The 72,089-nt window shown below is 49.7% G+C and overlaps 1 protein-coding gene across 1 annotated transcript; it reads left to right on the top strand.

Moving 5' to 3' along the window:
- Window positions 1–37,263: 37,263 nt before the first annotated feature.
- Window positions 37,264–66,042, top strand: BEAN1 (brain expressed associated with NEDD4 1; the record flags this gene model as incomplete). The annotated part of the gene is given in 6 exon segments (XM_079723721.1): window positions 37,264–37,287; window positions 42,339–42,440; window positions 42,442–42,463; window positions 60,597–60,860; window positions 64,518–64,668; window positions 65,700–66,042. Coding segments are annotated over 6 exon segments (906 nt in total).
- Window positions 66,043–72,089: the final 6,047 nt, after the last annotated feature.

Genomic DNA, 72,089 nt, shown 5'->3' with positions numbered 1-72,089 from the left:
TTGTCATGGACCAAGGTTTCTGCTCTGGGCAAGGCCCCTCAATTCAGGGGATTGTAGATAACACTGACTTTTTATTTTTAACCAATAACGAGTTTTTCATTTTTTTTTTTTTTTTACTAATAATACTTATACATTTCTAGCTCTCACAAACATATAGAATAAGGGTTTTTGCATAATAAGCAGGTTGCTATTTAGGTTAACAATTTTAATTCAGGTTTTTTAGTTGGATAAACAAATTCCTGTAACCTCCTATTTCCTATCATTGTAGTAATTGCTCTAGTGATAATGACTATATATATATTGGCTACACTGGTGCATGGGACATACTGTATTTTTTTATAACTAAATAAAGAAAAATCTTGAAATACCTCTCTTTCTAGAGCTGAGCAAGCTCATGTGAAACACAAGCACATACACCACCACCATCATCAGAGGAACCCAGGGTGCAAGGCGACATTTGCAGTCAGGATTTCAGAAACACACTGCAGGAAAGTGATTGCAGCAGAGAATAACAAGGGACACCTAGTCCATCCTGGTCTCCTCTCAGAGCCCCATGCCTTCCCTCAGCCTCTGTACATGGCCCCCAGTCCCACCCCGACTCTACACAGCACACAGGGCCTCTGGAAGCTGGAGCTGCCACACCTTTTCCAACTGACAAATGAACCAGATGAGTGATATACATCAGCAGTGAGGGAGGAAATCAATCTAATTAGCTGGTTGACAACAGTGATTGAGCAGCTGGCACTTTAGTGGGGTGTGTGGACCCCAGCATTGGGGTCCTGCCTGGAAAACCTCACAATCAAAAATGAGAACAGGAAGCCTCTTTGCCAGACTTAGGACTTGAATTGGGTAGGTGGGAGATGAAGCTCACTTCAGCAAGGCCCCTGCTCCCTGATTTCCTGCAGGATTTCCTGGGCAGCGTGTCTCCTAGGGATGATATTTTGCAAACTGTGCTCTGGATAAACACTATTTCCTGGAGCTCTCAGGGGGCGATTTGTCTTAATTCCAATTTTGCTCTAATTTCATTGGGATTTCTTTTTTGATCCATTGGTTATTTGAAGTGTATTGTTTAATTTCCAAACATTTGTGAATTTTCCAAATTTCCTTCCATTATTGATTTCTAATTTCATTCCATTGTGGTCAGAGAACATAAGTTTTATGATTTAAATCCTTGTAACTTTACTGATACTAGTTTTATACCCTAACGTATGTTTTATCCTGAAGAATGTTCCATGTGCACTAGAGAGGAATATGTGTTCTACTGTTGTGATGGAGTGTTCTATAGTGGTAAGTTAGTGTTGTTCAAGACTTTTATTTCCACACTGATCTTCTGTCTAGTTAGTCTATCAATTATTGAAAGTCTAATGCTAAAATCCCCAGCTATTACTGCTGAATTGTATATTTCTCCCTTCAACTCCTGTCAGATTTTGCTTCATATATTTTGAGTCTCTGTTGTTACGGGCATATAATCTTATAATTGTTATATCTTCTTGATGGATTGACCCTTTTAGCATTATAAAATGTACCTCTTTACATTTAGTCACAATTTTTATCTTAAAGTCTATTTTGTCTGATATTAGTATAGTCACTCCAGCTCTCTTTTGGTTACTGTTTACATGGTATATCTTTTTCTATCCTTTTCTTTTCAACCTATTTGTGTCTTTTAATATAAAGCGTGTCCTCTGTGAACAAAATATAGTTGGATCAGGGCAGTTTATCCATTCTACCAATCTCTCTTTGATTGAAATGTTTAATCCTTTTACATTTAATGTAATTACCAACAAGGTAGGGTTTATGCCTGTCATTTTCCTATTTGTATTCTTTGTCTTATGTCTTTTTTTGTTCCTCTATTACCCCATTATTGCCGTTTTTATGTTAAATAGATATTTTATAGTGTACCATTTTAATTCTCTTGACGTTTCTTTTACTATATTTTATGTTTTTTCTTAGTGGTTCTCCTAAGGATTATACTTAAAATCTTAACTTATAACAATCCAGTTAGAATTTGTACCAACTTAAGTAGTGTACAGAACTTTGCCCTTAATAGATCCACTCTCTCCCCCCTCCTTTGTGCTATCACTGTTGTACATATTACATTTTTATACATCGTATGCCCATCAACATAGATTTATAATTATTGCTTTATGCAGTTGTCTTTTAAATCATATAGGAGGGAAGAAAAGAGTTACAAACTATATATATACTGCCTTTTTATATAAATGTATTTATTTTATTTATTTATTTTTGGCTGCATTGGGTCTTCGTTGCTGTGTGTGTCCTTTCTCTAGTTGTGGCGAGTGGGGGCTCTTCTTCATTGCAGTGCGGGGGCTTCTCATTGCGGTGGCTTCTCTTGTTGCAGAGCATGGGCTCTAGGCACGCGAGCTTCAGTAGTTGTGGCTCACGGGCTCTAGAGCACGGGCTCAGTAGCTGTGGTGCATGGGCTTAGTTGCTCCACGGCATGTGGGATCTTCCTGGACCAGGGCTCAAACCCATGTCCCCTGCATTGGCAAGCAGATTCTTAACCACTGCACCACCAGGGAAGCCCTATACTGTCTTTTATATTTACCTACACAGTTACCTTTATCGCTGATCTTTATTTCTTCATGTGGATTCAAGTTACTGTCTATTTTCTTTCATTTTAGCCTGAATGACCTTTAGTATATTTTGTAGGGAAGGTCTGCTAGTGAGGAATCTATTTTATCTGGGAAGTCTTGATTTCACCTTTATTTTTTTCAGGATAGTTTTGCTAGATATGGAATTACTATGGAATGTAATTACTATGGAATGGTCGATAGGCTTTTTCTTTCAGCCCTTTGAATGTCATCCCATTGCCTTCTGGCCTCCCTGGCTTCTGATGAGAAATTGAGTGTTAATCTTTTTGAGGAAATGTTTTATGTGATAAGCTGTTTCTCTCTTGCTGCTTTCAATATTCCCTCTGTGATTTTCAACAGTCTCATTATGATGTGTCTAGAGTTGATCTTAGGAGTTCATTAAACTTTTTAGATGTGTAGATTAATATTTTTATCAAATTTGGGAAGTTTGGGACCATTATTTCTTCAAATATTCTGCCTCTTTCTCTCTCTCCTTTCCTCTGGGACTCTCATTATGCATATATTAGGATGCTTGCTAATGTCCAGTGGGTATCTAAGGCTCTATTAATTTTCTTTTTTCTGCTCCTCAGACTAGATTATCTCAGTTAACCTATCTTCAAGTTTGCTGACCCTTTCTTCAGCTAACTCACATTTGCTCTTGAGGTCTTCTAGTGTATTTTCCTTTCACTTATTGTACTTCAACTCCAGAATTTCTATTTGGTTATTTTTTATACCTCTTTATTGATATTCTCTATTTGTTGACACACCATTCTCATACTTCTCTTTCGTTCTTTAGACATGGTTTCCTTTAGTTCTTTGAAAAGATTTTAAATAACTGGCTTAAAGTATTTGTCTAGTAAGTCCAACCTTTGGGTTTCTTTAGGGATAATTTCTATTGATTGCTTGTTTTCTTGTGAATGGGCCATTCTTTCTTATTTCTTGGCATGTCTCATAATTTCTATAGAAAATTGGATATTTAAATAATACAATATGGCAACTGCAGAAACCAGATCCCTGACCCCCAGAGTCTGTTGTTGCTGGGTTTTGTTGCTTCTGCAGTTTGTTTAGTGACTTTCCTAAACTAATGGTGTAAAGTTTGTACTCTTTGTTGTGTGCAGTCACTGAAGTCTCTGTTTGGTAGTGGTCAGTTAGCAATTGGACAGAGTCCCTTAAATGCCTGGAATGAATAAGTCTCTCAGCATTTGCCAAGGAGTTCTGTGTGTATTTGGGGGAACTCCTTTGATACTCAGGCAGGCAGTCTACAAATCTGCCTTAGCCTTAACTTTCTGTTGCACAGAGCCTCCAGGTCAGAGGTGAGAGCTTAGGGCCTTCCCAGGTCTTCTCTGAGAATGTGCACATCCCTGCACATGTGAGTGGCCTTTTAGATTCCCAGGAATATGCCAAAGTTTTTCAAAGCCCTCTGTGGACGGCTCATTCCCTAACTTTTCCTTTAAGACTTTCGGTTAGCTTCTTGTTTGCCCTAGTTGTTATCATTGCCTCAGGCAACTGTGATGTTAAATGAATGCCATTGATTATTTTCAACAAATGCCCCCAGGTAAAAAGGCTTGCTTGCATTAAGCAAGCTTCAAGCCAGGTCAAATAAACACAGCCTTTCAAGGGAGGTCATCTAGGGAACCACCAGATGGGTCAAAGGATGGCAGTTATCTGGGAAGTGAGCTTTGGAGGAGTTCCAATTCTGTCCTGCCCCTTCCAGTGGCTTCCAGGCTGCTGATTTTCACTGTTAATTGTGGAGCTACTGGGTTTCAAGGCTACTACAGGACTGGAGAGACGGGAATGGGACTATGGAAAGTTAAAACACTACAAAGTTCACTCTTCTTACCAAGATTTAGCTGCTTGTTTTTAATGAATACTCCTTGGACTGTTTCAAGCTTTAGTTAATTTCCAGAGTTCTGAAAAAGTTGATTTTGATAATTTTTTTCCAGCATTCTCATTGCTTTTATGGAAGAGAGGAGTTCCTTATTCTGCCATTTCTGCTGATGTCACCCCCTCAGGCTGGATTTTGTGTTCTATTTTCCTACTTGTCTGAAGTGCCTGCCCTCTGAACTCACAGTTTTCCAATCCTTGGAGCCCATGGGATCCCTTCACTACTTCCTCCTCCAAGAAGCCTCCCAGGCAGTCCCAACTCAGGCAGTCCCTCTCCCTCCAACCCTCCCAGAGGGGCCCAGCTCTGAGCACTTTGCCACCCTGGCCACATCTTCTCTGACTCCTGTTTACCCTGAGGCAGGAAGAGTGATCCTCATGAAAGCTAAGGGCTCCCCTCTCAGTTTGGAACCTTTAGTGGACACTGAGAAAGGGCACAGACCCAGTGCTCCCTGGAATCTGCTTACCACACTGCACATACCTGCTCGCTCCATGGGCCCCCCACCTGGCCAAAGTGGGCAGGAGCTGCAAAGGCTCTGAGCCCTTCCCCAGTTCAAACCTATGAAGCCAGCATGACCTTCCTCATTTCACAGATGACTAAAGTGAGACCCAGAAAGGGATCTTTCTAGAACTCTGCCTTTCTGGGAAGGCCCTAAGCTCTCTTCTCTGGGTGACCTTGAGGCTCTGTGCAATAAAAAGTGGCCAGAGTCGCACAGCAAGTTAAAGAGAGAGTTGGGAGTAGCACCCGCCTCCTGGCTCCCAGGAAAATGTGCATCTGCGGGAGACTTCCTGGGACCTGGGGGCTTGGAGGCTGGACCAGGAAACATCATCCACGCCCAGTGTTAGTCATGGAGAAAATGACCACTAGGGGGTGCGTGGCCTCAACACATGCTCAGGACTCGATAGCATCCCGGGGATGGAACACCACGGTATCCTGACACAGACCTCCGGTTCCAAGGGGCCTGGACCTTGGCAGAACCCAGATCAGAGAGGCAACCATGGGGTCTGGCCCCACAACTCACTCTGCACCTCCCCTCCTGCCAGTCTCTGACAGGGAAAAGAAAGGCAGGTACCTAGTTCCCCATAGGAACCTGCGGCCTCCAGCAGCACTGATGACAAACAGAATCTCAACCAGAGGAAGCAGCTGGTCCTGGCTGTGGGATCCTTGGGCATGTGCACCCCATTATCCTTTCCTGCACAAGGGGTCCCTGCCTCTGTGTCCACACTCAGCCCTCCTGCTCTGCTACACCCTGCTTTCACCAAGCCAATCCTGGAGCATTGACTCTGGGCCAGAAAGAGCAGCCATGCTTGAGCACCCTGGTTCCAGGCATCGCCCAGGTCAAGAATCCTTACCATAAATTCTACTGTCCTCGAAATGATAGGTTGAATCTCTGATCTTCACAACCAAAACTCCAGACCACCCAGCAATTCCCCTTCTAAGGACATAGCCTAAGAGACAACTACAGCATGTATCTGCCACAGTGTTAATTTCAGATATATACAAATCAAAAAATAGGAAACAACAGAAATGCCCAATAATAAAAGACTCGTAAGGTAAAATATGGCAGGGTCCATAAAACAATACTGGCAGCCATTAAGTCATGTGACATGGTGATCTTGAGTTGAACTCAAGGTCAAACAAAAAAGCTGAACTCAATGCATTATTTACAGTCAGATCTCAACTTTTTCTAGCAGATATCCATCTCCAGGCTTGGGAATTATGAATAATTTTTTTTTTAATTCTGTGTTTTCCAAATTTTCTATAATCAGCATGCATTATGTTTATAATCAGAAAAGAATGTTATTTTAATGTTAACTTGTAAATACTTCCTTCTCATTGAAAAACAGTAAATTTGATAAGCAAAGTTTGTCCCCACCTATCATTTAAAGTATTTGGTTTTTTTTAAAAAAAAAGGTTTTTGGTTTACTATCTATTAATGCAACAGATACTTTTTTTAAAACTAACTAATTGCTTTTGAACCCAGCAAAACAAGTTGTTGATCTTTTTAAAAAATCATTCCTTTGAACTTGGTCCTGTGGGATCTTCATCTCTTAGCCTTTGGAGTTTTTTAACCCCAGATTTCCAGCAACTTTCTGGATCAGAACTATTATAGTCCATGGGATGAGGAAAACCTGGTTTTCCAGCCAAGTGACCCCATAGGATTCTGCAATGCATAGAAATATCCAAGGGACTTCCCTGATGGCGCAGTACTTAAGAATCCACCTGCCAATGCAGCAGACACGAGTTCAAGCCCTGGTCCAGGAAGATTCTACATGCCATGGAACAACTAAGCCCGCCCATACACCACAACTACTGAACCTGTGCTCTAGAGCCCATGAGCCACAACTACTGAGGCCACGTGCCACAACTACTGAAGCCCACGCGCCTAGAGCCTGTGCTCTGCAACAAGAGAAGCCACTGCAATGAGAAGCCCACGCACCGCAACAAAGAGTAGCCCCACTCACCATGACTAGAGAAAAGCCCGTGCTCAGCAACGAAGACCCAATGCAGCCAAAATTAAGTAATTAATTAATTAATTAATTTTTAAAAGAGAAATATCCTACATTACTCTTATACTACATTACTCAAAGATATAAGAGAAAAGGCTGAGACCAATTTCCCACAGTCCATCCAGAGACCATCTGGGGATGTCTCGGAAAGCTGAGTGTCCACCAACTCTCAGGGACTTCACAGAACTTTGCAATGTGCTTTTGTAGCGTAAGGTGTAGGAAGTGCCGTTAACCTCTGATGCTCCTGAGTAACGGCTGCTGGTGGGATGTTTGATGATGTTACACAGGAAGCTGCGCAAAGGGGTTTTGTTTTCATATGGGACTCTGAGCAGGAAGTGTCTTTACATCAAAGGAAGAAAACTAAAACTCTACCTTTGAGCCCAGGGAACCAGAGAAGGCTTTTCCTGACTGAGCAGAGGGAGACCTACAGGCATAGGGTGCTCGGCAAGAAACAGAAAAAACCCTGCCTGGGGCATCACATAAAGCAGCCAACATTTTGCAGAGTGTAGAGAATAACAAAATGTGACCAGGGGCTTTTTTTTTTTAAACCATGCACGTGGTACAGCCATACAATTAAATACTATTGAGTAATAGAAACACTAATACATGCAACAACTTGAGTGAATCTCAAATGCATTACACTAAGTGGAAGAGAATAGATTTAAAAGACTACATACTGTATGATTCTATTTATACAACATTCTGAAAAAGGCAAAACTACAGCAGCAGAAAACAGATCAGGGTTTCCAGGAGTTGGGGAGGAGGGATGGTTTGATTAACAAAGAGAAGCTGCATGAGAGAGACTTTTCAGTATCTTAATTGTGGTAGGGGCTACACAATGTGCATTTGTCAAAATCATAGAACTATACTCCAAAAAAGTGAACGTTACTGTATGTAAATATTAAAAAAATTTTAATTATCAACAATTTTTTTAATGGAGAGACATTTGATCAAGGTCTGTCTCACTTTATAAGTGATCGATTTATTGGTTACTTCACTGGTGTGCAAGGTCCAGGTACACACACTTACTCGTTCCTTCTTTCTCTCTAAATTATCTGTTGAACAATGTGCCAAATTCCCTTCATTCTACTCCTGACATTTCTTGAAGCCCTCGCCTCCTCTCCTCTTACTGTTCCAACCTTAGTTGGGGCCTTCTTCATTCTCTCTACGATGGTATTTCCAAAATTTCCCAATTGCTCTTCCTGTCTCCAGCCTCCAGTCATATTAAGCTACCTTTCCTCAGACATTTGGTAGGTTGTCTTACTGGTCAAAATATGCACAGCCCTTCTCTGTGGAAGGATTATACATTCCCTAACCCACTGATGTCAAACGGCCAGGTGATGCACTTTCTCAAATAAAATACGAATGCAAGAGACACTTGACGCTTTGGAGCAGAAACTTAAAGAGCCAGCTCATGGTTCCACCACCTCTCTTCTCTCTTCCACCAGCGATGAACACATAACTTGAGTGAAAAATAAACCTTCACTGTTGTAAGCCACTGAGATTTTCAGGTTGTCACCAAAGCATAATTTAGCCTCAGGTGACTAAAACTCTCCATGTAAGCTTCATAATTGTTCACTCTGTAACCTCTATGCATAGTACAGACACAGGGCTGGCACTCAATACATATCTGTAGAATGAACAAATATAATAAGTGAATGAATAAACAGATGACCCCTGGGCCTTTGCACATGCTACTCTCTGTAAAAAGTGACCATCTCTGCTTCTTCACTTGCCCAGCTACTCCTCAAATCAAACCTCAGAGATATCCTCCTCAAAGAAAGCTTGCGTGCCCATCTCTCTATCCTCCCTAAGGCATCTATGTATATTTCTGCTCTCATAATAATTGTATGACTCCTCCCCCCCCCGACCATGAGACCCTTAGGCAGGGCCAGGTCTGCCTCACCTTGGTGGCCCTGTTCTCAGCAGAGCCTGGCCCAGAACAAATGAGTGGACGAATAAATGAAGGAGTAAAGGTGTGGAGAGTTTTCTATTCCTTCAGCTAGCCACAGACTTTCCACACTCCAGGCCTTTGCACAGGCTGTTCCCCTACCTGGAACATCAGCCCCTTCCCAGTTTGCCGGCCTAACTGTTCCAAATCCTTCAGCATCAGCTGCCCCATCCCCTGCACATCCCTGTCACAATTAAGTCACTCCCTCTCCCTTGCTCCCACAAACTTAACACATCCCTTCAACAGAGCCCTTGTCACATGGTGCTGAGGTCTTCCAAGGTCTCTCTCTCTCTTTCTCTCTCTCTCTCCCTGAGCCCTCTGAGGGCTGGGCTTGAGTCATATTCATCCTTATGTCCTCCTACCTAGGACTTTTTTTTCTTTTTGGCCGCTCCATGCAGCGTACAGGATCTTAGTTCCCGGACCGGGGATCGAACCTGCGCCCCCTGTAGTGGAAGTGCAGAGTCTTAAGCACTGGACCGCCAGGGAAATCTCATTCCTAGGACTTAATAATAACGACAGCAACAACAAAAACAATAATAATAACCAACCAGGCCTTACTCTGGTCAAACAAATGGGTGAATGAATAGCTGAGTGAATGAATTAAGTGACTGGGTTCTAGCATGTTCTTACATCATCCCTCAGAAAGCCCAGGCTTCCCATCAGAGTATGAGTGACTGAATATAATGGGGCTGACACTTTGTTACCACAGCTGACTCCTCTCCCAGGCCTCTGCTCCTGTCCCTAACCTCAAGGGCCACATGACCCCATCACTGGTGAGTGCAGGGGGGCCGTAAGGCTCAGCGCACGGTCCCACTTCCCAAATACACCACCCAGTTCCCCCAGCAGGCCTGGCAGAGATGTCCCAGAGGGTGTAACTCCAGGAAAGTGTGTGCACTTGGGTGCCAGTCCTGAAGCGTCCTCTAATCGATTACCAACAAGGGACAACTGGGAGAGGGAAGGAGCAAAGTAAGATATGCAGAAAAGGAGGAGAAGCAAGAAGGAATCTGGACCATCCCAAGGTCACTGTGCACGGCTAATTGTATAACTGACTGCAGATGTGATCGGGAACGCTGACTATGACACTAATCACCTCCACAGAACACCTCCCTCCTCTGACTCCTGCTCCAGAGAATCCCAGGGGAATCAAGCAGACTGAGAAGGGAAAGGAAAAAGAAGCACTTATCCAGAACTAATCCTAAAGACACACCTCCAGGAACTTCAATCACCTGGAAACCAACCAGGAACCAGAAGCAAATAAAAAACTTCTATGTAACTGATCAATACTCATCAGAGATGTCAAGTTCATGAAAGCAAGGAAAGAATCAGGAACTGTTACAGACTGGAAGAATCTGAGGAGACACAACTATAAGCAAGGTGGGATCCTAAAGCAGATCTTGAAACAGAAAAGGAACATTAGGTAAAAACTAGTGAACTTCACATAGGATACAATAACAATATTGTACCAATTGTTAATTTCCTGGTTTTGCTCATTGTACTACGGTTATATAAGTCGCTATCATTAGGGGAAGCTGGGTGAAGGATATATGTGAGCTCCATTTTTGCAATTCTTCTAAAATTCTTTTAAAATAAAAAGAGTGTTTTGTCTTCTAAAGGACTGCTATGCAGCCAGCAGTGTCCTGGTAAGAATGCAGTCATTCTCACCAAACGTGGTTTTGCTGAATTGTCAGTGAATGTAGCTTATTTATTTAGCAACCATGGATACTGTTCTCCCAAGAAACCTACAGTTCTTCTGTGAAGCTTATAAGTATCAAATGGAAGGAGGAGGACAGCTAGAAGTAACACACTGAGAAGGGGCAGGGAGGGAGAAAGAACTAGAACACCACAAGGGCAGATGGGGCCCTCCAGAGGCAGCCCCCTGTTCCAGCACAGTCGCTGGTGTCTTTATGATCTAACTCCACTGGTGCAACAAATGTTTATGGAACCCTGTGCCAGACCCTGAGCTGGGGCCACAGTGATGAATAAGATTCTGTTCTTCCCCTCCAAAGGCTCACAAACAGGGAGGCATGTAGGCACAAACACACACAAAAATCTTATGCAATTTCTATCATTTTGAAATGTGAAGTGTATCATGGGGCCCCAGATGAAGGAGACATTAATTCAACCTAAGGGAAAACAAGGTCAGAGAAGCCGCTGAAGAAGGGGGCATTTGGATGTTAGAGATGGCTGGAGCCCAAGGGGTGAGCGGGAGAGTGAGTGGAATAGAACCTAGAGAGGTGGGCAGGGACCAGACCAGAAGGGACCCTGACTGTCCTTCCCAGTGTGGACCTGACCGTGTAGCAACGGGTAACTATTAAAGGGCTTAAGCAAGGGTGTGGCTTGATGTAAGGCAGTGCCAAGGCTGCAGTGGAAGGGTGTCCTTTCTTCCAGACTGAGCTGAGAAAAGGTTACATTGAGGGCAGCCTGTGCCGTGCTTTAGGGGGAGCGGGATGCTTGTAGCCCGTTGTATGCCAGTGAAAATGAACAAGGTGACAGTCCAAACAGAGATGCTGAGGAACAGCTTATTCCCCACAGGGTCAAATTCACAAGACTCCGCAGGACCGCTGCGCTGCCTCTTCCCAAGTGCAAAGGCTCAGCTACTCCAGGCTGGGGGCGTAAACTGCTCTGTACTGCATTCGGGTGACATGGTTAACATATTTCTCAGGGACAAGTTCTCCCAGCAGCATTTCAAGTCCACCCTGGTCAGCTCAAAACAAATAGCAGACAGACTGCCTCCTAAGGGATGGCAGAAAAGGGGCCCATCTGTCTCTGCCAGTCCGGTTTCCAGCTCTCCCAGGTTCCTGAGCTGCTAAGCCTGCTTTAAGAGGAGCAGATGCAGGGGGCAGTGAAACTCCCCACAGCCATTTTGTTGGGTTCTGGGATTTCCTGTTCTTTTGAAATGTGTGGATGTGACCAGGTGGCATGAGGACGTTCCCGAGTTACCAAGAGTCCCCAGGAACTCTGGTGGAGAGGACCAGGACAGAAAGGAGGGGCAGGGTTAAGAGTCCCCTTCAGAACCCTCCTACACTGTTGACGGGAATGTACGTTGGTGCAGCCACTGTGGAAAACAGTATGGAGGTTCCTTAAAAAACTAAAAATAAGAATTACCAGGGACTTCCCTGGTGGCCCAGTGGTAAAGAATCTGCCTTACAGTGCAGGGACACGGATTTGATCCCTGGTCAGGGAACTGAGATCCCACATGCCGCCGGGCAACTAAGCCCGCACGCCACAACTACTGAGCTCGTGCGCCTCAACGAGAGAGCTCACGTGCTGCAAACTACAGAGCCCACATGCCCTGGAGCCCACACGCTACAACTAGAGAGAAGCCCACGCGCCACAACGAAGAGCCCGCACATCGCAACGAAAGATCTCGCATGCCTCAACAAAGATCCCGCGTGCTGCAACTAAGACCTGATGCAGCCAAAAATAAATTAAATAAATAAATAATAAATAAATAAATCTTGGGGAAAAAAAGAATTACCATATGATCCAGCAATCCCACTCCTGGGCAATATACCTGGACAAAACTCTAATTCAAAAAGATACATGCACCACTGTGTTCACAGCAGCATTATTCACAATAATCAAGACATGGAGGGACTTCCCTGGTGGTGCAGTGGTTAAGAATCCGCCTGCCAATGCAGGGGACACAGCTTTGATCCCTGGTCCGGAAAGATCCCACATGCTGTGGAGCAACTAAGCCCATGTGCCACAACTACTGAAGCCCGTGTGCCTAGAGCCCATGCTCTGAAACAAGAGAAGCCACTGCAATGAGAAGCCCACGCACCACAATGAAGAGTAGCCCCTGCTCAATGCAACTAGAGAAAGGCCGCACGCAGCAACAAAAACCCAACACAGCCAAAAAAAAAATTGAAAAAAAGTTCATCGACAGATGAATTGATAAAGAAGATGTGGTACATATATACAATGGAATACTACTCAGCCATAAAAAAGAATGAAATAATGCCATTTGCAGCAATACGAATGCAACTGGAGATTGTCATACTAAGTGAAGTAAGAGAAAGACAAGTACCCTATGATATCACTTATATGTGGAATCTCAAATATGACACAAATTAACCTATCTATGAAACAGAAACAGAATCACAGACACAGAGAAGAGACTGATGGTTGCCAAGGGGGAGTGGAGTTGGGGGAGGGTTGAGGTTAGCAGATATAAGCTTTTATATATAGAATAGATAAACAACAAGGTCCTACTGTACAGCACCAAGAACTATATTCAATATCTTATGATAAACCATAATGGAAAAGAATATTAAAAATAGAAGATATAGGGCTTCCCTGGTGGCACAGTGGTTGAGAGTCCGCCTGCCGATGCAGGGGACACGGGTTCGTGCCCCGGTCTGGGAAGATCCCACATGCCGCGGAGCAGCTGGGCCCATGATGGCTGCTGAGCCTGCGCATCCGGAGCCTGTACTCTACAACGGAAGAGGCCACAACAGTGAGAGGCCCGTGTCCCGCAAAAAAAAAAAAAAAAAAAAGAAGATATATATGTATAACTGAGCCACTTTACATATATATATATAACTGAATCACTATATGTATATGTGTATAACTGAATCACATATATATGTATAACTGAGTCATATATATGTATAACTGAATATATATATATATATCAGTAATTAACACAACTTTGTAAATCAACTATACTTCAATTAAAAAAAAGAGTCCCCTTCATACTCAACAGATGCTCCAGGGGACGGGGCCACAGTCTGAAGATGCTGGACAGAAGACCCAGGCCCCAGGTAGTACCTGATGGAGACCCTTCTGCTGGACCAAGTTTCTTAAAGGACAAGGGATTTGCCCCAGGACTCACAGCAGGTGAAAAAGAGGAGAACTGAACCCAGATTTTCTGGCTCCAAGCCCAAAGCTCCTGACCCAGACCAGAGTGAATTTCTCTCTGCTTCCTGGTACTTGGAGAAAGCAGAGCCCTCATGCGGTCCTCTGTGTTCCATTCCCATCCCTCACTGGCCAATGCCCCACAAGTGCATTGGGCACCTACTGTGTACCAGGCCAGCCCCTCCAAACCACACCCTTCCCCTGTAACATCCCCTGAAATAAATGGTGGAAATACCCAACACACGTAAGGTTGCTATAAATGTTTTCTGCACTGTTTTGTTTATTCGTACACCATGTTCCTCCAAAAAGAATCAAAGCCACTTGAAGACACACGAATACTATCATGTTTTCTCTAACAAGTGAGTAACTAGGGGCAAAGGAAACATACACACATCTCAACTTTTTAAAAATGAGTGAATTGGGACAAAGGAAAAATAAAGATAGGAAATAAAAGAAAAAACTCAGGATGTCAATGAAAGATACAATTCCTGCACTTGTAAGAGGTGGACTCCAAAACTGACTTTCAGTAGCAGCCACTGTAGAGGGAAGCACCCTCTACAGAATATTCAAGAGATATTTTTAAATAAGTAAAAAGAAAAAAATTATTGTTCAGAAGAAGTGAAACTGTTTGTTACTGAGCCTTGAAACCAAGTTCTCCCATGGACTGAATAAATATGAGTTCCTTTCCCTTTGCCCCCTCTGCCTAGAAATCTAATTCCTTCTCAATCACCAAGTGGGGAGCCTGCCTCACCTGCCTCGGCTGGGCAGGTGCATAAAGATGAGGCACTCTTTCTTCTGTTTTTAAAACTTTTTTATCAAACTAGATCATATATACGTTAAAATGCACGTTAAGTGTGCTGTTCAGTAAGATTTTACAAAATACACCTGTGTACCCAGCACTCAGATCAAGAAACAACATTACCAACATGCCTGAAGCCCCCTCCCAGCCAACACCTTGCCAAGGGCAAACACTGCCCAGACTTCTAATACCACAGATGTACTTTTCCTGTTTTGGAAATTTACATAAATAGAATCATTCAGTGTCTGGCTTCCTTTTCTCAACCCTGTGTTTGTGAGTTGCCCATACATTGCTTGTGGCTGTAGTATGTTCATCTTCATTGCTGAATTCTGTCGTGTGGCTATACCACAATTTAGTCTCCTGCAGATGGGCAGGTCCATCCATTCTTGGTCAGGAAAATAAAGACAATCACAGGTTGCACATGGGTATTTTTAACTGAGTTAACTCTTAATGATTTGTTTAAATGCTTGAGTTTGGAAGATGCCAATGTTATTTTCCTAAACTTTTCCTAAATTTGACTTAAACACAGCATCTGAAAACTGTCAGTCTGGCAGCTGACATTATTTTGATCACTAAAATCCATTTTTGAAATGAAACATGTCTTAGTCCTATGGCCAAGGGGCCAAAAAACATATAGAAAAAAAATAAGAATTTTTTTCACTCTTTTGCAATTAGACATTCAACATTTACTGAAACTTTACTGTGTGTCAGGAACTGTACTAAACACTGTGTATGTACTATTTCTTTCAATCCTGACAAAAATCCCAGCAACAACTTACAGCTTTGTCCTCAGCACCTAGTGTAGGATCTAATACAAACCATACACTAAAAAGTGCTTATTAGGAGCTTCCCTGGTGGAGCAGTGGTTAGGAATCCTCCTGTCAATGCAGGGGACACGAGTTTGAGCCCTGGTCTGGGAGGATCCCACATGCCTCTGAGCGACTCTGAGGATCCCACATGCCTCTGAGCAGCAGCCACAACTGCTGAGCCTGCGCTCTAGAGCCCATGAGCCACAACTACTGAAGCCCACGCGCCTAGAGCCCGTGCTCTGCAGTAAGAGAAGCCACTGCAATGAGAAGCCCACACACGGTGACAAAGAGTGGCCCCCACTCACTGCAACTAGAGAAAGTCCGTGTGCAGCAATGAAGACACAAGGCAGCCAAAAATTAATTAATTAATTATTTTTTTAAAAAAGTAACACATGTCCATGCTTGAAATTTAAAAAAAAAGTGCTTATTAAATAAGTCAATGAATGAATAATAGCAGATACCATTTATAGAGCCCAAAGTATATACCAGAAACTGTGCCAAATGTTTATATTCATTATCCTATTCAGTCTTCTCAACAAACCTGAGATAACATAGGAGACCACTTTGGGGGTGTTGCCCACCTCACAGGTCCCCACTTTCTCTGAAAATTACCCCCTGCTTATGACAGGGCCTGGCAACCAACCAGACTGGGGACCAGCCATGCCTTCCAGACCACCCACAGTTGTCAGCCTGCCACAACAGAAGGACCCACACTATCCAAATAGGGGGCACACCTAGAGCATAGAGCTCTGGTGACCGGAGGGGAGTGTGCTGCTGGGACGCATAGGATGTCTCGTACAAAAGGCCACTCCTCCAAGGTCAGGAAATGTAACCAACTACAAGATACGCAGAAATAAAAAACAGCAAATGAGGCAACATGAGGTGACAGAGGAACATGTTCCAAATGAAGGAACAAAATAAAACCTCAAAAGAAGAACCAAGTAGAGTGGAAATAGGCAACCTACCCAATAAAGAGTTCAAAGTAATGATCATAAAGATGATCAAAGAACTCAGGAGAAGAATGGATAAACAGAGAGAAGCTAGAAGTTTTTAACAAAGAATTAGAAAATATAAAGAAGAACCAAATAGAAATGAAGAATATAATAGCTAAAATGAAAAATACACTAGTAGGAATCAACAGTAGATTAAATGATACAGAAGAATAGATCAGTTAGCTGGAAGACAGAGTAGTGGAAATCACTGATGCTGAACAGAAAAAAGAATAAAAATAAATGAGGACAGTTTAAGAGACCTCTGGGACAACATAAAGCATGCTAACACTCTCATTATGGGGTCCCAAAAGAGAAGAGAGAGAGAAAGGTGCAGGGAACATATTTGAAGACATAATAGCTGGAAACTTCCCTAACATAGGAAAGGAAACAGACGTCCAAGTTCAGGAAGCACAGCATCCCAAACAGGGCCAACCTAAAGAAGACCACAACAAGACACGTTGTAATTAAAATGGCAAAAAAAATTTTTTTAAGAGAGAATATTAAAAGCAGCAAGGTGAAAGCAACAAGTTACATACAAGGGACCTCCCATGAGGCTATCAGCTGACTTTACAGCAGAAACTTTGAAGGCCAGAAGGGAGTGGCATGATATATTTAAAGTGATGAAAAGGGAAAAACCTACAACCAAGAATACTCTACCCAGCACAGCTTTCATTCAGATATGATAAAGAGATCAAAAGTTTTACCTACAAGCAAAAGCTAAAAGAGTTCAGCACCACCAAACCAGCTTTACAAGAAATGTTAAATAAAGGGACTTCTCTAAGCAAAAAAGAAAAGGCCACAGCCAGAAACATGAAAATTATAAAAGGAAAAAGCTCAGTGGTAAAGGCAAATATATAGTAAAGGTGGTATATAATCAACCATGTACAAAGCTAGTAGGAAGGTTAAAAGACAAAAGTAGTAAAATCACCTATATCCACAATAATCAGTTAAAGGATACACAAAACAAAAAGATGTAAAATATCATGTCAAAAACAGTAATCATGAGGGGAGGGGAGTAAAACTTCAGGGTTGTTAAAATGTGTTTGAAATTAAGAGATCAGCAACTTAAAATAATCATAGATAGATAGACAGATAGATAGACAGCCTGACCTCATGGTAACCACAAACCAAAAATCTGTAATAGATACATACACAAAAAAGAGAAAGGAATCCAAACATAACACTAAAGGTAGGCATCAAATCACAAGGAAAGAGAACAAAAGAAGAAAAAAGGAACAAAAAAGAACTATAAAAACAAGCCCAAAACAGTGAACAAAATGGCAATAAGAACATACTCATCAATAATTACTTTAAATGTAAATGGGCTAAATGCTCTAATCAAAAGACACAGATTGGGTGAATGGATACAAAAACAAGACCCATATATATGCTGCTTATAAGAGACTCACTTCAGATCTAAAGATACACACGGACAAAGTGAGAGAATGAGAAAAGGTATTCCATGCAAATGTAAATCAAAAGAAAGCCAGGGTAGCAATATTTATATCAGACAAAATATACTTTAAAACAAAGACTGTAACAAGAGACAAAGAAGGACATTACATAATGATCCAGGGATCACTCCAAGAAGAAGAAATAACAATTGTAAATATATATGCATCTAACATAGGAGCACATAAAAAAGAATAAAATACCTAGGAATAAATATAACTAAAAAGGTAGAAGACATGTACTCAGAAACTATAAGACACTGAGGAAAGAAACTGAAAACTACACAAACGGATGGAAAGATATACCATATTCATGGATTGGAAGAATTAATATTGTTAAAATGACCATATTACCCAAGGCAATTTACAGATTCAATGCAATCTCTATCAAAATACCAACAGCCTTTTTCACAGAACTAGAACAAATAATCCTAAAATTTATATATAAATAAATTTTATATATAGAACCACAAAAGACCCCAAATAGCCAAAACAATCTCCCTGGCTTCAGACTATACTACAGTAATCAAAACAGTATGGTAGGGCTTCCCTGGTGGTGCAGTGGTTGAGAGTCCGCCTGCTGATGCAGGGGACATGGGTTTGTGCCCTGGTGTGGGAAGATCCCACATGCCGCGGAGCGGCTAGGCCCATGAGCCATGGCCGCTGAGCCTGCGTGTCCAGAGCCTGTGCTCCACAAGGGGAGAGGCCACAGCAGTGAGAGGCCCGTGTACCGCAAAAAAACAAAAACAAAAACACAGTATGGTACGACACAAGAAACAGACACATAGTTTAATGGAGCAGAATAGACAGCCCAGAAATAAACCCATGCACTTATGGTCAATTAATCTATGACAAAGGGGGCAAAAGTATACAATGGGGAAAAGAAATGAAATTCTGCCATTTGCAACAGCATGGATGGGCCTGGAGGATATTGTGTTTAGTAAAATAAGTCAGACAGAGAAAGAAAAGTACTGTATGTTATCATTTATTTGTGGAATCTTAAAAAAAAAAAGAAAGAATATAACAAAACACAGACTCACAGATAATTGAGAACAAACTAGTGGTTACTAGTGGGGAGAGGGAAGTGGGGAGGGGCAAGACAGGGGTAGGGGATTAATCGGTACAAACTACTATGTATAAAATAAATAAGATACAAGGACATATTGTACAGCACAGGGAATACAGCCAATTTTTATAACTTTAAATGGAGTATAACCTATGAGAAATTTGAATCACTATGTTGTACACCTGTAAATCAACTATACCTCAATAAACAAAAACTACCCCCTGCTTATGCATACGTCCAATAGATGCCACATTTGTGCTATATGCCCTCCACCCCCAACCTCGTCACAGTTGATTGGATCAAACGTGAACACCGAATGCAACTCAGCGGATTTTCTCTTGGGAATCTGGACTTACGTCTGAAAGACAGTCAGGTCTGCTTTTGGTTAAAATGAGCTACTGTGAACTCACTCCTAAGCTGCAGGGTGGACTTTTTTGGAGTAATGGAGAAAGAGGGTCTGCAGGGTGAGAAAATTAAGAGACTGAACAGAGAGATGCAGAGACAAGAGGCAAAGTCCTGCCTGGGTTCCCATCTACTTCTCTGTTCCCCACTCCAGGACCTCAAAAAGCCCAGACTTAGGTTTCAGTAAATTTTCCTTTTTGCTGAAAATGGTTCAAGTTGGCGCCCATTAGTTGCATTAGTTGCTACCCAAAAAAAATCTAAACTAAGGTAGGTAAATATTATTTTTCCCCTTCTACATATGAAGGAATTGAAGCTCAGAGGAAGCGAAGTGACTTCCCTAAGGGCACAATTCAGCGAGTGGTAGAGCAAACACACGAACCCGAGTCCACCTAACTCTGCAGCCTGAGCTGTTTCCTATTCCACATGCTGAGGTTTCTCAGTCCAGATCAATGGGGCCCCAGATCAATCTTTCACCCCTTTTGCAAGCTTTTTGAGGGCTGGAGCCATGTCTAACTCCCTGTAGCAGCTCCACCTGGGATAAATAGGTGTCACTAGCAAGCCTGGTGGGATGGAGATTTCACGGGGCCAGGGGAAACATCACGGGGTGACTGATGGGAAGTTAATGGGTTTTGTGGATGCAAACTGTAGACGCAGGAAAGTGGGGCATGGAACTGAGATCCTTCCCAGTTTGACAGACAAACCAGTGAGCAGTTCACAAAAGTCCACAGCAGTCCTAAAGCTGAAGATGGATCACAGCAAGACTGAAGACTTTGGTGAGGGGTACTGCATGCCACCCTGGAAAATGGAGAACCCCTAAATCTTCCTCATACCACAACCCTCAGCCGGGCTGCCTTAACTTCAGCCTTGGCAGGGTAAGTGGAATGAGAACTGGGTTTGGGCCCAGGCTAAACCTGGGGGTTAGGGCAACCCCAGGGCCTGGATCAAGAGCACATCATTGGCAAAGTCCTCATTCTACAGAGACTGGACCACTTGATCCCCTCTGCACACACACGGCCAACCCCATCTTCCACAAGATAGCCAGAGAGACCTTTTTAAAACACATACCTGACCATGTCACTCCCTCCTTAAAGCTCTTATGTGGCCCCCAAGGCCCTCAGCCTGTTATTCAAGGCATTAGTCTGTCATTCAAGGCCTTTATGACCTGCTGCAATATAATGAGAAATATATTTTGTCTTTGTCCTAGGTTCCTCACACAGAGCAACTAAAACCCACATAATTTCCTAAGTGTGACGAGTGATAGGAGCATCTTTTGTTACAATATTTGGTTTTTGTATAGAGCTTCTAAGACTCTTGAAATTTCCTAAGTGATAGGAGTGTCTTTTGTTAATCATACCAAGCCCTTTGATCACACCTGAGTTTATGCTAATGGGGTGGCTTAGGGCGGGGCCCACACACAGCCTCAGGATGGCAAGGGTCACCAGAAATACCAAGTGATTACAGGGTTGGAACTTTCAGTCCTATCCACTGACCTACAGAAAGGGGATGGAGCCATGGGGGCTGGAGATTAAGCTGTATAAAAACTCTTGAACAATGAGACTTGATGAGCTTCCTGGTGGGTGAACACATCGAGGTGCAGGGAGGGTGGTGCCCCCAGAGAGGTCACAGAGGCTTCACACACCACTCCACACCCTCACACTTTGCCCTGTACATCTCTCCCCTCTGGCTGTTCCCGGGTTGTATTTTTTGTAAGAAACTGGTAAACATAAGTAAAGTGTTTCCCTGAGTTCTGCAAGCCGTTCTAGCACACTGTTGAACCCAAGGAGGGGATCATGGGAACTTTCTACTTATAATCAAAGGGCAGTTTTGCAACGGATGCCTAAAGTGAGGAGCAGTCTTTAGGGTGCTGTGCCCTTAAGCTGTGGCGTCTGTGCTAACTGGGGAGTTGCAGAATTGAATCGAACTGTTGGACACCCACTTGATGTCTGGAGAGCTGGAGAATCAACTGCTGCTGTGGAGAACACTCCAGACCTGCATTCCAATCTTCTCTCATAACACACCACTCATTCACACTCAACTCCCAATATTCCAAATTACCTGTGCCCCTGGAATCACCTTGGTCTCTCGACAGCTACACAGCCATTGTACACACAAGCTATTCTCTCTCCTGGAACATCACCCAGTCCTGTCCATCTGGCGAAATTTTAATTAAATTTTAAGCTCAATTCAAGGAGCACAACCTCAAAGCAGGTTTTTCTAACCTCCTCAGATTGGGTTAAGTGTCCTTTCTCTGTGCACATTTGGCAAAGAAAATAAATTGTTCTGTGACCACTGGTTTATACATCTGCCTTTCCTGACAGACTGTGGGCCCCTTAAGAGCAGGGACCTGGTTTTCTACATCATTTTTTTCACCAGTACACAGCAGGTATCAGTAAGTATACCTGTGGTAGGTATCAGTAAGTATGTTTGGGATGTGTGAATGGATGCATGCAAATGGGGTAAATAGATAAGTAGATGGGTGACTAAATGGGAGTTTGTATGGATAAATGGATGGGTAAATGGATAGGAGGAAGAATAAGTGGATGTGTGGGAGGATATGGAGGTAGGTAGATGAAAAGAAGGTTAGACGGATGGATGGATGGATGGATGGATGGATGGATGGATGGATGGATGTCAATGATTTTATTTAACTCATTAACTAATGAGGGAGCCAACAGAATGTTATACACAATTCAAAGTAGAAGCCAAAGTGTAGCCACAAGTACAGCTTTTAGCCCATTCACCCCCAACAAGATATCAATCGACCTCATCTGATAAAATGCATTTGCATCTCAATGGACAAAAACAGTTTCCATCACAATCAGTTTTCCACAACTTCCAAAATAATAAAACAGCTTAGAAACCATGTAAGCTACAAACTCCTATAGAAACAGACATCCATGTGCCAAGCAACACCTAACAGATAATTAGAAGGACACCTGATAATCTTTTCTGCCTGTTTTAAAGTGTCTCATCATCTTCCCTGGCATGGCTTAACCAGGTGTGCATCTCTGAAAGGCCACTTAAATTCAGAAGGCCTCCATCTCCTCATCTGCAAAGTGGGATGAGAGCACAAAACCCTTCAAGCTCTCAGCAGACAGCAGCTCCGGAAGGTGCTGCTTCAGGTTTTACAGATGCTTCCCCACCTCCTGAGCTTCTTCTCTCTACTTCAGCACCACCTCTGAGCTTGTTGGTCTTAGGAGGGCCCTGCCACTGTCCCCACACCCCACCAAGCATGAAGGTCTTTCTTCATCTCCCCTTAACACTACAGAGACATGTTCAAGGGGATGGATGGATGGATGGATGGTGGACTGGAAGACAGGAGTTGGGATAGGTGAATTAGTGGGAGGACAGATGGGTGAATGAGTGGATACATAGAGAGATGACAGGAGGATGGGAGAAAGGATACGTGAATTCATGGGAGGATAGATGAGTGGACGGAGAGATGGACAAATGGATGGATCAATCAATTCTGATGCCTGCATGTCTAAGCCTAGGGTTCAGTCCTTAGGTTGTCTTTGCAGCCTGGACACCCCTCAGAGTTCTGCTGCCTGCCAGCGACTCCCGAAATTCATCATGTATAAAATCACACTCACGTGCTTCTTCCCCAAACTTGATTCCCTCCCAATGTTCTGCTCCTCAGTGAATGGCAACACTGTCCATCCCACTGCACCAACCAGAAGTCTAGGCATCATCCCCGATTCCATCCACTCCCGCCACGCCCATACCCAAGACATCACCACGTCTCATCGATTTTACCTTCAACATCTACCTCTAACGGGTTCATCTCTCTCCAGCTCCAGGGCCACCATCACTTCCCTCCTGGGCTAGTGTGCTCACCACCTCTCAGCCTCCCTGCCTCCATTCGGTCTTGCCCCCAACTAACTCCCCACTTCCAATAAAGCAGTCTTCTCCAAAACGCAGGTCTGGGGACTTCACTGGCGGTCCACTGATTAGGATTCCGTGCTTCCAATGCAGGGGGCGCGGGTTCGATCTCTGGTGGGCAAACTAAGATCCCACATGTCGCGCAGCCAAAAAACCCAAAAAACAAACGTAGGTCTGATTATGCCACCACCACTCCTCCAATATTGTTTAAAACATTCTTATGCCTTCCACTGCTCTCAAGATCGAAAGCGGTCCTGTCCCCTGCCCGCTTCTCCCGCCTCGTCCCACACCCTGACAAGGTCAGGCCTCCCGTGACATTCACTCACATGCTTCCCAAACCTGTGGCACGTCTCATCACGGCAACTTGACGTTTATCTCTGTCACTCCGTGGTTAACGTCTGTCACCTCCTCTAAGCAGTAAGCCCCACAAAGGAGAGATCATGACTATTTTGGCTTTGTTTTGGGGTCAAGCAGGCTTGGGTGCAAACCTGGGTTCTGCCCCTAATTAGCCATGTGAACTTGAACAAGTTACTCAGCCTCCAGAAGCCTCCTGCCTGCACAATAATTTAAAAAAAATGGAGAAAATATTGTCCCCCTCCACAGGATACCGTAAGGATGGAATTGAATAATGCACGTAGAGTGGTTGACAGAGGGTATGGTCACAGGGAGGACGTGTCATGACTGGCTGGGAACAGCAGCAGCAAAGTGTGCATGCAGACCCTGCTCACCCCGCAGCCAGCTGACCCTGAAATGAGCTCTACCCTGAGTACAAATCTTCAAGCAGGCCCAGAAATAGGCTCCCTGAGATGGGCCTCTGGGGATAAGAGAGGAGGGGCTGACTTTTACACTCATTACCTGGGGACCTTCTCTCAGGGCCCTGGAAGGGTGGCTTCCCTCCTAACAGGAGACAGCGAGGGGCAGCCTGCCCCAGCCCTCCACCCGGGAGAAAGGGTGTTCGGGGCCTATTCAGTGCCCAGAAGGGTCTAGGAACCCAGAGACCAGCGTTCTTAACAGGTCCATTTCTTTAAGTCCCCTCCTCCCTCAAGAGCCCATGGTGGCTCCCCGCTGCCTACAGCATCAGGTACAGTCTCCTCTACCTGGAATCCCACCTCCATCCTCCGTCTGGCACCTGGCACCCCAGAGCCCACCCTTCATCCAGACAGGCCTCTTCACCAGCCTCCATACTCCTTCTCCACCCCAGGCCCCGCCCTCCATCCTGGAAAGCCTTCTGTCTTCAGGTGTCCCTCTCTAAATCCTTCCCCACCCCTCAAACCCCACCCCCTCCGTCTTCCAGAAAGCCCTCTAGGACTGACCCAGCCCGCACTCATTTCCGTCTCTTCTGAGGGCCTTGGGCCTGATGCCTCCAATGAAAGGCTAAGCTATGATGTAAAACAGACCCATCTGGATGCAGCCCCCAGCTTACTACTGTTAAAAGATACATTTTTTTAAAGGATAAAATCATGAATGTTATACAAATATAAAATAAACAACACATGTCAAAGATTTCATTTAACGGATTAATTGCTTAGGGAAAAAATAAGACATTATACACAATTTAAAGGACAATCCGAAGCAGAGCCACAAGTATAGCTTTTAGCCCCCTCTCTACAAGATCTCAATTGACTTCACCTGATAAAATGTATTTGCATCTTAATGGACAAGAACAATTTCCCATCACAATCAGTTTTCTACAACTTCCAAAATAATAAAACAGCTTAGAGACCATGAAAGCTACAAACTCCTACAGAAACAGACAACCATGTAACACCGAACAGTCAATTCGAAGGACACCTGGTAATCTTTTCTGCCTGTTTTAAAAGTGTTTCATCATCTTACCTGGAGTGGCTTAACCAGGTGTGAATCTCTGGAAAGTCACTTAAATTCGGTGGGTCTCAGTCTCCTCATCCGTAAAGTGGGGTGAAAGCACAAAACCCTCCATGCTCTCAGCGGACAGCAGCTCCAGAAGGGGCTGCCTCAGGTTTTACAGGTGCTTCCCTGCCCCCAGCTTCCTCTCTCTACTTCAGCACCACCTCAGAACTTGTTGGCCTTGGGAGGGCTCTGGTTCCTGACCCCACCCGCCACCAAGCAAGAACAAAGCCCTCTTCTCTTCCTTCATCCCCCTTAACATGTTCAAGGGGACCATTAGCAAAAATCAGAGGGAAAGAGGAAAAATCTTTTTAAAGCTGGTGGGTTAGGTTTTCCTCCCTCACTTCGTTCTCTTTTTAGAGCATGGTGTACTCCCCACCCCCAAAGGCAGTCTGGAGAGCCGGGCCCTCTGTAACGTAATTCAAGGCTGGGAAGATGCTTTTGACATAATTCTGTATAAGGGATATCACTAGTACAAGGTAACCTTCCTGAAGGGTGTGATGGGATTGACTGATTGATTGATTGCTGCACGGCTTGCGGGATCTTAGTTCCCCAACCAGGGATTGAACCTGCGCCCTTGGTAGTGAAAGTGCAGAGTCCTAATCCCTGGACCGCCAGGGAATTCCCTGTGCTGGGTTTTTTAGACAGATATCCCACCCAGAGGCCAGACCATCCTGATGGCCCTTCCTCCTTCCCTCCTCCACCCTTAGTATCAGAAGATTCCCCCCAACAATAGAATTGATAAGTTGACCATACCTATGAGTGACAAGGGTAATACAGAGCACACTCTAGGGCAGGTCCCCACAGCCTGGCACCTCACTGTCCTCAGATGGCACTGCATAACCTCTCCCAGGCTCCTCCCTCCAGCCTCCCTACCCCGCCCTTGGTGTAGCAGACACTAAATATCACTGTGCTTCCCTGGTGCCCAGGAAATGTCCCTCCTGCAAGTCTGACCCCATACAGAAGAAAGCTTCAAAACTATATGGACATAACCCACCGAAATCAAGAATAATCACAGACATGCACAAACTTACCCATGAGGATGTTCACTGTGGTGCTGTCTAGAAGTGTGAAAAACTCAAAAGTGAATGCCCAGCAGTAGAGAATTGGTTAGATAAAATACGGTACAGCCATCGGATGCAACACTAGGCAGCCATGAGAAGCGTGACATAGAAGAGAGAGTGAGCAAGCTCACTCCATTAGGGACACTCGTACAGACGTGAGATTAAAAAGAAAGAAAAAGAAACCTCAACATTAACAGTGACCAGCTTTTCTGTTCTTTTTTCACCTTTTTATGTTTCTCCAGTGTCCTGTTTATGGATGTACAGACAGGCAAATCAATATAAGCCAACTCCCCAAACCTAGACCCCAACACCACCATGCCCAGTGGAAACCAATTCCCATTCTGGGCTCCAGTGTGAAGAACAAGCCAGATTTGCCAGCCCAGCGATGCTCAAACAGAGGGTAGAGGGGGATGAATTCTTTATCAGCTAGAGCCTTCCACAAGGCCCCGCCACAAAATACACATACACACAGTCTTGCCAAAGGGGACAGACTACAGGTAAAACCCCTCAACAACCAGAATACCCATCCTGCACAGATCAGCAGGTGTCTGCTTAGGAAGGTCAAGGTCACTTTCAGGAGGGTTGCACAGGGGGCACAGCCCTGGCCTGGGAGTCCTAGAGCCTCCAATCCTCGCTGTCTAGCCCTGGCCTGCCCCTGCTTTCTCCAGTCCTTTATTTGTTCATCCATAAAATAAATGCATGGGGTTGGACAAAGGGCCCCTCAGGTTCCATTTCTTAGGACTCAGAAATGTTTCCCTTTATTCTGGCCCCATGCCCCACATAGCACACATGCCTCCTGATGACCCCAGAAGGAGCTGGAATCCCTCAGCCTGGGTCCCTCCACCCCCCCTCATTCTGGGGGATGGGGTAGGCAGTGCAGGAGGTAGAGCCCAGAATGAACAGTTACCAAAGGGGGCTGGGAAGTGTCCTTACCCACCAAGGCTCTAGACCATGCAGGTTTCTCTGCCTCCACCCAGGGAAGCCCAAGCCATGGTGACTGTCAGACGTCAGCTGGAGTGAGGTCTGTTTTCTCCACCAGAGCCTGCTCTGCCCCCACCCTCCCTGCAGTGCCACTGTCTGCCTGGCTTCTCTTCCACGCCATCCCTATGGCTCCTCTCCTTCCTCGAGTTTTATCATCAGTATGTGCAGCTCCTTATCCTGTTTTATTTTTGACAACCACTTATTAGCTGCCATCGACAAAATGGGGGTTAGGAGAATTATCAACAAAGTATTTCATCAATTCATTCATCAAATATAGAGTGCATGCTCTGTGCAGGCCCCCAAGGGTCTCCCTCCTGGGACTCCCAGTTAAGTAGGGGAGATTAAATAAATGATTCCACAAATAACTGGAAAGCACCAGGACTAGCCAGAGCGCAATAAACCGGAGCTCTAATGTAATAAAGAAAGGGAGGTCCGGCGGATGGGCTGGACTTGTCCAAGGGCCCAAAGTAGAGTGGGGACAGGGCAGGTCCAGAAAGCCAGGAGCCCCTCCCTGAGCCAGGCACCCCTTGAGGCAGGCATGCATCTGCCAAGGTCAAGTTCTATGCCCAAGGTTTGGGGATAGGGGGATACAGAGGGCATAGGATCAGGCCAGGAGTAAAGGAAACAGGCAAGCTGGTCGCTCAGGAGAGGAAGGCTTCAGCCGGGCCTAGCTGACATTCCCGAACACCCTAGAACTCACCGCGCGGCAACTGGGAGCAGGAGGCCCTGCCGGGCTCGTCCGCCCCTCCCAGTGGCCGTGACAGGGGTCCCCTGCCCGGATGCCCAGGCTTGCCTCTGAACAACCTGTCTGGCTGTCCTGCCCTGCACATGTCGCTTGTCTGCCCTTCTCTGCACATGTCTGAGTCTGCGCCTCTGCTCCCGCCTGTCTGTATGTCACTCTCTACACACGCCTGTCCGTCTGTCCTCACACGTCTGGCTGGCACGCCGGCCTCCCTGCATCTCTCGGCCTCCTCGCCGCGCCGCCCCGCCTGCCGCTGTGTGGGTGTCGGGCTGGCAGTGCGCAGAGGGGCGCGGCTCGGCCCTCCCCCTCCGCCGCGTCCCCCCAGCTCAGGAATGACCCGGGCGGCGGCCCAGCGCTGCTGAGGCCCCGGAGCCGCGGCGCAGGGCGGCGGGAGCGGGCGGCCGTGGCGTGGGCGGCGGCGCGGGGCCGGCGGGCGGCCGGGCGGGGCTGAGGCAGGGCCGGGGCCAGGAAGCCGGGAAGCCGGGAGCCGCCGCCGCCTCGGCCGGGGATCTTGGGCCCCGGGTCGGCTCGGCAGGGCCCCGCCCCGCCACGCCCCTGCGCGCCAAGCAGGCCGAGGCGGAGCGGCGCGCCCCCCGCGACGCCGGAGCCCGAGCCCGAGCGCAGCGGCATCCAAGCGGGAACCGGAGCGGGAGCGGAGCCAGAGCGGGAACCTGAGCTGGAGCCGAAGCTGGAGCCGGCAGTGCGGCGCACGGAGCGGAGCGAGGCAGCCAAGCCGAGTAAGGGGCGTGGGGCCGGGGGCGGCGCTGGGGAGGGGCGGGGATGGGGTCCCGGCCCCCTCCCCTGCGCTCTGCGGCGGCCCCGGTGCAAACACACACCCGGGGTCGCTCAGCGCGGTCCGCGGCGGAACCGCAGCGCGCTCCGAACGGGATCCCCGCTCTCCCGCGGACCCCGGCCCCGACCCCCGCGCCCCCGGGCGGGCCACCGGGACTCGCGCGGGCCGTGGCTGCCCCTGAGCATGCCATCGGGCCGCAGGGATGGAGAGGTCTCCCGGTTCTTGCCCGACTTGAGTCCCAAACAGACATCCACCCCATGGAGGGAGCATAAGACAGTCTTCACGACCCCGCGCCCTCGGTTTCGCGGACCCCTGAACAACCCACCCAAGAAGGGTAAACTAGGACGCACTTTTGGTCGGGGTAGAAGAGGAAAGGGGCTCCGGGCTTTGTGGAGTTTGAAGCTAGAACCCACCCCCGACCCTCGAGCCGGGAAGTTTGACCCTCCGACGGGCGGGCCACCAGGGCCATGACCCCGCTTCGATGCCTACCAAGCTGGCCTATCTCAGCACCATCGGTGGGAGAGGTGGTGTCCCCGCCGCACCTTCTCCAGCTCCGGGGCCGACTTTCCCTGGCGCGGTAAGCGGGACTCGAGGCTGAGTCCGAGGCGGCCGCTCTGGCTGGCTGCGCAGCGCCAAGCGGTGCAGCCGCCTCTCCCTAATCGCTCTCGGAAGTTGGGTAGTGCCCACCAGACCCACGGCAGACTCGCACGACCCTCCCCCTCTCCCCATCGGCCCGGCGGTCCTGAGGCTGGCACGCGGAGGACCCAGGGCTGCCCTCCTGATCCCACGCGCCGTGCCAGCGGAGATGGCCAGGCCCAGGCAGGGAAGGGGAGGGCACCAGTGGCAGGTGTGAGTGGCGGGGGCTCCTGGAGCTTGGTCCTTGGTCTTGATTCACACAGTCCACGGGCACCCGCCTTAAGCAAGCCCCTCCTGACTCCTCAAACATCCTGACTGCTCCACTGGAACAAGTGGCTTCACCTCCCTGTGCCTCAATTGCCTCCGCTGACAAGTAGGTAGGATTCTGTCGTGAGCAGAGTGTTTGAGGGCTTTGGAACCAGAGGGTGGGCTTGGCTGACTTCCTAGCCGTGTGATGTTAGGCAAGATACTTAACCTCTCTGAGCCTCAGTTTCCCCATCTGAAACATGGGGAAGGTGGGTTGGGAGGATTCAGTGAGGTGATGCTTGTAGGGGGCCTAGCATGGTGCTTGGCACTCAGCCATTACTCAATTCAGGTTGACTACAGGTGTCGTTCACCAGTGGATGCTGAGGCAGAGCGAGTTGCCCTGAGGTGGTGGCGACACGACCCCCTCCCAACCCCCCAAGTCCCCCTCCAAGGAGGCCTTTGAATCCCCCAAGGGCTTGTTGACATCTAACTGCAGTGCAAAACCCCCTCTTCAGGGCCTGCCCTTTCTCAGCTGTTCCCTCCTCCCTGGGCGCTCTGCCTCCCAGCGGTGCTCCCCTCCCTACCTGTCATCTCCATCCGGGTTGGGAAAGACCGCATCTTATCAGCTCTTTTCTTCTGCCCTTGACTGATGTCCGCTGCTCACACTCTGTGCGAGGGAATTCACACCTCCCTCCACTCCGGGGCCTGGGGCCTGGGGAGGACTGCTTTCCCTGAGGAGCAATCAGACAGTCAGGTGGCTTGGATGTTCCAGTGGTGACAGTTCAGACAGGCAGTGAAGAGCAGCAGGGGGAGCAGCCACCAGGGCAAGGAGACAGCGGGAAGTCTGAGGGGTCCCAACCCTGAACCTGCGCTGACCGTGCTGTGTTCATCCAGGCGACTGAGCCACGAGGCACCAGAAATGACAACCCTTGGGGAGGAAATGGAGCCCGTGGCTGACTGAGAGGTTAGAAGTTCAGAGCTGGAAGGGCCCCAGGAAGAGATCTGCCCAGTCTGTGCAGCTGAGGCTTCAGACCCAGAGCAGAACCAATGAGGCCCAAGGCCTGGGAGAGGATGCTGGAATCCTTGGGGTGGCATGGAGGGTGTAGGTAACCAGGAGCATTGTTGGGAAGAAAACAAGTGTCCAGCTTGTGGACACCCGTGTTAGTCCTGCTCACCTGTGCCCCAGCTATGAGAATGGGGGCGATGGGGGGTCTGTCCACATGCTGCCTGGTGGGGACCTAGTGGGACAGGCAGCATGGGCTGCCTCCTGGGGGCTGTTTCTACACGAAAACCCCCTCTGTCATCTTCTTCCTCTGTAGCCTACTCCCACCCCTCCCCCATTCACCCACCAGGGTTTCACATCCCAGCATCTTCCATAATCCTCACCTCTTCTTCCCGAAGGAGTTAATCAGAAACTAATTTAGGAGGTTTGCGTCACCTGGTTCACATAGTGGAGTACAGCCAGGCAGCAACGTGATGGGGATATGGGCACCTCCTTCAGTCTTGGGGAATAATCAGTTAGACACACTCAGACGCCTGTTACCTGAGGTCTTTGCCCTGGAAGTGCTCACAGCACAGGGTAAGGGACGAGAAGGTGGCAGCCAGCTCTCAGCCTCCTAAAGGGAGAAACTGAAGCCAGGAGGGCTTCTGGATCGCCCTGGCACAAAGTACAGTTGTGGCTGAGAGCACAGCTTCTTGGAGCTGGACTACCTGGGTTTATGGCTTGTGATTCTGGCAGGAGATTTACCTTTCAGAGCCTCAATTTCCTCTTGAAAAGGGGAACAAATAGCCTACATCTCCCAGTATAGTTGTGAGGACTGGAGAGACAATATACAGGAAACACGTGGCAGTGACGAATGGACCCCTCGCAATGGCCTTGCTATGTCTGCATTATGAGCATGCACTGAATGCGTGCTCTTTCCCAAGCATAAGTATTTTCTCTCTGGAGTATGAGGACAGCCCTCTGATCTAAGTACTATAATTGTCCCTATTTTATAGATGAGAACACTGAGGCTTAGAAAGGTTAAGGACTAACTTTGCTAAGTATAGAAAACTTAAAACATCACTATGACTCACCATAATTTTATGAGTTTGTAAAATTGCTAATTAGCACATTGTATCTTAGATGATACGTAATTAGTTAATGGAATGCTTCCTCAATGGATATCTTCAATCATTGTATCTCTATGTGTTAATTGCCCATGGGCTATAGAATCTTTATAGAGACATCTTCATTTTTTTTCTATTCAAACACTCTCAAACTGATTTAAAAGAGCAGCTCCCCCCCCATTTACTCCCTATCTCTCTTCTCTCCATTTTTCTCCATAGCGCTTATCACCCCCAACATTTATATATCTTATTCATTTGTTTATTGTCTGCCCTCATCAATATAATGTAAACTCCCCAAAGGCAGGGACTTTTAACCATTTTGCTCACTCTCATATCCCCAGAGACTAGAACAATAACCAGCACTTCGTATGCTTTGCAAATTATAAAGTGTTTCCCAAACATAAGGTCTATTATTGTTATTATTATTGCCAAGTGTATAGCTTGCCTGAGGATAAACCTCAAGGTTCACGGCAGAAACTATTTTCTCAAAAATCTGGCAAATACGACCTGCTCAAGCGCCAGGGAAAATGTGATGAAGGTTAAAACCAGTGGAGATTATTTTCCTAACATGTTAATCAAGCTCCTTATCAGTAAGTTCAAAGACAAGTTAACTTTTTTAAATTTTGGCAATAAAAAATGGCATGTTCAAAGGCAATTAAATTAGCGTTTAAAACTTCCAATGAGTTAACTATCACTGATTTATTCATTTAATTATTCTTTATTTTGTTAGTATAAAAGGTGTTTTCAAATCTTCATTTTAATGATTTTTCAGATTATAAAAGTAATACATGTTCATTGAAGAAAATTTGGAAAATCATTTTTAAAAAATAAAAGAACATAAAAAGCCTCCTCAATCCCACCACTGCCCAGAGAGTACGTGACTGTGGATATTTTAGTCTATTTCCTTTTAATCTTTTTCTATGTGTGAATATTTTCTCTTTTTTTTTTCCTTACAAAATAAGGATCATATTGTAGGCAGAGTTCTAGAACCTGCTTACCTGGTGGGGTATTCCCCCCTCTTAACAGTATACTCAAAGTCTTTTATGTTATTAAAATATCTTTAAAAACATGATTCCACGGCTATACAATATTCCATTATAAGCGTATGCCAAAATTTTCTCAGCCTCTCCTCTCTTATTGGACACTGGGGTCACATCCCATGTTTCACCGCTGTAATAATACTTTTCTATGCCCTCTTTGGTGTTTTCTGGGCCCTGAATCAGGCTTCTCTACACCCTTGGTCAGGACCTATTTGCTGATTTGCAAGTGGACCGGTTTATGTAGTTAGTCAGTATATCAAGTCTTAGAAGTTGGGCCTTGGTGGCAGCGGGGAAGGCAGCTGATCCAATAGAGGACTACTCCAGGTAAATCAAGGCAACCTGAAGACCCAGTAACCTCCACGCATTTCCTGACCAACCCAGTGTAGCACACATGTGGCCAGATGTTGCATGGGGACAGAAGGCCTCCTTGCTGCAGAGGCTGCCACATACTTGGATCCCTTTTCTAACATCAGGACCAAGTTACTTGTTTGCAAACCTCCGTGTCCTCTGCCAGCCTCTCTGCCACTGTCCTCTCACTCTTTTTCTCCTCCACTCCTGAGTTCATTTGCTTCTTCATTTAATCACATGACAAACGTTTACAGGCATACCTCGTTTTATTGCTCTTCATAGATATTGCTTGTTTTTACCAACTGAAGTTTTGGAGCAACCTTGCATCAAGCAAGTCTTATCCATGCCATTTTTCCAACTGCATTTGCCCACTTCATGTCCCTTATGTTACATTTTGGTGATTCTCACAACATTTCAAACTTTTTCATTGCTGCTGTATTTGCTGTGATGATCTGTGACCAGTGATTTTTGATGTTACTGTCACAAAAAGATTACCACTCACTGAAGGCTCAGAGGATGGTTAGCGTTTTTTAGCAATAAAGTTTTTTTTCTTTTTTTTTTTTTTGGCCACACCATGCGGCATGCGGGATCTTAGTTCCTCGACCAGGGTTCGAACCCGAGCCCCCTGCATTGGGAACAGGGAGTCTTAACTGGGCCGCCAGGGAAGTCCCAATAAAGTATTTTTAAATTAAGGTATGTACATTGTTTTTTAAATAAATGTCTACTGCAAACCTAACAGACTACAGTATAGGGTGAACCTAACTTTGATATGCACTGGGACACAAAAAAATCGTGTGACTCGCTGTATTGCGGTGGTCTGGAGACTCGCGACCACCAAACCGCAATATCTCCGAGGTATGCCTGTAATGACATCTACCCGCACTTGCCAAGGAATGTTTTTCTCCATTAGGGAGACCATCAGCTGCGTCCCAGACTTAAAGACCCGCCTCCCTCATTTCTGAGACTCCTTTCTGTGTCAGCTGTAAAATGGGGATTTGTTTTGAGATCCAATGGGCTGAGCAGGCGCTGCACAGACGTGGCCCATCCCAGAGGCCAGCCCCTACGCGGCCCTGCCCCGTCTGCCGTGGACCCCGGTGAAGCGCAACCCTCCAGTCTGGGTGCCTCTGCCGCGCATGCGCTGACCGTCCTGTCCCCGCTGTTACCTGGCCGCCTCCGCCAGGGATACGGCGCCAGTCCACTAACCACAGGCTCATTGATCGAGATCAGAGTGTCGCAGTGGCTACAGAAAGGAGGTATTCCGGGAGCAGGGACGTGAAGCAAAGTGGGAGTGACGTGGACTCGCCGCCCACCATTCAGCCACTTCAGAACCTGGAATACCGCAGCCCGCCGGCCCGCCCTCCAGTTTCCAGCCAGACAATCCAGTTGGAGATGAGTCACAGGCAGGGACACGCCTCGCCTCAGATGCTGGGTGCTGAGTGAGGCGGGCATGGAGGGAGACGTGACCTGGTGTCAGATCTCTGTGGGGTGGCCCTGCAGTAACCAAGGGGCACTGGCGGGGGCGGGGGGTGGTGGTGACAGATTCCCTCCCTGCATTGCTCTTCCTCCACCCCTTCTCTCTGGGTGACTTCGGGTGGGTTATGTTACAGAGCCTATGAGTTTTCTCATTTGCAAAATGAAACTGTTACCCACTTCGGGGAACCTGTTGCAGTGATTTTGGTGATCTTAACTGGCACATGCAGGTGTCTGGTGAACGTGAGCCACCCTGAAAGCCGGCGTGCCCACAACATCTCCACATACGGAAATGTCTACCTGACCCATGGCCAAACCTGCCGGCCCCTTGCCAGCCTCCTGGCCACCTGGGAACCTAACACGCTGTCCACCAAACACCCAAATTGACCATGGAAAACGATACGTAACGGAAGGGTTTTTGGTGCCCCCTGCCCTGGGAGGTCATCTCCCACCTCCCCACACCCTACAAAACCCCAGCCTTCATCTCAGCGTCACAAGGCCCAGTGGGAGGAAAGGGGGTACAGGGAGCCTCTAGGAGACGCAGGACCTTGGGGACAACTGCTTGAAGTATTGGAGCTGGTCAGCACCCTCCATGGCATCAGGTGCCACCAGGATAGCCTTACAGTAAGTGTACATTCAGCGTGCATTTACTAAGCGCCCACACTATGCCAACTCACTAGAGAGGGAAACAGCCCTGGAACTATGGAGGTTGGCGTGGAAGCCAGGACATTTTCCTGAGGGCACGGGAGGCTGTGGAAGACTTTTCAGCAAGTGACATAATCCATTTTGCCTTTAAGAAAGACCTCTCTGGAAGCAGCGCAAGAGATGACCTGTCAGCCCACTTACATCCTCCTCCAGACTCACATGCAGCCACAGTGCACACCAGCACACCCGCAGAAATGAACACAGACACATGTACACACATGTATTTTTAGAAAGCACAGATCCCAGGCCCTGAGATGCTCTGTGAGTTTTCTGGTGTGAAATCACAGTTCCCCAAGCAGCGTGCCACGCCGGTTCTACCAGGCCTGAGGAGATCACATCCTACCTTCACTTACCCCATCGGAACTCTTGACTGGGTTTCTATGGGGACTGGGAGTGGGTGTCAGGCCAGCCTGGGGTTCACACCAGGACAGGCTGAGCTGGAAGAAGCCACCTGAAGAGGGATTCCCAGGTCAGCAGCAGTCATGGCCCCCTCCCTCCCACCCTCCTCAGGCAGCAGAATGAACATTTTGCAGCCACACACCTCCTGCCATGGGCTTTCCATACATAACCCCCATCCTCACGGCAGGTTAAGTGTTCTTACCCTGCTTTCCCCAGGAAGACACTGCACCTCAGAGAGGTGAAGTGCTTTGTCCAAAGTCACACTGCCAGAAAGTGGCAGAGTTGATATTAGCACTCAGGAATTGGACTTCTGAGCTCAGGCTCTCCAAAGATAGGTGTTTGATTTGTTTATTAAACAGAATAATCAGTTATTAGTGTAGTTTGGCCAATTGGCCCCGTCAAAACAGGGGACCCATTTGGAGAAAAAAAATATATGATAAAAGGGATCCCTGGAGGAGAAAAGGGTGGGACCTCTGGACCCGCCTCTTACAGAAGAGTTCTGTCCACAATGATATCATCCCCAGGATCAGGGAAGCCGAATGCCCCCTGGGACCTAGAGGGACCAGGCTCTTTTCCCACTGGCTTGTGACTGACAACTTCCCCTGCAAGTACCTGCTCGGCTCCACATCCAACCAAAGGTGCAGTTTGGTTTCTGCAAGTGAAGTGACCGCACTCCCTAGAAATAAGAACTATAACTCCTTAATATTCCCATAGCCTCCTGTCACCTGGGGACATGCCAGGAGAGACTGAATCAGTTCAGATCTCCAGCAGCATGGGAAGATGGATTACTTTCTGAAAATGTCTCCTCCATGGCAAATGGGTGTTAGAGTGACCTGGCAGTCCTTTGCTGCACAGACATCCTGACACCTGGATGTTCACTTGCGGGTACAGGGGGAATTGGGGAAGAGACAGTTTCATTCTCTAGGTCCCTATTTCTGAATTGGTACTTTAATATATTAGGTGCCTTTTAAGGGAGTGTGCTGGCTGACAGTGTGGGCTTTGGAGTCAAACAGACCTGGGTTCTAGTCCCAGCCTGTAATTAGCAGCTGTGTGACCCTGGAAAGTTTCCTAACCTCTCTGAGCCTCAACTGCCTTATTTATAAAACGAGAATGAAAAGAGCAGAGCATCTTCCTCTTAAAACTATTGTGATGATGATGATGATGATGATGATAAGGTCTGAGCTAGGCATCTACGAATTCCCTTCCAAAGCCAGCTGTGGGACCTTAAACTAGTCCCTCACCCTCTCCAGTTCTCAGTTTCCCCTTCTGTGAAATGAGGACATTGAACTGATCTTTAAGGGTCTTTCCAGCCCTTAACAGTTACAAGATTCTCAAGGGTCCACCGAGGAGAGAGATTTCCCCCTTCCACTGACCACTGAGAACCCAGCACACATTTGTGCCACCCCTGCCCAGAACCCCCATATTCTGCAGCCCAGAGCCCTCCAGGCCCCCACCCAGACTAGGCCCATGCTCTCAAAGTCACCATCCTCTCCCCAGAGGTTGACAGCCCAGGGTACACGAGCGCCCTGCAGGGTCAGTAGGTGCTGTACGGGCGCCCCCATCACCTGCCTGTTTGTGTCTCTGCAGGTGAGCGGAGGGTCCTTCCCTGCGAGAAGTCAGAGCTGTGCACGTGGGCAGGCTGGCTCCGCTGTTCTGCTCCAAGGATTACATGTCCTTCAAACGCCCCTGCCCCTGTAAGTCTCCTCCCCACATCTTCCCATGGACCAGGGCCAGGTGAGGGCAGAGTCAGGACTGCAGAGAATGTCTCTAGGATGTTTGGCCAGAGAGCTCCAGGGCTCTGATCAGGGTGTGATGTGATATGACGGATGGGGGGAGGGCAACACAGAAGACTCCTGACATCTGCAAGAGACATGTCACTTTGCGAATCCCTCTGTATGAGCACTTCCCAAAGTGTGGTTCAGGGTTCCTCCAAGGGATATTAATGGGGTTACTATTTTTTTAATTCCATGGTCAAGTGAGTGTGGGAAATGCTGAGTGAGACAAGTCAAGTAGGTTTTGCTGGACTTTTCAGAGCCTTTAATATGGTGCTGTGTTGTGAGGCTCCATAGGAAAGAGAAAGCCCAGTGATCTTCCCAAATCTAGGTGACCACAAGGAATGTCTCCTGGGATGGGTGCTCCACAGAACACACTCCTTGGAGTTCAGTGTCCTAGAAAACCCTTCCTGGAGTAGCCCCACCATGCAGCCCCTCATTTACTAATTCATTTCCATCTAATGAAGCCATAGATGATTTTGCCTGTAACATTCTTCTCATGGCTCCCTGATGCCCACACGTCTAGACGACGGACACGATCGGGAGTACCCCAGGGCTCAAAGTCACAGCCCCTGGGGCTCACTCTCCTAGTCATCATCAGCCCCGCCTTCACCGACTCATGCTGCCACCCTTACCCCCAGAGCCGCCTTCACCTCTCCCCCTGGCAGCCACCTGCTTCCTCCCATGATGTCCCCTGAACCCCCTCAAGCCACCACCATTTGCTGCAGTTTGGGAGGACGTGCATAACCTCCCCATCCCTTCTCCATGGTGAGGCGGGACTGTGAGTCTGTGTGAATTCAGAGCCCCCATCTTAGCCTACCTCTACTTGTCATCTCCCTTTGGCCCGCTCACCAGTGTCTGTTCAAATTTGCGCCACTGGTTACATGTCCCGAATCATGGGGTTGGGGGCCTCTCTTGCATATAGTCAAAATCCCAACTGTCAATTGTTTGCACATCAAAGGGCTGCTGTAGCCGGGGTGGGGAGAGCTGGCACCTCCCGTCTGGGAGCGATCATCACCAGGTGGACCGGGGAGGGCAAGGTGGCAATGGGTTCACTGTGCAAAGAGTGGTGTTCAGGGGGCGGGGGAGCCCAGCCCAGCTGCTGGCTGCCGTGGGTACCAAGGAGGGCATAGGTCAAGAGTGATAAGCTTTCTGATAGATAGGACAAGCTCAATAAATTATTGTTATTGTTGTCACTATGGTTGCTGTTGTGGCATAATCAGGTGTCAAAGCCCCAGCGCAAGGCCAGGTGGGAAGGCTGCCACAGGGGGAGCAGGTCGGAGCCCAGGGACACCTGCCCCACAGAGGGTCAGGGTGGCTGTGCCCTCACTCCTGGGAGCAGCCAGCAGTGGAGAAGGCTGGGGCTGCTGAGTGCGGAGGGCTTTCCAGAACCTGCTGGGCTCAAGCCAGGCCCTTCAGAGCCCCGCCCGTCTGCACTAATAGGGGCCGACTCCCCAGGACAGGGCTTCGTGCATCCAGCTCCTGAGGACTCCAGGGTGTGGTCACGGGTGCTCTGGGCTGGTCAGAAGCAGTTCCTGCACGTCTCTGAATTCCCCTCTCCCCTCACCGCCCCGCCTCACGCTGACAGGCCCAGCGCCTAGCATGCAGTAGGCACTCAATGTTTGTTGAATAAATAAATGCATAGTCAGACACTGTGGATGAGGCGCTGGAGGGGGAGAAGCTGAAGCTCCTGACTCTGCCACCAGATTCTCTCTGTGGCTTTGGCCAGCCCGTCCTCATCTCTAAAATGAAGGGGACTGAGGCCAGTGGGCTCCAGGAGCTCAGGGCAACTGTGAGGCTCCTCGGAGGGTGAGGGGAGCCCAGGCAGGCAGAACCCAGGAGCCCCACCACCCACTGCTTCAGCCAGAGCAGCTCTGCTAACATCTACAGGTTGGGGTCTGTTCAGATTTCAGTTGGAGAAAGGTGTCCCAGGCAATGGCAGGCTGGGTCCCATGGGGTTGTCCAGGCCTACCCTTCCTCCATCATCTCTCCCCTTCTCTGCTGGATTCTTCTCCTCACGTTGTCCAATCAGACTCGTTACCTTTTCTCTGCACTTGTCTAAGAAGTGCTCACAGCACCCCTTTCAGCACCCTTAGTCTGCTTCGATCTAGCTCCTGCAACCCCACACCAACACCGCATCAGAATGTGTCGCTAAGTGCATCCCAGAGTTTCCAGTTCTCAGCTGCATCTGACGCTGTTGGTGACATCAGTCTTCTACGTAACTCCTCCACTGGGTTCCTGACTCTGAGCCCTCAGGTTCTCCTCCAGCCCCTCTGGCTCCCTGGGCTCTGACCATCCATTCCTGGTCTCCTTTGGTACTGGAGGTGGGTAGATTCTTCCTGCACCTGTCCTGAGATGCTGGGTCCCCCAAGACTCCAATCCTGCTGGCCTTCTCGCCCCAAACACTCCAGACCCTTTCATCCTCACTCTGCTCTCAAATGCAGCCGTCTAGGCCGGCAGCTTCCCGGCTCTCTCCCACCCCAGTTCTGCCTGAGCTTCTGATTCCTTCTGCCTTCTGCTGCCTGGCTTCCCTGGGCAGCCCCCGTCTCCACTGCTCCAATACAGCCTGTCCCAAACCGAACTCCTTGTCTCCCCCTCCATGCTGGCTTGCTTGATTTTGCTGTCTTGGTTTAGGATACCACCATCACCACCACCATCACCACCACTCAGTTCTTCAGGCCAGTGGGAATGACCGTCAATTCTCCTCCAACACACCCATCATTGCCAACTGCCCAAGGAGACCCCGGGGTTTCCGAACTGGGTCAACAGATCTCCCTTCTGACTTCCCCCCCATCCGGGGCCCTCCTCAGACCCAACCTTGAAATTGCTGCCTCAGTAGATGTTTATGGAACAACCAGACAAGTGAGCAAATCGAGGTGAAGCAGATGTCTTATGGGCAGCCTCCTGGGCTCGCAGACCAGAGGCCTTCACACAGGTTCTGGAAGGGATGCAGAACCACAAGAGCCCCAGACATCCACATACACCTGACCCGGAGCAATGAGGGGTGAAGCCGGAAGACCCAGGAGGGCCCTGCCATGGACACACACCCTCTTTTGTTTAGCACCTCCTTTCCCACTCTGTGAATTTAGACACCTAACAGGGAATCCTTGAACCTTCTTAGCTCACAAAATTATCTTGCTCAGTACATGCAAAGATGCCAAAGACCATTAAAACCTGGAAAACGTAGGATAGGAATCACAGCTTGTTCCTGTTTAGGTTTCCACACCCCTACACCCTGCCGATTGAGAAGGGCCGAAGGGAAAGTCCCTAGAAGGAAAAACAAGCCCTAGAGTTTCCCAAGCAAGACCCATCTCCTAGGAGTGAGAGTTCAGGAGGTCAGGGAGAGTCAGCAGGGAACGTGGATCCAGGGCAGGGAGAAGTAGGGTGATGGGCAGGCGTCTGTCTGCCCAGTACACACAGATTCAGACACTGGGTGACGTGGGACCATCCACTGGCCTCTCAGGAGCTGGGCAGCCATGAAGCAGACCAGGCCGGGCCCACTCCTCCCAGGCCCTACCACATCCCCGGCCCCATCTTATCTTCCAAGCATCTCAGCTCATCTCCGCCAGCCCCTCGCAGAGACAGCCCCAGCAGACCTCCATGCCCTCCGCCCAGTCGAGCAGATGAAAAGACTAAGGCAGGGAGAGGCGGCAAGAACAGGGGAGGGGAAGCCCTGAGGGTTTTGGCCACAAGGCTGCAGGAGGGAAGTCAGGTCGTCTCCCTGCAAGTGCAGGCCTGTGAGCCATTTCCAGCCCTAAGCACTGAGTGAGGAGGAGGGGGACCAGCCTGGCTCCTCAGAGAGGCTGGAGGCGTGGGAGCCTCCTCCATCTGGTCCCAGCTGGGCAGGGCAGCCCAGGATTCCCCCAGGACCCAGGCTCCAAGAACAGATGCTTCACAACCTCTTCTTCGCCACCAGCACATGGCAGCTCCACAGAGCTCCCTGTGAGGTGGAGGTGGCCTCAACAGACGGGTCTGGGGGAGGAGGGGCTTTGGGGCCACAGGGGAGACTGAGCCTGTAGCCAAGCAGGAAAGAGAGCCACAGAGAAATCAGGTGGGGCTTGTCTCTGCTAAGCTCACAGGCTGCCCACAGGGCTGGAAGGAATCACAGCCTGAAAAAGTCTCTGGATGGGCTTGACTCTCCCTCAGAGTTGGTGTGACGTGATAGACAGTGCCTGAGTTCGAGTGCAACATGGCACTGACACTAACAGCTGTGTGATCTGGAGCAAGCTACTTAACGTCTAGAAACCTCAATTTGCTCATCTTTAAAATGGAAATAGTCATAATAGCCTTTTGGTTTGATGCCCAGATGTGGTGTACCACAAGGAACATCTAGCTTGGTGCCAGGCACTGAGAAGATGCTCAAGAAACTTGAAAGTCTTGTCTTTTGACCACCCTCTCTCTACACAGCTTAATATGACCCAAGTCTTTGGTAACAGAATGAGGGAAATGAGGAGAGATGGGGACTTTGGAGATGAATCCGGGGTTTGGACCGGACACTCCTGTTTTCTGCTCTGCTCATTGTAACTGTTACCTCTGCAGAGACTTTGCTGTCAACAGAAGGAAGGACTTGAAAGCTAGGAGGGCAAATGATGGGGCACACTCTGCAATTTACCACTTCTCTGCCCAGAGCAGACATTGCTAATCAACTGCAGTGCTCTTTCCTACTGAGCCTGAATGCAACCTCAGACTCCCTCTGAACACGTGCAGGCACTGCCCAATAATCATTAGCCTGTGAAATGAAACCTCTGTCCATTCCTTGCTGAGGTCTGATTTTGGAGTGGGCAAGGGAATACAAGGGGTGACTTCGGCTAGCCATGTCTCTCTGAGCCTCAGTTTCCTCATCTGTAAAATGGAAGTTGAAAGGACTGTCCACCTCAAGAGGGTTGCTCTGAGGATCAAATGAGGTATCACAGGTAAAGGGCTTACAAGGCCTTACGATCATTTCTTTATGTGGCCTTCTTGCTTCCTAGAAGCGACTCTGCACAGGAGGGGTCAGTGTGGCCATTTCAGGCCTGAGGAAACTGAAGCTCAAGGACATGAAGAAGCTAGTCTAGATGACACAGCTGGAAAATGGCGGGGGTCAGGGATACACCCCAGGTGGGTCTTTCCAGGGCTCAATTTTGGATAATCCGCAGCTGGACGAAAAGGGTAGAGTCAAGTCCGCTCCTTCACCCCCACCCCTTGAATGGAGAGTCCATTCTGCAGCCCCATAGACATCCTGGCTGCGCCTCCTCAGAGTTCTCTGGTTGAGCTCAGAGTCTGACTGTAGTGAGCGCTCAGCATCTGACAGCTAATCTCAGTTTTAAATGCACAATCATTTTACATTAGAGTCCTTGGCAAGAGGGCATCAACCTCAGCTTGAGTGCTTAATGTAGTACTAATAACAGTAGCAGTATCCCCAGCTTTTGCAGAGGACTCCTTGCTGGCAGAGTTTCTGCACTTCCCCGTCCCCTGGCAGCGGGCTCCCTGGGTGACCTCATCCACCTCATGGTACTGAGCAGCTTCCACACACTGACGGTCCCCAAATTTACATCTCCAGCTCCAGACTCTCCCTGAACTCCAGACTCAGATATCCAACTGTCCACCCCGTATCTCCACTCGGATGTCCACTCGGGTGTCTATAGCTTATCTCAGATAGAACATGTCAAAACCTTACCTCTTGACTCACAGATCCCACCCAAGCTGCCCGTCATCTTCCCCATCCTAGGAAATGGCAGCTCAGTCCTTCCATGTGCTCAAGCCCCAAACTTTCTCAGTCTTTACTGCTCTCCTTCTCATCTACCCCCAAACCAATTAATCTGAAAATCCTAACAGTGTCACTTTCAAATCTGACCCCACCTTGCCACCTCCACCTCTAAGCCCCAGGACCAAGGACACCATCGTCATCACCTGTACCACTGTCCTAGCCTCCTAACTGGCCTCTTTGCCCCCCTCTTGTCCCCCTCCGGCCTATTCTGCCACAACCCTGGGAGCGTGGAAAAGGGAAGGATCTAGAGACTGAGTCTTGGGTTGGTTTCTGTATCTAGAAATCTTGCCAAGGAAAGCATGACCCCCAGAGTTGTCACCCACTGCACCCCAAAGTGAAGTACACTGGAGAGGACTGACTCGCAAACAGCGATGTGTAAGGACATTGCCATTTCTCTGCCAAGGGCTACCCTAGATTGGCTACCCCTCCTGCACCTGGAACTGTGCCCAGGGTGATTAGGAAAGGCTGGTCTTCCTCTGTGATGTCACCACAGAAGTGTGCAGGCCTGCACACTTCCCAGACAGGAGAGAGAGGCCCCAAGAGAGAAGTCACGTGCCCCATGGACCCAGGGACTACCGACGGAGGAGACAGGTTGCAAAAGCAGGGCTTCCAGGCCCAAGCCCAGGGCCCTGGCCACGCTAGTCCCTCTGAGAGCTTGATACATTTTCACCTCCTAGAGTTCCTTCTATTTGCTTCTCTCTGCATTTAAGAACCGTGTCCTCCATTAGCCCCCAAACCATCAGCTTCTAAGGGCTGCTCCCTCTTCCCACCTGACCCCACCTAGACTACGTGTCCATAGGTGACCTCCAGGCCTTGCTCGAGAGAGAGTCATTCCAGAGCTTTCCTCTGCCCATCCGCCAGGGCCTTCAGCCACTGGATGATGTTTGTCTCCCCTAGGAATGTGGCTAAGTCTGGGGATGTAGTCTAATACAGTAAAAACAGCAAGAGCTGAAAGAGGCAGGTTCAAAAACCATTGGAGCAAATGTATTTAAATCATCCAAGCCTCCGTTTATTCAGCTATGAAATGGGATTATGAGACCCAGTTTCCAGGGTGACAGAGTTTGGTGAGCACATAGATGCTCAGTAAGAGTTTGTTCTATCTTTCACCTCTGGCTCTCGCATCCCACAACGAGAGCTGCAGAACTCACTCGGTCTTCCCTGCAGGGTTCTCCCAAGACCATTCCAAGGGGAGATCACGTGTTCCCTCTCCCTTCCCAGCCAGCCCCAGGCTGGTGTTGAAACACAGCATGGCATGCTTGGCCACCTTCATCTGACAGGCTCTAATCAGGGACCAGCCAGATGCCAGCCTTTCACCAGATCCCATCACAGGCACACAATGGGACAATGCAAGAAAATGTGTTCTCCCTACCTTGTAGACTGGATGTAAGAGGTCCTTTGCTGACCCTTCAGGACTTGCCCTGGGATGCTACCCTAACTGCCTCACACCAGAGGTGGAGAAACTGAGATGCAGATTGGGGACTGGACCAGGTCACCCAGCGTGTTTGTGGCTGAAACTTTGATGCGCCCAGCCTGACTCCACATAAAGTGCTCCTTCCACATGGAGCCTGCTCCCCTGTTCTCAGTGAAGATGCAGAAAAAGAGCAGCCCTCTTTTGAAAGCGAAACTGTGACAAAAGCCACGTCTTTTTCTTTTTATAACCATAAAGACATTTATTCTTTCCGCACAGGGAGGGAAGTCCTGAGATGGAACAGCTTTAGGGCTCTCAATTTCAGTGGTCAAGGATGGACATCATTAAGGACCCAGGTTCTTTCCATCTTCTTGCACCAACATTTTCTGCATTGCAAGATGACCCCCGTCAGGGACTTCCCTGGTGGTCCAGTGGCTAAAACTCCGTGCTCCCAATGCAGGGAATCTGGGTTCAATCCCTGGTCAGGGAACTAGATCCCACATGCAGGAACTAAGAGTTCACATGCCACAACTAAAGATCCCGCATGCAGCAACAAAGATCCTGTCTGCCTCAACTAAGACCCAGCACAGCCAAATAAATAAATATTAAAAAAAAAGATGGCCCCCATCAACCCAGGCAGTGATGCAACTTTTCCCAGAAGTCCCCCAGCACACCACCCCCATGTCTTATTGGCCAGAATTTAGTCACTGTCCACCCCTAAGCCAATCATACTGAGGGCATGGTAATACCAAGACTGGCTTACCAAGCTAGTCTTTAAAAGGACAACGGTTGTCAGAACCTAGTCCCCCCTCAGTCTAACATGGAGGCAGTGGACAGTCAGACTAGCAAACCCTTTCCCTCCTGCCTACTCAGTCCTTCCCCTCTGGTCCCCAAGACTCCAGGAGGACCTGTGAAAGTTAGGAGTGAGAACTGAACTGAGGAATTCCTTTTCTGGGGATTCTCTGGGGTTGGTTTTTTGTTTGTTTAGTAGAGATACCAGCTCACAAGAGTGAATACTTAAATATTCAGGAGATTCATGACCCATTTAATCATTGGTAGCCAGCCTGAAATCCATCATGATGGGAGTATTTACACCATGGAAATTGGCAACCAACACTACAAATCAGGGATTTTTCTTTCTTTTTTTTTTTTTTCCTGGAAAGCTGGTTTGCCAGCGCACCACTGTATAAAACATACATGCAGGAAGGTGCACAAATCGTTAGTGTACAACTCAATGAATCTTCACAAACTAAGCACACTCAGATCAAGAAACACATCATAAGCTGCATCCCAAAACATCTACTGTGTGCTCTTCCAGTCACTACCCCATACCCAGGTCAACCACTGTCTTGACTTCTGTCACCATAAATTAGTTTTGCCTGTTTTTGACCTTTATACATTTGGAATCATACAGTATGTTCTCTTTTGTTTCTGGCTTCTTTTGTTCAACATTCCATTGTGAGATTCAACCACAGTATTGTATATAATTGTAGATCACTTATTCTCATCACCGTATAGTATTTCATTGTGTCAATATACCACAAATAACTTATCCATTCTACTTTAATGGACATCTGAGTAGTCTTCAGTTTGGGGCTATGAATGAACAGTGAACATTCTAGTAGAGTGCTGTCCAATAGAGCTTTCTGCAATAATGAAAATGTTCTGTATCGTCACTGCCCAATATGATAGCCACAACCCATGTGCAGCTATTGAGCCCTTGAAATGTAGCTAGTGCAAATGAGGAACTGAATTTTTTTAGTTTAAGTATACTTGATTTACAATATTGTATTAGTTTCAGGTGTACAGCATAGTGATTCAGTATTTTTGCATTATAGGTTATTACCAGATAATGGGTATAATTCCGTGTCATACAGTATATCCTTGTTGCTTATCTATTTTACGTATAGTAGTTTGTATCTGTGAATCCCATATCCCTAATTTGTCCCTCTCCCCTTCCTTCTCCCCTTTGATAACCACAAGTTTGTTTTCTATATCTGTGAATCTGTTTTGCATATACATTCATTTAGTTTTTAGACTCTACATATAAGTGATATCATATAGTATTTGTCTTTCTCTGTCTTACTTATTTCACTGAGCATAATATTCTCTAGGTCCATCCACATTGCTACAAATGGCAGTATTTCATTCTTTTTATGGCAGAGTAATATTCCATTGTATATATATACCACATCTTCTTAACCCAATTGTCTGTTGATGGGTACCTTGGGTTGCTTCCATGTCTTGGCTATTGTAAATAGTGCTGCTATGGACACTGGGGTGCATAAATCTTTTTGAATTAGTGTTTTCATTTTTTCCAGATATATACTCAGGAGTGGAATTGCTGGATTATATGGTCGTTCTATTTTCAGTTTTTTAAGGAACATCATACTGTTTTCCATAGTGACTGCACCAACTTACATTCCCAGCATCAGTGTACATGGGTTCCCTTTTCTCCACATCCTCTCCAACATTTGTTATTTGTGGTCCTTTTGATGACAGCCATTCTGACAGGTGTGAGGTGATATCTCATTATGGTTTTGATTTGCATTTCTCTAATAATTAGTGATGTTGGACATATTTTCTTGTGCCTGTTAGCCATCTCTATGTCTTCTTTGGAAAAAATGTCTATTCAAGTCTTCTGCCCATTTTTTGACTGGATTTTTTTTAATATTGAGCAGTATGAGCTGTTTGTATATTTTGGACATTAATTCCTTGTTGGTATCATCATTTTCCAATATTTTCTCCCATCCTGTAGGTTGTCTTTTCATTTGTTGATGGTTTCTTTTGCTGTGCAAAAGCTTTTAAGTTTAATTAGGTCCCATTTGTTTATTTTGCCTTTATGTCTTTTGCTTTAGGAAACTGATCCAAGGAAATATGGCTCCAAATTATGTCAAAGAGTGTCCTGCCTATGTTCTCTTCCTAGAGTTTTATGGTTTCATGTCTTGCATTTAGGTCGTTAAACCCTTTTAAAGTTTATTTTTGTAGTATACAGTATGAGGGAATGTTCTAATCTCATTGTTTTACATGTGGCTGTCCAGTTTTCCCAGCACCACTTGTTAAAGATGCTGTCTCTTCTCCATTGTATATTCTTGCCCCCTTTGTCATAAACTGATTAACCATAGGTGTGTGGGTTTATTTCCAGGTTCTCTTTTCTGTTTCATTGATCTATGTGTCTGTTTTTGTGCCAATACTATGCTGTTTTGATTACTGTAACTTTGTAGTATAGTCTGGAATTTGGCGGGGTTATACCTCCAGCTTTGTTTTATGGGTTTTTTGTTTGTATTTAATTTTATTGGAGTATAGTTGATTTACAATGTGGTGTTAGTTTCAGGTGTACAGCAAAGTGATTCAATTATATATATACATATATTCATTCTTTTTTAGATTCTTTTCTCATATAGGTTATCACAGAATACTGAGTAGAGTTCCCTGTGCTATACAGTAGGTCCTTGTTGGTTATCTATCTTAGATATAGTAGTGTGTGTATCTGCCAGTTTTGTTCTTTTTTCTCAGGACTGCTGTGGCAATTTGGGGTCTTTTATGGTTCCACATAAGTTTTAGGATTATTTGTTCTAGTTCTGTGAAAAATGTCCTGGGTATTTTGATAGGGATTACATTAAATCTATAGATTTCTTTGGATAGTATGACATTTTAATAACATTAATTCTTCCAATCTAGGAGCATGGGATATCTTTCTATTTCTTTGAATCATCTTCAATTTTGTTTTTTTTGTTTTTTTTTTTTTTGCGGTACGCGGGCCTCTCACTGTTGTGGCCTCTCCCATTGCGGAGCACAGGCTCCGGACGCGCAGGCTCAGTGGCCATGGCTCACGGGCCCAGCTGCTCCGTGGCACGTGGGATCCTCCCGGACCGGGGCACGAACCCGTGTCCCCTGCATCGGCAGGCGGACTCTCAACCACTGCGCCACCAGGGGAGCCCTGAATCATCTTCAATTTTGAGGAACTGAATTTTAATTTTCATTAATTTAAGTAGCTACATGCGGCTAGTGGCTACCATACTGGACAACACTGTTCTAGTACATGAGTTTTGGTGAACATATTGATGCATTTCTGTTGGAGAATTCATTCTGCCCAGGAGTGGAATTTCTGGGTTACAGGACATCCATGTGTTTGGCTTTAACAGATAGAGCTAAACAGTTTTCCAGAGTGGCTGTACCAATCCACACTCCTAACATCAATCTATGATAGCTCTAGTTGCCCTACATCCTCACCAATGCTTGGTGTTGTCTGGATTTTTTCACTTTAGCCATTCTGGTAGATAGCAGAGATATTACCTTGTGGTTTCATTTGAATTTCTCTGGTGATTAAGTACAGTGTATTTAGCACCTTGGATATCCTCGTTTGTGAAGTGATTGTTTAAGCCTTTTGCCCACTTTTTCATTGGGTCTTTTGATTACTGATTTCTAGGAGTTCTTTATATATTCTGACTACCAGTCCTGTGTTGGATATATTATTGCAAAAATCTTCTCCCTCTTTGGGGACTGCTTTTTGACTCTTATAATCATGTCTTTGGATTCACAGATGTTCTTAAACTTTTATATATAGACCATCTATTCTTGTATATAATTTGCTTTATGCATATTTAACTTCAAAATTTACAGAAAACAAAACGATATAGAGCATACAGTTAGGGGATACCCTCTTGGACGCCTTCGGAGCAGAGGCTTCTGTTGCTGCACTTCAAAGAATACATTTTTACAAATGTGAAAGCCAACGTGGGCACCTTTTAGGTTGGGTGGCAGCCTTGTTAAAGAGTTTTTGTCTATTACTGAAATTTCAGGTTTTAGGTTAAATGAAATTTAAAGGACGGCTCGTGAAACAATGTAAACTTTTTTTAAAATCTCTCATTTTTTTCAAGATAAAAAAGTACCTCCAACACTAAAATACTGACAGTGATCCCAGTAGTTTAAGTACTATTATAGTACACGTGGCTACTACACATGCACAGTATGTCACCAACACTGTCTAAACAATAAGAATCATAGCACTGGGGCACAGTGGCTCTTGTTATCCTTGCGAGCGAACAGGATGATCAATTACACCTGAGCGATATTAGTGCACTGGCGTATCTACCAAGTGTAAAATCCAGTTATCTAAAACAACATGACTATCAGATTCCCAGACAGTATGTTATTTCTGAGTTTGTATATTCAGAAACCTGTGGGTTGTTCCTTAAATTCTTTTAAAATAGGAATTACATTGAGCATTAAAAACACTGAACTAAGTAATGTAGCCACCATAGTGGGTGAAGTTCAGTGTCTGGTTTAACAAACGTTTACTATCATTTCAAAATCAATTTCTGATCAATCCTAGCACAGCCAGCATTTCTTCTGCAGTGACATTTATTTTTAAATGCACAAGAATGAAAGGCCCAGCTATACACCACTGCCTTATTACAAGAGCCATGGGGAGGGAGAGCTGATGAAACACACACGAGAGAGACGCACACAGCATCATCCCTTTGTTCAACACTGGCTTTGATTTAGAGTAGAATGCAAAAAACATATTATAAAAACAGAATGAGGACCTGTTTCTAAGTGTAGTAGGTAACCAAGAACTATATTTCCACTGCAAAAATCTTTATAGGATTCAAGTACTAAAGTTACACTAATACTGAAACATAGGTAATCAGAAGTAGCAAAGACACTGTTAATATGAGTCATCATCAAAAGACAGCCCCGGTTTTCCTGTCAGCTGCTGCTAAGACTTGCATTTTTCGAACTGAAAAGGAATACTGTGGGGCTTTTTACTTATCAATTACTTGAAGAAAGGCTGTCTTAGGTCCCCTCATTGAACATGAGGCCTAGGTTACCAAATGAGTTTTCCTATATCATCACAAGATGTATTATACTCAGTTAATACCGTTTGACATTGAATTGCTATAATTGATGGTATGGCTACTTTCTTGGGTCTCCCGCAAAGAACAAACCTACTGGAGTAAAACAGCTAATTGTGCAAAAATGGAGTATCCCATAAGGATGTGGAAGGACACTTCTGTGTCTCGGGATCTATTATCTGGTTCCAGGCACCTGTACAGATTCCTCCCTGAGAAACATTCACCAGTGTCCTGGGGCAGGTTACAAATGATTTAGAAAGTCTTTCAAAACTTTCCCCTTGGGCTTCCCTGGTGGCGCAGTGGTTGAGGGTCCGCCTGCCGATGCAGGGGACACGAGTTCGTGCCCCGGTCCGGGAAGATCCCACATGCCGCGGAGCGGCTGGGCCCGTGAGCCACGGCTGCTGAGCCTGCGCGTCCGGGGCCTGTGCTCCTCAACGGGAGAGGCCACAACAGTGAGAGGCCCGCGTACCGCAAAAAAAAAAAAAAAAAAACTTTCCCCTTGCTCCAGCCATGGCCTTGGCCCTGTTCACATCTCCGTCCCTGTGCCCCCTGCCCACCTAGAAGCCCAATCTCCCACCAAAGATGTTTATTTTAATATAGTCCAATTTATCCGTTTTTTTCATGGTTAGTACCTTTGTATCCTGTTTAAACAATCCAAGGTCATAAAGATGTTCTACGGTGTTTTCCATTTGGAGCTTTACTGTTTTGCCTTTCACATTTAACACTATGTCTAGGAGTGTTTTTAAATATTTTAAGGTTTAATTGTCATATATTGAGCACCTACTGTGTGCTAAGCATCCTGCTAGGCAGTGTGCTTTGATTAGTTCCAAGAAATTGCTGTTCCCATTGTACAAATGAAGTGATAGAAGCTTAGAGGGGTAAACTGCCCCGGGGGCACCACCTGCAAGAGGCAGGGCCAAGATCTGAACCCACGACTGTCTGCCTTACTTAGCCAGATCCTAGGACCAGATGAAGGTCAGCTCTGGTGGAGGAGCTCTGGGCTTCCTCCTGCCCTGAGGAAGATGGCTGAGGAGTGATCCTTCTCCCAGAGGACACTAGGACCATGCACCATCTCAGGATACTGAATGTTGGTGAATAAAAGGCCTTAGGACTGGGGCTGGTTTGCCCCAGCTCAGGGCTGCAAAGCAATCTTGGGGGTGGGCGTGGGGGTTCAGGGTTTGTCCCCAAACACCGCATAATGTTTTTAGAAACGCACATTCCCTGAACCACACGCTGAGAAACAATTCCAAAGCTCCACGGTTCAGTGTGATGGTGTCAGTCATTTGAGATCATCAGGATATATCATGGCCAAGAAGTATCTATCTTTGCCTGGTCTACTAGTTTTTCTCATCCTACCTATTAAAGTGACATGTTATGTTAATAGATCTCCTGGTCTTAAACCATTCTGGCATTCCTGGAATAAGTCCTTTCTACTTATGATTTTTTTTTTTTTGCGGTACGCAGGCCTCTCACTGTTGTGGCCTCTCCCGTTGCGGAGCACAGGATCCGGACACGCAGGCTCAGCGGCCATGGCTCACGGGCCTAGCCGCTCCACAGCATGTGGGATCTTCCCGGACCGGGGCACGAACCCGTGTCCCCTGCGTCAGCAGGTGGACTCTCAACCACTGCGCCACCAGGGAAGCCTGATATATTATTTTTAATACACTGCTGCCCTGGTGCTGGTTTCCCACATACCCTTGTATTCTAGGAGTTGAGGGAACCACTGTGGAGCAGGGGACAAAATCCCATCACCTCTAACATGTTCCAGAATCAGAACCCACAAAAGCAAACGGCCAAAACAAAACTCAAGGAAGACAGTACTTGGGATGGGGACTTGGCCACTGTGGCCCAAGAACATACCTTTAGGCTGGTCCAGGTTGTGGTGGGATAGCTGAGGATAATTTGCTGCATTCATGAATTTAACATTGTACATATCAATTATTAATGAACTTCTTGGAAAGTCCACATTGTAGTAAGTGGTCATTTTTCGAAGCCACGATTTTGAGTCTCATAATGCAAACTGGGGTGTGATAGCTAATCCCCTAGCTGATGGCAGGCCAAGCCAGCCCCGCTCCCACCCAGTATCTGCTTCTCCACACAGTTCCACTATTTCCTACCCATCGAGCAGGCACAGTGACTGCTGGTGTTATAAAAGCTTGTGTTCTCTCTGGAAAATAGCCGAAGAGCCAACTCTAGGTGGGAAAAGAAGAGGAGAGAAAATGAGTACAGGGCCATTGATGATTCTAGCAAGAAAAGGAAGAGTTTGGTGTGGGTTCAAGTAGAAAGTCTAATTCTGCCATGGCTTGGTTCTGTAATGTCAGCCAGTTTACCACTTCCTCTGCAGACGTAGGGAAAAGTGGTTTGTGACACTGTTTCAATGAGTTTTCCAGCCAACAAATAAACTGTTCATCAAACCAGAGATAAAACCTTAGTGAATGATGACAAGACGGTAAACTTAGGGAGTTTGGCTATGTAGAGGTACATGTGAGTTAATTTTGGTGAGTTTATTTAAGTGGCAGAATCTATCTCAACAGTGGAATAAATCACTTTCATCTTATATTTATAGAATCATGAAAGGCCTGTGGGTGGTCACTTAAATTTTTCCAGTTATATTTTAATGCAGTGGCTGAAAATCTTCCACTTGGCAATGGAGCTCTCCTATTAACTCTGATGTGTAAAACAGAGGGAAGCAGACAGAGCTACTCTGCATGACGTGAGAGCAGAGAACTCCATGATGTACCAAGACTTTCCCTCTCAGCACTGGGGCACCTGTGTGGGAACTCTTGCTTTCCACGGTTTGAGAGGTTCATTTTAGTTAATTCATATACATGTTCCTAGTGCCTAGCATGTGTCCAGGCATAGAATAAGCACTTAGTTGAGTATTGGTGAGTGGATGGATGGGTGGGTAGATGGATGGATGATTGAATATATGCATGGCTGCATGGACGATCGAGTGGATCCTGAACAGATGCCTAGGTAGGTAAGTACATTAGGAGGGCGAGTGAGTTCATGGAGGACTGATTAATAGGTGGATGACTTCACATTCCAATCCTCCTTTCCACTATAACCTGCCCCACCTGTAATGCCACAAATGGCCAAGTAAAACGCGTCAGGGCCTTAACATAACATTAGCTGACTTCTTATAGAGCTACATCCCACTGTAAGAAGAATACGGAACACCAAGCAGCCTCTTCCTCATCCCCATAATCCCAATGTTCAGGGGACATCCCACAGCCTCACCCCAGGAGCACCTCCTCCTTTCCTGAGCTCTGTTGGGACCTTACCCCTCTGTACTCCTGCCCAGGCCCCTTCCTCCCTCCCCTGATCTTGTTCTGCTGGTTCACCCTTCAAGACCCAGCCCCTCTGTGTGGATGTTCCTGACCTGTTCCCGGTACTCTGATTCTCTCCATCACAGTCTCCTGGTAACTAGGTGATATCACCAAGTGGGTTGACAGGCTGCCCAAAACAGAAAGGGAGGGGACTCAGAAGTGCCCAAGCAAGTGAGCCTGCCCTGCCACGTCCCCTGCCCCAGTCCCTGCCGGGAGGCTGAGACCAGCCATTGGTGAGCAGAGGGAAGACAGTGCCTGAATCCTGTTCCCCAGATTCCCTTCAATGACCTCAAGGCCTCACCCTAGTGGCTTCGGCAGTGGAGAAAGAGGTGAACTGAGGCCAGACTTGCCAGGGAAGTGGACCCATGACAAATGTCTTCAGAATTTTCTGTGCCAGGAACCTTCAGTCAGATCTCAGCCCTTGGCCCCCATTCTCCCTCTAGCCAGCGTCGCCAAAGGTGTGGGCAGGACTGGAGGCCTAAAGAAGCTGGCTCAGCACCTCCACTGTCTCGGTGCCCTTTCTTTGTCAGTGCTCCCAGGTGGCTTCAGGCTGCAAAGAGCACTTGCCTGAACCCAGACAGAGTGACCGCACAGCTGCCCACACACTACACTCAGCAAGGAGTCAGGAGTGATGGTCTGCTTCAGTTTCCCTGCCCTGCACGTTCCCCACTGTTTCCCAGCCTGCAGCCAGCCCTGACCCCATCCCCCGACGCAAGCCTGGATCTCACTGCCTCGCCCATTGTGTTCACCTGGCTCCCACCTCCCCCCCACCCCTTTCAGACCCCTTCACCCACCCTGCAGGAAGAACGGCTCAAGAATAAGCGTCTTTAAGCATCTTTCAGGCAGATAGCGAGCAGGTCCAGAGAGGGCAGAGAACAAACTCACTCTACAGCGAGTGAGTGGTAGAACCAGGAACGGAGCCCCGTTCTCCTACCTCCACCTCCACCGCACCCAACTCTCTTCCCCTGCTCGGGCCCTACTGCATGGATTATCAGACACACCTGGGTTCAAATCCCAGCTCTGCCACAAAACTAGGTGGGCAAACTTCAGCTCACCAAGATTCAGTGTCCTATAAATGGGGGTGACGATGGTTCCGCACACAGAACGGGCAAGCGCCAGACCCGGCCCCACACCCAGGCCGCGGTCATGCAGGGCCTCTGACCCACCTGTGGTTCCCAGTCCCAGCCTGGAGCAGAGGTCTGGAGGCGCGAGAGCTGGCTTCTGCCTGGCACAACGGAGGCCCACGGATCCAGGCACCATCCTAGCCCCGAAGGGGACCTTGGGACCCCATCTGCAGAGTGGGGAAAGCACCAGGGTTGTCGCTGAGGCCTGCTCAAAGGACGTCCGCTGGGCGCGGTGGAGGAACTCTCCTCAGGGGCAGCTGCCCTTCAACTGCTTTCAGCTGAGCCCAGCTCCTCGCTCCGAGTGCGGGAGCTGCGGGATTCCCCCACGCTCCACGCTCCATGCTCCACGCTCCACGCTCCACCCTCCTCGCTCCACCCTCCACGCTCCACGCATCCTGCTCCACCCTCCACGCACCCGGCTCCACGCTCCACCCTCCACGCTCCTCGCTCCACCCTCCACGCTCCACGCACCCGGCTCCACCCTCCACGCTCCACCCTCCACGCTCCTCGCCCCACCCTCCACGCTCCTCGCTCCACCCTCCACGCTCCACGCACCCGGCTCCACCCTCCACGCTCCACGCTCCTTGCTCCACCCTCCACGCTCCTCGCCCCACCCTCCACGCTCCTCGCTCCACCCTCCACGCTCCACGCACCCGGCTCCACCCTCCACGCTCCACGCTCCACGCACCCGGCTCCACCCTCCACGCTCCACGCTCCACCCTCCACGCTCCTCGCCCCACCCTCCACGCTCCTCGCTCCACCCTCCACGCTCCTCGCTCCACCCTCCACGCTCCACGCACCCGGCTCCACCCTCCACGCACCCGGCTCCACCCTCCACGCTCCACGCTCCACCCTCCACGCTCCTCGCCCCACCCTCCACGCTCCTCGCTCCACCCTCCACGCTCCTCGCTCCACCCTCCACGCTCCACGCACCCGGCTCCACCCTCCACGCTCCACGCACCCGGCTCCACCCTCCACGCTCCACGCTCCACCCTCCACGCTCCACGCACCCGGCTCCACCCTCCACTCTCCTCGCTCCACCCTCCACGCTCCTCGCCCCACCCTCCACGCTCCTCGCTCCACCCTCCACGCTCCACGCACCCGGCTCCACCCTCCACGCTGCACGCTCCTTGCTCCACCCTCCACGCTCCTCGCTCCACTCTCCACGCTCCACGCACCCGGCTCCACCCTCCACGCTCCACGCTCCACCCTACACGCTCCACGCTCCACGCTCCACCCTCCACGCTCCTCGCCCCACCCTCCACGCTCCACGCACCCGGCTCCACCCTCCACGCTCCACGCACCCGGCTCCACCCTCCACGCTCCACGCTCCACCCTCCACGCTCCACGCACCCGGCTCCACCCTCCACGCTCCACGCACCCGGCTCCACCCTCCACGCTCCACGCTCCACCCTCCACGCTCCACGCACCCGGCTCCACCCTCCACGCTCCTCGCTCCACCCTCCACGCTCCACGCACCCGGCTCCACCCTCCACGCTCCACGCACCCGGCTCCACCCTCCACGCTCCACGCTCCACCCTCCACGCTCCACGCACCCGGCTCCACCCTCCACGCTCCACGCACCCGGCTCCACCCTCCACGCTCCACGCTCCACCCTCCACGCTCCACGCACCCGGCTCCACCCTCCACTCTCCTCGCTCCACCCTCCACGCTCCACGCACCCGGCTCCACCCTCCACGCTCCACGCTCCACCCTCCACGCTCCACGCACCCGGCTCCACCCTCCACGCTCCTCGCTCCACCCTCCACGCTCCACGCACCCGGCTCCACCCTCCACGCTCCTCGCCCCACCCTCCACGCTCCTCGCCCCACCCTCCACGCTCCTCGCTCCACCCTCCACGCTCCACGCACCCGGCTCCACCCTCCACGCTCCTCGCTCCACCCTCCACGCTCCTCGCTCCACGCTCCCTGCTCCACCCTCCACGCTGCTCGCTCCACCTTCCACGCTCCACTCTCCACACTTCACCGTTCACGCTCCACGCCCCACCGTCCACGCTCACGTGGACCCTCACAGCAGCCTAGTCGCTGGTGTCCCCCCACCCTGCGTCCAGTTCTGCAGCCCGAGGGCGCTCTTAAAACCCTGTGACCGCGGCCCTTCATGTCTCCTCTCTACGCTTAAGATAAAAGACAGTCTCTTGATTTGACCTTCATGGCGGGCCCCTGCCAGCCCTTCAAAACTCAGCAATGTTCCTTCAGCTGATATACCTTCACCCTGAATAAGACGTAGGTCATGGGCTACTTTGTCTACATGTTAAGGTGGCCCAGAAAAAGCAAAGCATCGTTTTAGGGAGAGAAAAGTTTTACTTTATCAAGATCCCCAAAACATGAGCGCCAGTGCACAGTGCCTGGTAGCCACAGAGTAGCATCTTGGCTAACAGCATGGGGCTTTGGCTGCCCACGGACCCGGGTCCCTCTTTGTGGGCTGAGTGACATTGGACAAATAACCTGTCTGAAGCCCAGTTTCTCCACCTGTTAATTGGAGATCCCATCATGGCCCATCATAAGAACTAAGTGAGATAATACAGTGCATGAAAAGTACCAAGCATGGTGCATGACACACAGTAGGTGTCCAGGAGATGATAGCTACTCACACTGTATGTGGAGGGAGGGCCGCATCTCAGGGATGACCTGGTATCTCGAGGTACGATTTCCTCTTGATCATCAGCACCTTTGTAGAAGCTGCTTGGGAAGAAAGTCTAGGATAGGGGCAAAGCTTGCCTTACCCTCCGTCCTTTCCACAGCTGGTGCAGGGGAGAGCGAGGCGGAGCGGTGGGAAGGGGGGCTAGCATCATGTTGTTTCTCTGCAGTCATTTTTATCCTGTTGATGGAATGGACCCTGAATTAGGAAACTGGAAGTTTCCCTCATAATTTAAAGCAGCACCTACCTCCGCCGGTCGCAGGGACTGGAAGATTAACTTCCCCCAGCCATGCAGGCGGACGCCTGCACCAACAGGCTCCATCTGCAGGCATGGGTGTTGCCATCTCCACACCTGACTGGTGATGAGCCTGGCACTGCCACGAGGGCGAGGTTCTCATTTGCTGCTGAAGCAGGGAGAGGGAGAGGCGTCTTCAGGGTGACCCCATGGGACTGGCACCTCCACAGCAGTTTCTGCGTGCTGAGCAGGGCAGGCATGCACACACACATCCAACCCTAGGTTCTCATTCTGGGCACCTCCAGCCTTGCCATGGCCAGCTTTCTGGTAGCACATCTGCCTTGGATCATGGGGTGACCAGTACATCCCAAACCATCGCAGCAGCTGGAACAGACTGAACAGGACAGTCGAGAGCAGTGTGGACCCCATACACTCCTACCGTCCCCAAGGAGGGCTGCTGTCTCTGACATTCCCAAGCCCTGCCATTGGCTTCAAAGGTGAGAGGAAGAGGGTGACATTGGTTGGATGGCCAGCTGGCTTGTACTTTATCAGAGAGACTACGGTAGCAGAATGACCACTGGCTCAGCTCTAGTCCAAGCCAAAGCCTGGTCATTGGCTCAGGAGTGAAAGCACGGTGGACTAGATGAGTGGTGGCCAAAAGCTTGTCTCGTGACCAGGGTAATCACTGTGTGAAGTACTATGTTGAAAAGGATGCTGAGGCTGCCTCCTGGGCCAAACAGGAAGAGAATGATTATCAGTTAGCCATATACTGGCTATATATGATTGTGGTGGGTTACTTAATATCTTTGAGCCTCAGTATTCTCACCTATAAAACGGGGAGAACATAGCTTCAGGGATGAAATGAGCTCTCAGCACAGAACCTACACATAGTGGGGGCTCTCAAAACAGTGGTCTGTGTTTGGCCCTCAAAGAATCCCAGAAATCTGCTTACCCTGGCATTTTCATATTAGAGGGTCAGGAAGCACGCATGCTCAGCCAAAGCCCAAGGGCAGCTCCCTCTCCCCAGTGAAGGCGCCTGCAGGGGAGCAGCTTACAATGAACTTCAGCAAGCAAAGGCTTGGCTCTCAGGCTAGGATGACATTCTGGCCCAGGCAGTAGGGCCTCAAGGCCAGCCCCTCCTAATGAAGGTCAGTAGGCTGCAAGAGACACCAGCATGGGCCAGAACTGCTGGCAGGGCATGTTCATATCTCAGGCAAAGGCCCCAAGTTCATGCTTCACCTACCTGTCCCTGACATGGGCTGAGTGTGGGAGAGGCTTTTGGAGATGGTGCTGGGAAGGGATGGGAAGGTACAGGAGGCCACAGTTGAGTTTCTACCTTCTGATTTGCATAAGTCCATGCCCTCACCTGGGAACAAAGCCCTCCCACAACTACCCAGGGAGGTAACCATCCACACTCTGCTTGATTACCACTCAAGACAGAGACCTCATTCCCCGGAGGCAGCTCAGGGCCTCCCTGCCACTTCCCCATCTGGTCTCAAGGCTGCAGCCACTCACTCAGTACATGGCTTGGGCACCTTTGGTGAGCCCAGGCCCAGTTCTGAGCTTGAGGACACAGAGAGCGATCAAACACAAGCTCTGGAAACCATGCATAATCATATGCGACAAATGCAGGACAGGGACTGGGACACAGGCTCTGGGAGGACAGACAGGGGGACCGCTTTCAGAACAGGGCCCAGGAAAGCTTGCCCCTGACCCTGTGGCTCACTGAGTATCTGAAGCTGGCTCCCTATGGCTGTCCAGAGATGGGACCTGCACCCTCAGGAAGGGCTCATGCCTGGGGCAGGGGACAATGGAGAGTGAGCTCGGGACTTTGAAGCTTGGGCCTGAGTTCTCACTCGGCTCAACCACAGAGTAACTGAGTGACCATGGGCTGGAGCCGAGCATCAGTCCACGCATCTATAAAAGGGGAAAACCACATCCCTGCCCAGCTGAGTGGGAGGGAATTAAGGGGCAGTCACGGACGCTCACTAATGTGGTGCTGGCTCTCCCTGAGCGAGGCAGCAAGTGCCCATGGATGGTCCTGGCTGATTCTAACCCTTCCCTGGGACCCCAGCCCCCAGGGCTCCATCATCTTATCATATGGGAGGACAAAGCCATCATGGGCCCCAGAAGCTTCCTTTAGTAGGGTTCTCAGGGACCCACCATACCACACCACTTCCTAAAAGCCCCTTCCCACCTCTCTTCACCTTTATCCTTGTCCTTCCCCTGCCTGGAATACCTCCTAGCTTCACCTCCTCTGGGAGGCCTTCCCTGATCTGATCCAACCCACTGTCATGTCTGTGTCAGTTACTGCTCATAACCCCAGGCCTGCCTGATTTCCCTGGAGTCCCCTTGGTAGGTTTCGCCCCTGAGGCAGGAGGCCAGTGTTGGAGGCCAGCACATCTGGTCCTCATACTCTGACCTCTGTGTATCCCCCATCCCTTCCCAAGACTTTGGTAAAGTCATGCTGACCTTCCAACCTCATGTCTTGGTGGACTAGAGTCCTTGTCTAGCACTGAGTCAGGTTCAGTGGGTTCAAGCCTCAGCTCTGCCGCTAATTTGCTGTGAGACCTTGAGCAAGTCCACTGCCCTCTCTGAGCTTCCTTTTTCCTTTCTGTGAGTTGGTTGAGCTCCTAGGCCAGAGGCTTCAGAGGAGAGGCGAGGAGGTCAGCCCTCACTAGCAGAGGCTCCTGCAGGCAGGTGGGCGAGGCGCTGCTCTCCTCCTCCCTGGAAGGAGCAGTCAGGATAGAGACCTGAACATCCTCCATTTATTTAGGGATGAATAACTCACAGGGCAGCAGGGAGGGAGGAGGAAGGTGTGGGGCAGGGTCCGTGCCCCGGCTCAGCGTCCTGTCTCTCTCTCTGTCCACAGTAGCTCGATACAACCGCACCAGCTACTTCTACCCGACGTTCTCAGAGAGCTCAGAGCACAGCCATCTGCTCGTGTCTCCTGTGCTGGTGGCAAGCGCAGTCATAGGCGTGGTCATCATCCTCTCCTGCATCACCATCATCGTAGGTAGCATCCGCAGGGATAGGCAAGCCCGGCTCCAGCGGCACCGTCACCGCCATCGCCGCCACCACCACCACCACCATCGCCGCCGCCGCCGCCGCCACCGAGAGTATGAGCACGGCTACGGTGAGCTGCCGCCCACCCCGGGCCCTGGGACCCCTGTAGCCCAGGAGGCATCAGGGAGGTGGCAGCTCTGCCATGGGTGGCGCAGGGTGGTCAGAGGAGGCATCCTCAAGGTCATAAGTAATCAGGAAGAGCTCAGAGGCACTCACCATGTCTCAGTGGCATAAGAAGCCCAGTTGTCTGCCAAGGGTGAGGCTGAAGGTCAAAGGGAGGGTGTGGTGCTCCCTCCCCAGCCCTGGCCACTGTGAGACCAGGCCTGCCTGTTCCTACCCTTGTATCACCAGCCTGACCCCCGGAGAGTGCAGGGCTCCTGCTCAGAGCAGGCCCACCCCCAACAAGGAGCCCAGGTACCACCCTTGACCTCCCCCAACCCCAGGATGTGGCCGGTCAGGCCCAGGACGGCCAGCACGCCCACCTCACATAACTGGACCCGCGCCCTCCACTCCTGCCCCTCCCCAGGCACCTCTTCCATGCTGCTTCCTGCCTCTGCACCTTTGCATATGCTCTTCCCCGTGCCCAGAATGCCATTCCCCATACTTCCCCACCTGACAAAAGCCTACTTGTCCTTCCAGACCTGGCTCAAATACCACCTCCTTTTGCAAGTTTCTCTGGCCTCTCCTCACCCACCCCCCCAGGCAGGGTTGACCCCCATTTCCTGTACTTCCTTAGCATGGTACCCACACTCCCATCAGTACCCCGAGACAGGATGGCTGTGTTGCATTGGTGAAAGCAGGAGCTGCATGTAGCTCTCCGAGAGTTGAGCTCACAGCCCAGAACAGGACCTGGCCCAGAAGAAGTACTCCGCGGGCAAGGGAAGGAACCACTTCATTTCATCCTCACAGCAAGAGCTGTGTTAGCCCATTTTAAAGACTGGGAAGCTGGAGGGACTTGTTGAATGGCCTGAGTGCCCCCGAGCCTGTGCCTCATACTTAGAGCCTAGGAGAGATGCCCACAGGGGTTCCCTAGATTAAGGTTGAGAGGTCAACCTTGGCCTTGAGGAGAGAGATGGACCTAGGGGCAGGCTAGTCCATCCGGAGTCTATGGTGGAGCCACAGGGCCTGTGCCACATGAGCAAGGCCCTATCCCTGACATCAGAGCAGGTGGGGTGACAGCAGGCCACAGCCAGGCCAAGTCTGGGGTCAAGCCTTTGCTTACCCACCCCCGGCTCCGCTGACTCACAGCAGCCCTGCAGCCCTGTTACCGTGGAGACCCCTCTGTGGGGCTCCCGCCTCTGCCCACTTCTATTCTCAGCTCTGTCTTTGGCACCTCCTTGGGGCCTCAGCAGAGAGCCTGGAGGTGTTGATGCCCCTACACCACCTTCTAGCCTTCAGGGGGTGCACAGGGGCTGCGAGGAGCCTTGGAAAGAAGCCAGGGAAGAGGGGACATGAAAGCAGCAGAGCACCAACAAACACCACCCTACTGGCCCTGGGGACCCTCTGTCCTTCAGATGCCCTCCCCCTGGCTCTAGTGACTCAGCCCCTCCCGGGGCTGAATAATGAACCGAAGTATATCTTAACTTGGGTAAATAAGGGAAGAGGGAGATTTGGGTCTCCCTGGACCATTTGGGTCTGTGCTGATGTTGAAGACAGGAAGGAAAGATAAGAAAGGAATTTGGGGAGTTCAAATAGGGTGTGTGTGGGGGGAGGGGGTTCTTTCCAGCTGTTCCTCAGGACCTCCACCCAGCTGGATGTCTGGGACTGACCTGGATCATCTCAGGATTGGGGTCTGGGCTAGGTGAGTGCCTCAAAAGGGAAGCCTCAGTCTCCCTGAGACGCTCAGCCTCTGGGGGGCCCAAGAAAAGCAGCCCAGGGAGAGAGGTGAACAGCAGCGTGGTTTGGCCGGGTCAGCTCTCAGACCTGCCCACCAGGAAACAGCCTTAGCCTTCCCGAGGTCTGGACAGCCATAGCCCCGCCCCCACTGGCACTGCAAGTGGGGCCCTCCCCGCAACAACGCTGGCAGGGACGGGATCCCGGCACCAGAGCCCAGTGGCCTCGGTTCCACTTCTGTCCTCACACACTTATTTCATGTTTTCCTCTCTCCTGAGTTTCTTCCCCAATTTCTTCCCAAAATTCTCATCCTTCAGCTGGTGCCCTAAAAGGAAACAAATCTCCTTTCAGCTCCTTCTTACAGCATATGTTATTGGGTTCCTTTTTCCTAGTAGAAAAGTAATATGTGTTCACTGTGGAAAACCTTTAAAATACAGAAAATATAAAGAAGAAAATAAGGGTTCTGATCCTGTCCTCCAGACAGAGCCGCTGTTAATATGTTTGGAATATTTTCTTCCGAGAGCTTTCTCGATGTCCATAGATAACCCTGGGACTGCACCTGCAGATAGTGTTTCATATCCAGATTTTTTCCATTCATTGTTGTATCCAGGTGAGAAAAAGAGATTTGGGGAGTAGAAAAAGCAATCTTTGGGGTCTACAGACGATGCATGAATTCCAGCTCCACATTCTACCAGCAGTGCGACCCTGAGCCTCTGGCTGCAGAATGGAAAGGGCAACTGCAACAGTGCTGCTGACCTCAAAGAAAGGTCATGAGCCCCACCCCAGACAGACAAGCCCCGCCCCTGATGTTCTGCCCTGCCCTCTGAGGGGAGGGGCCACCTGGGAGCCCCTTGGAGGTGGGGACACCTCATGTCTCAACCAGTTATCTTTGCAGTTCCCACTGTCCGCCCCCACCCGGACTCCCCCTCTACCAGACCTGTCAGAAACTGGGAGGCAGAGGAGCCGGGACATCCAGCCACCCTCGGCCCAACCAATAACTTGCTGTGTGGCCTCCAGCAAGACACTGAGCCTCTCTGAACCCCAGCTGTAGAATGAGAAGATTGTACTCCATCGGCATTTCCTAAGCAGTGTTACTAGGTCTCAGAAAATAAGATTCCGTGGCCAAATACTACACAAGCACAGTTAAATGTGTTTCTCAGCTGTGGGACATTTCAGAGCCTTTGATGTACTATGTGATAAAAACAAAAACAAGAACAAACAAAAACAAACAGAAGAGAGTGTAGTATATGAAGTCACCAGGAGTCATCAGAGAAACCCTTTTTCTCCCTGGGATACCTAAAGGGAGGGAGGCCTGACCCCAGAGACCTCTGCTGTCCTCATTCCCTGACACTTCTTCCCCATTTTTTGTGCCCCAGCCCTTCTCCACAGCTCAAAGCTTCCTGTTCACACTACAGTCTTCTTTCACAGCTCCCCCTCTTGGCTCAAGCTGTTCTGTTCCCTCTGCCAGGCCTGCCCCTCTTCCCCTGGCTGATTTCTAGACAAGATTCAGCTCTGGGAGCCCTTCCCCCCAGGAAGCCTTCCCTGACCTCCAAGCTGGGTCAGGCCCGTCTCTGCTCCCACAGCCCCAGTACAACATCTATCAAAGCTTGTGTCATGCTGCCCACTACCAGGCTGTCCGCAGGACAGGCTGCTCACTACCCTAGGAGCCCCACCAGGGCAGGGCCAGCTCTGCTTCCTCTCTGTGACCCCCATGCCCAGCAGGGCACTGGCGCTCATATTCTGGGGCTGTTGCTGACGGAATGAAGGCAGCCCTGGTTGGTAAGGGTCAGGATGGTGAGTTGGAGAGAACAGAATCTCAGTGGCCTCAGGCAGACCTGTGAGGACCCTCCCTGGCACCAGGCTGAGGCCCAGGCTGAATGTCCGTTCCCTGCAGTGTCCGACAGGCACTCGTATAGCCGCTCGAGCCACAGGACACACTACACCTGCAGCCCTGCCGAGGACTGGCCTCCACCCTTGGACCTCAGCTCTGATGGGGACGTGGATGCCACGGTGCTCCGAGAGCTGTACCCAGATTCTCCACCAGGGTAAGGAGGCCTGAGAGGGCAGGGCTCTGGGCAAGAATCCCCAGCCCCCATGGGAAACAGCAACACCCCAGATGGAATAAATGCAGAAAACATCTGCTCAGTGGGCGTGGCCATCTCCTCACCCTCCTGACCAAGCTGGTCCCTGCAAGGTGGGGCATGACTCAGCAGATGTCCCTGAGAGACACTCGAAAAGGAAAAAGGAAGAAACGTTCAGCTCCTTCAGGCTGGGTGAAGAGGTGAGGTGGAAGGTCCAGGCCCCAGACCCTTAGTTTACGCCCCCAAAGCCCAAATCACATCCACTGGGATAGGCATCATTGCGTCCAGACTGCACTTGTGGCCAGCAGATGGCCCTGTCCCATGGGGGGGATTTCTTCCCTAGGGAGCCTTTGGGTCCTATCCTGTCCTGCCAGCCACCCTCAGGCACATCGCCACCAGTTTGTACATGAAAAGAGGAGTCTGGGCCTCTATCACTTCCCTACCAGGAGACCACTTGGGCCCCACAAACAGCCCCATCTTCCCCATCACCCTTTACCCTCTGCCCCCAGGGGCACTGGGAGGTGTGAACTTCGCCTGCAGGTGGGTGCTTTTTCACCCTGCAGCCATGGGCCCCAGGGACACCTTCCTAACCCTGGAAGGGCCACTCTGGGGTGAGTTGAGACCCAGAAGTGTCTGGCAGCCTGAGGCTGCTCCCCCCAGCACCACCCACGCTCGGTGGCCAGCCTACAGACGCTCCAGCAGCAGCGGCTGCGGTTCTGAGCGACCTGAGACCCAGAATTCGGTGGCTCGCTCACTCACGTTCACAAGGAACACTGGGGCTGAGTCAGGGCCAGAATCCAGGTCTCGGTGGTTCTGGGGTGCCCCTCCCCAGGGAGTAGAGGGGTTTCATCGGATTCAGCGTGACAAAGGCCTGACCTGGTCCACGCCGAGGCAGCTTGTCGCTGCGGCTAGGCCCCCGGCCCTCGGGGGCGACCCCGCCACCCACCACTGAGGCCAGCTTGCACAGAGCCCTGAGGGAGCCTCTTCTCTTGCAGTTACGAGGAGTGTGTGGGGCCGGGGGCCACTCAGCTGTACGTCCCCACGGACGCCCCGCCCCCCTACTCGCTGACCGACTCCTGCCCCGCGCTGGACCGCGCCCTGGATGCGGGCAGTGGCCGCAGCCCCGGCCAACACCAGCAGGCACAGAGACCACAGGGCCAGAGTGGCCTCCGCACCATTTCCGTGGACACCCTGCCGCCTTATGAGGCCGTGTGTGGGGCCAGTCCCCCCCCATCGGGCCTGCTGCCACTGCCGGGACCAGAACCAGGGCCGAGGAGCTCCCAGGACTCGCCCACCCCAACCCGGGCCCCAGCCTCAGGCCCAGAGAGGATTATGTGACGGACCCAGCGGCTGGGTCCTGCCAGCCCCTCAGGGCTGAGCCACACCTTTCAGGCACGCAGGGGTGCGCACGCGCACACGTGCACACACGCACACAGACGCGCACACAGATGTGAACACATGGCACCCCCACATGCACACATGTACACACAACTTGGACCCACACACACACTGATGCACCCATGTGCTCACACACATCCAGACACGCCCCACACGTGTGCAGACGTGCACACACATAGGCCCCACACACACACACACACACAATCCCATCTGCGAAGGTTTCATTATAAAGGAAGCTCTCCCCACCTCCCAGTCTCCTCCCCAGCCTGTCAGTGATGCCTCTGTAGCCAATGCAGGGAGAAGAGAGGTGGAGAAGGGACCAGGGCTCATCCTGCCCTCTCCACGGGCCTGTCTGCCCTGCCCGCACCAGGCAGGCTGTGCCCAAACGCTGATTCTGCCTCCAAAAACTGCTCAACCGTCCCAGGTCAGCTGCCTGCCCCGACCCCACCCCAGAGCAGCTGGTCCTCCCGGCTGGCAGGACAGGCCTCAGTGAGGCTCAGCTCTGCACTGTCCCCATCTCCCAACCCCTGGGCAGAAGAGCCACAACGTCAACACCCTGCCACTTATAGGGTAAGGGACCCGGGTCTGGGGGCTCAGGCACAACCCGGAGACCCTCGCAGCCCGCCTTGCCCATCCCTCAACCAATGCCCTCAGTCTGGTGGTGCTAGCGGAATCATCTCCGAAGCCCCCACCCCAAGCCACAGGTGATGGGCAGGGCCCTTGGTGGGCATGCGGTGGTGGTAGTGGGTCACAGCTGTGCCCATGTCAGTCCAACCACTGCCCAGGACTGAGGGTCTTCAAAGAAGATGGAGGGCTGCCGGGTACGGCTCTGAGGAGAGGAGCAGCCCCTCGCTAAGTACATGCCCAGCTGACCATTATGGCCTAAGCTTGAGTGGGCTGGAGTCAGACCCCAGAAGCAGTGCTGTGCTCCTGGGTGGTGGCGCATAGTGGGGAATTGTGAGCCAACGCATTCTGGTCCTGCCCTCCATGGTGTTTGAGGAGACGAAATGAAGGGGATGTGGGCCCCACTATGCCACTGCAAAAGCACCAGTGGCTACATCTCGGCCTTGCTGCCGGGGGTACCACGGAAGGGGATATGTGGGCCTGGTTGTAGAGACTCAGATCTTGGCCCCTGAATCCCAGCAATTTCCATCAGAGACCATGCAGGTAACAGAGCTAATTCCTGAAGGCCCAGCCTGCCAGAGGGCAGCAGCCCAGCATGTGTGAAGAGCGTCCCTGCCGGCATCACCAGAGGCAGAGAGTTCTCAAATCCACCCTGCCTCCCTCCTCACCCCCTCCTTAAACAGGAGCACCTCCAACCATCCTCTTCCCCGCATTTCAATTCCTCCAACAAAGGGCTAAGACAATTTAGTAATCCCTTTCTGAAGAGAGACGGCAAGGAAGGCAATCGTGAATTTTATTTTCTGTAGAAATAGAATTTCTTCTGGTGCAGAACTGAAAGGAATCCACCCAGAGGTTCTGTAGCATCCTGGAGCCCCTGACTCCGCCCAGGGGAGGGACCTTGTTTACAAGCAGTTCTGTCCACCTTTGTGGTGTACTGTTTTCTAGGCAAAAAATATCTGTCTATTGTACTGTATAGCCTTTAAAATGCACTCCAGGGATGAGACTCTTTTAAGAAACATCCTGCTTCTGCAAACCTAGAGAGTGCTGGGGGGGAGGGGGGTGGGCGCGCGGAAAAGATAAAAATCCCCACATGCTCATCAGTGTTTGAGGGATGGAGCTGAACAGCTTTTCTTGTTCCTGGATTAAGCACTAAATAAGCAACAATGTATCTTTTCTGTGTTCAAAATAAACATATCAGTAACAAACGTTGCAAGAAGTAATTTGATCAAGGAGCCCATGGTGGGGCTGGCACCATCTGAGACTTGTAAGGAAGGGAAATGGTAAATAGCAGCAAACGGAAAATATGTTACTTATCTCAAAATTAGCAGCCATTGAAGCCTTTTCATTCTCCTAGTGACACGGATATTTGCGAAGCTAGTGACTTACACGAGTTAATTTTTTTTTTACCTCTCTAAAACATGGCATCATTTCTTCAAGACTTGGCCAGTGTAACTGCCACCAAGACAGGCCATAAACTTCAAGACTCCAGGAACACCAGGGACTGCACTTTGACAGCAGTTGGCTCTCCACACCCTGACGGCTTTGAATACCAGGAAGCGGGGGGGGCAGGTAATTAGACTGAAATGAGTTGTTTTCTCCCCCTCTGCAGAAATTCTCTTCCTGTCTCTGCTTTGCATAAGACCTTGGCTTTGGTCGTTGATCCCTTGGCCGACAGAGGCCGGTTCCCTTCCTCTGTCACTATTTCCTCCCACTCGAACTCAGGCAGAGTCCACTAGCATAGTCCTAAACCCCCAAGGCCCTAAAAGTGGGGTGCGATCCTGAAGGAAGGTACAGCCCTGTCCCACCAGCCCCACTGCAAGCCCACACTGCCACCTGCTGGCTGCCTCCCGCCACTGTTCGAAGCAAATGAGCCCCTGAAACTCCCTTCTCCCACTTTCTAACCCACTGCCTGCGGACACTCATTGTTGTAGACAGAACTTGTTTTGGTTCTGGGCTTGTCCTCCACCCTTGGGATGTTCCATGAGGTTTAAATCATTCAATTACTCCATTTTCAGGAATCACTCCTGCCTCCACATCTCTCTGGCTACAGCCAGACACCTAAGTGCCCCTTGCTGTGTGCAAAATAATCACCCCCCTGTCCTTCTAAACACCAGTGTGTACGGCTCAGGTGCCACCTCTGTGCTCTGAGACCCCTGCTCCTGAGAATGAATGTAGCAGCCTTCATGGTGACGGTGCCCAGGCTACGTGGTGCCCGTGCTGACCCCAATCGGAACCACGCCACGCCGACACCCAGTTCCAACAGCAAATACACTCAGGATCCCCCAGGCCCAGGGCACTATCGAGCTCGGTGTTTTCCACCTCCTCCATCCACAACGTGCCTTGTGATCACATATGGTGCTACATCCAAGGTCCTTGTGCACACTCCTTCAAGGAGACTGGCTGCCTCCCTCTGCCAGGGGCCTGAGGGGTCGGGCCAAGGAGAGCACCCTGGACCCCAAGGAGATGGGAAGTGAGGTCAAATTCCCAGGATGGTGGGAACGGGAGGGGGGCAGGACCAGGCCCTGGGACAGGATGTGGACGCAAGGGGCCGATGAGGAAGGCGACCCCGGGAGTACCACCACAGAGTGGGCAGTGAAACCAGGAAAGGAAGGAAGCCCATGCAGGGTGTCATCATGCTGGTCACCACTGTGGGCAACTGAGCTCCATCCCCTTGGCAACTCCGAGGAGCTCGCCTTAAAGTTAGTCAGCTGATGGGGAGGGAGATGGATTACTCACACGTGGTCATTGTCTGAGGCGGCTCTTCAGTGAATGTTAATCCCTGCCCCTTGTGCGCTGAGCAGGCACCTCTGGCCAAAGAAAGTCTTCAGACAGGGAAGCTGCAGCTGCTGGCTGACGAGGCCACCGCCATGGTCAGCACAAGATGCCGCCGGACGAGTAAGCACGGGCACGGCGCATTCCACGGCCTCCAGACAGGGCACCCACAGCACCTGCCACATGTGAGCAGCAGAATCACACGAGGGAGGGAGGAACGAGGGTTGATACCAAGCACGGCCGTCCAGAGCCTCCCGTCAGAACACGCACTGGCTTGCACCGGCCAAGCCCACCCACGTATACACACAGGGGTCTCTCATACCAACTTCCTAGAGAGACCCTCGGGCGCACACCCGTATGCAGCGTCACTCAGCTCACGCCACCTGTGGTCTGTATGCATTGGCTCAGATGGCTTCATTGCACACACACTGTGCCCCTCACACTCAGAGCTCACACACTCAGGGGTCCCACATGCACACCCCAAGGCCACCCATACGCACACTCAGGTGTCATCATCGGTGTCCCCCAAAGACTGACTAGGTTGGGGGCATGAGCAGTGGAAGCACAGGCAGCGCTATCATCTGAGAGAGCAAATCCTCTGTCCCGGGCTCTGCTCTGCTCGACCTCACAGTGACCCTCCCCAAGCCCAGGTGAACTCTCTCAAGCAGGACCAATTGCCTGGGGCCGGCCTGGTGCTTCTGAGCAGGGAGGGGGCTGGGCATGCCTTTGCCCCCAGGGTTGCAGCCCAGCTGTGCCTGCTCAGCATCTCTCCAAGAATCCCAGGTCTGCAGGGCCTCAGGCCCTGTGGTCACAGCCTCAGCCAGACCACAACTACGCATCCCCACCAGCCTGACTCCTGTGACCTTGAGCCAGGCCCTTTCCTTCTCTGGGCCTCAGGACCCCATCCCCCATCAGCCTATCCTAAGTCAAAGCACCCGCCACAAATCCCCAGCATCCCCTCTCCTCCCTCTGCCCCCTTCATTGTCCCCAAAGCAAGTCACCCTAGCAGGCAGAGAAAGCAGGTTCTCACTAAGCCAGTCACTCCCCTGAGGGCCCAGAAGGTGTGAATAATGCAATTAACACTAAATCCGACAGTTCAAGAGAAGCAGTGGTCCAATGGGGGGAGGAAGCTGGCATTGGAGAAGCAGGGCTGACCCCCCTGGGAGAGGGCAGGGAGGGGAATAGATCCAGGAAACCTGGCAGCGCTCTCCCCCCATGATCTTGGACCACCCTGGAGAGACTGGGGTGGAAGGCAGTTCACAGACATGACGGGGTTCCCAAGAGCTGAGGACTAAGATGTCCAGAATGAGTGAAGTGGTTAAATCATAGGTAACCAAAAGCAACAGGATAATCATATGGATGGGGGGGCTAAATTGTATGTACCAGTTTGTTAAACTTTGGTTTAACATCTCCAGGCCCCTCCTCAGAGAGCAAATGAGGCCAAGGAGAGAGACAGAGACAGAGAAAATTAAAACCCTTTTGTTTTAAACCTCCCCCCGACCCGATTCCATTGTCTGGTGACCAGCCCTTCAAGATAATTCACTGGCCTGGGACCCATCCCCAAACCTGCCACTTCTATTTGGTGATCTTACAAATCTTTGGTATTATGGAAAAAGCATGGCCTTGGGTATCACATAGACTTGGTGTAGTAAGCTGAATAATGGCCCCCCAAAGATGTCCAGGTCCTATTCCCCAGAACCAGTGAATATGTTACCTTCCATGGCAAAGGGACGTTGCAGGTGTGATTAAGGACCTTGAGATGAGGCAATTATCCTGGATTGTCCGGGTGGGCCCAGTGTAATCACAAGGGTCCTTATGAGAGGGAAGCCACAGGGTCATAGAGAAGATGTGATAAACTGAAGCGGAATGAAGAAAGAAGTGAGAGATTTCAAGATGCTATACTGCTGACTTTGAAGATGAAGGAAGGGGCCACAGCCAGGGAACGCAGGTAGCCTCCAGAAACTGGAAAAAGCGAGGAAACGGATTCTCCCCTAGAACCTCCAAAAGGAACCAGCCCAATGAGACTGGTTTTGGACTTCTCACCTCTAGAATTATAAGATAATAAAGTTGTGTTGTTTTAAGCCATTAAATTTGCAGTAATTTGTTACAGCAGCAATAAGAAACTAATATACTTGGGTTTTAATCCCAGCTCTTACCCTCCCTGACTCAGTCTCCTCATTCATAAAATGGGAGGAAAGGGGATTTGGCCTAGTGATGGACAAGGGCCTCTCTGGCTCTCTTTGGCCCCAGGCTGTCAGGATGCCAAACGTCCACCAGCATGCTCCCACCCACCTTGGCCTGCACAGCCCTGACCTATGTCTCCTACCCGGCAGGGTGGTGAGATGTGACCTGGACTAGTTACCTAAACGTGCTGAGGTTCAGGATCAGATGAACTAATGTGTGTGAAAGAGTAGCATCCCCACCATTGGACCTAAAAAATGACTAACCCAGACCAGCCTCCAGAGGGAGAGTTGCTACTCACTGGGAGACCCATTTCCAAGTAGCACTCCCATGAGGAAGTAAGTTCCCAACCAGAGGGGTAGGAACCGCCCTGGCCACAGAGCTCAGAAAAGGTTGCAGGGGGCAGGGGA

The sequence above is a fragment of the Hyperoodon ampullatus genome (assembly GCF_949752795.1).
Source record: "Hyperoodon ampullatus genome assembly, chromosome: 18".
Lineage (NCBI taxonomy): Eukaryota > Metazoa > Chordata > Mammalia > Artiodactyla > Ziphiidae > Hyperoodon > Hyperoodon ampullatus.
Note: the sequence above shows the minus strand (reverse complement) of the source record. Positions and strands in the feature narration are given on the sequence as shown.